Source organism: Aricia agestis, chromosome 2, assembly GCF_905147365.1.
Source record: "Aricia agestis chromosome 2, ilAriAges1.1, whole genome shotgun sequence".
NCBI classification, from domain to species: Eukaryota; Metazoa; Arthropoda; class Insecta; order Lepidoptera; family Lycaenidae; genus Aricia; species Aricia agestis.
The window spans coordinates 1,182,992-1,255,080 of record NC_056407.1 but is presented as its reverse complement, the minus strand read 5'-3'; the positions used below and the strand labels follow the sequence as shown (position 1 = coordinate 1,255,080).

Below are 72,089 nucleotides of genomic sequence, written 5' to 3'. Positions count from 1 at the left end.
GCGATATATACCTCTCTTATTTTTTATTATGTAAGATCGCGGTGTAGGTGCTTTAGCGATAACGGTACCCTGAATCCTTTGGCTATTTTAATTTTTAGCGAGTTCGGTATAACGACTTGTCTATTTTTAAAAATAACACCATCCACAGTATATAGCTCATCTTTAAATGAATAAAAATAACCTAAACGCTCCGGTAAATCGTATTTATTATTAGGCCAACCTCGTTTTATGTAAACGAGAATATCTTTTAATATATTATCTTTTGAAGTTTCCTTCTTAACCAGAGTTAACTTATTCTGCGACATCGGCACGGTACTGACGGTATCTTCACCTGATGGAGGACGGCCTCACTGACGCTGTCGTCGTACAGATCTGGAAGAGGTTGAAACAAACTAAATTGTGTCTTCCACCGCTTCCACGCATCAGCCCGGCTGACGGAGCTGCCGTCCAAGCACAATTCCGAGGGCGGTCGCGCGTGTTCCATATCGAATGACGATCACTTTTGTTTTTAACGCACCTCACTACGCATATACGGAACTAAATCGCAACAAAACTTAATTATTCGATAATGTTTAACGCCGCTGTCACCATGTTATGTATTGAAACAAAGGTGTCGGACAAACAACTGATTTATTAATATAAGTCTAGGACTACCTTACAATATTAATTATTTAGGTACCCACAACAATAACGTTTTATTTACACTCCTTACTTTACGTGACGCGGTGATTCGATGCGTTATCAAATAATACATTCAAAACTGAACTCTATTAATTACGGTGAAACTTGAATTGAGAGACTTGCCGACCAAGTTATCGTGCTACTGATACGATATTGCCGTGTAACATAGCAATGTAAACATACCCTTAGGCCACGGCCTCCACTGGGCCAACATAAGCTGCCCCAGTTTAAGCTTTGTTGTTTCGAGTGGAAAATAATTTAATGCAGCAAAATTTTATGAAGAGAGACGTTTTTTTTCCACTAAATGTAAAATGGAACATTCAATCACGTCTTTTCATTAACTTGCGTGAGATATTACTGTAAATTTTTTAACCCTCTCTCCCAGTGTAATACATAACTAGCTATTTGACCGAGCTTTGCTCGGTATTCGATAAAACACGAATAAAATGACATTTTCTAAAAATTATTCCTATCTAGATTTATCGCCCCCGAAACCTATATAATATATACTAAATTTCATGAAAATATATTTACAAGAATTGCTCGTTTGAAGATATAAGATATATCGTGAGATACGCTTCAACTTACTCCCACCACCACCTTATCTCAAAATTAGCAAAACAAGACGTAGCTTTCGTATAATAGGAATAATAGGAACTTATACATTGCTAGCTGACCCGGTAAACATTGTTTTGCCAGATAAACTATTTCTAGTATCAATGTAAAAAGTAGATAATATCCTATTCTCAGCTCTAACGAATGTATAACGTACAAAGTTTCTTTAAAATTGGTTGAGCCATTTTGGAGGTATTGTATACTGTGACACGAGAATTTTATATATTAGATATAAAGTTATAGTTAGATATAAAGTTATACTTAGTTCAAGTTTATTAGATGCAGTGTACTGGTCACGTTGATTTTGTAATTTACAGTGACACGCAGTAAGGTAATATCATTGAAAATGTCATAATAATTTAAAAAAAAAACACCCGCCTACGCAAATTAAGATCAATAATAATTAGTGAACAGACAGAAAATTTACTAACGTTAGATGTGACTGAATGATATCGCATGCTCTAATGATTCACTGACAAACAATTCTAGAAATGTTGTTTCTAGAAAAGAATGATAGGCAAATTAAGGCGACGTCTTGACAATTTGGCTGTAGCGATATCGATTTTTCTCAGCAATGACAGCTAAGAAATTAAAGTTCATTGTCAGTATTCATCATGTCTTTGTCTTTGAATTACCCATAGCATAACACGATTGGTCAACTTTTATAACACAGAATAATCAATCAAAAAGACCCGTGTAAAAAAAGGGATTCCTATTTTGCCAACAGGGGAGAGTGATTTAAGCTTCCAAAATTTGTACATATTTACTTATAGCTTATATGAAATGTATTTATGGTTTTTAAATTACGGGACGAAAACCATTTTGGGTATAAAGGTTAGAAAATTTGTACATAAATTGATTCAAGCATACACTTTAATGGAATGTATTTATGGTTTTTAAATTACGGCACAAAAGCCATTTTGTCGCTTACGCCCTTTCCCTTGTTTGCTGTTCCATTGCTTGTTTTCGCAATCTAAAACATATCCAACACGGTTTTTTACTTTAACGTGGCGTCACCTTAATAAGTGTTTACGTGCCTGAAGCCTGCAAAGTTAAAACGTGGGCGAAACGTTTGTTTGAATGTGAAGAATTTCCAACGTATTCCACGGCCAGAAAACAAAAGAAAAACAAAACAAGTTTTGGAACTCTGGTAGGCAATTATAATATTAATTTCTAAGAATAATATGATGTAGGTAGGTTAGTAGTAGAACGGTCGTTTTACTAGCAGTGACATTCAAATTGTATAATAATAAACTGTTAACCCGACTGGTTTTATTCGCAGTGTTATCATGGATTACTTTCTTACCTGACTACAACCTATGATGTTGATACTGATTAATGATTAGTTAATTAATCTCTGTACATAACTAACTTTATCCTGTAGTTTCCGTCTTTATCCGTGTGAATTGGTACTTTTGAGAAGCAAACGCTGATTTTCTCTCTATTTTATCCCCCTAGGAGGGTAACATTTTCAAAATTCTTGAATGAAAAAACATTGGTTATTGAAGTAACAAGTAGGTTCAGCTTTCTTGTAAGTACAAATCAGAAAATATTTAGAACCTAGGTGCATGTAAAACTAAATGTTGTGGCGACTAAGAGTACGAAAAAAATTTCAAAAGTATCCCACATTATTACGTAGTCCAGGGGTTCCCAAACTTTTTCAGCCTGCAGCGCACTTACAAGTCTCAATATTTTGTCACGGCGCCCTACTTTACCTAGCTATTACAAAAAGATACCTAAATATAAACACATTTAATGATTACAAGTTTATTTATAGTTAGGTTAAGCAGGTAAATAATAATAAACAAAATATTAATTAATCATCTGCCTGCTCTGTATAATCAATATTATAATTGTATTTTATAATATTAGTGGTTACGGATAATGATGGAGGATCGACTCACGGCGCCCCTCTTGCCTTTCCATGGCGCACCAGGGCGCCGCGGCGCACACTATGGGAACCCCTGACTGTCGTAGCCTACTAGAAGGCCTTGTCGTCAAGTGTGCCAAGGATCATCAAAATTGAAGCAAAAAACAGTACTTTTCTTCTCATAATATTACTCGTGTCTAGTACTTATAGACTAGTAAAGAGAACCAAGCGAAATAATAAAGCCTTATTTGAACAAATTGCAGTGCTTGTTAGGATGTATTGACATCCGGGAGTCAGGTGACCTAGATACAGTCTAGCCCGGGGATATATAATAAATATACCCACACGTGCACACCTACGTGCACATCGTTATATACAGCATGTTCGCTTGTATATTACATAATTAGGATATAAAGCGGTGATGCACATAGACAGATGATAATCAACAAAAATTAAAATAAAATATTATACATCAATACGAAGGCACAAAAATTTGCAATACCTGTGTTCATCTTTAATGACAATCCATAATCATACAAATATTATAAATGCTAAAGTGTGTATGTCTGTCTGTCTGTCTGTCTTGGAACTTCTAAACCGATTTTGTTGAAATTAGACCTGTACTATCAGAGAAGTTGATTCTTAGGTAGATGGCGGACCCAGAGGCGGACCTAAGTAATTTGGTCGCGTTAAGTCAAACTCATCCGACCAATCACAGCTAACATTGAATTGACATAAGCCGTCCACATGATGTCGGTCTCAACTATCAACTGCCTAGGAATCAATTTCCTCGATGGTACCTACATACTATGAGAATTGAGTCCCGGGAAAGGACATAGGATACTTTTTATCCTGGAATAATAATTGACGTTCCCCGCGCGATAAAGAATTTTGGCGCAATGGATTTGCAGGCGTAAGGCATTATTACATGTCCTTAAATTGTTTGATTATAATGACTTAAAGCAACGTGTACAAAAAATTAAATGTTTCGTGTAGGTTTAGGAATTCGCCAATATCTATTTTTCGTACCCGATATTATAACGTATTGTTTCAACACGACTACATATTATATTATGGAGACCAAACAGCTCTGGATCCTAAATTGCGCTTTTTCAGGTTTTTGAAGGAGCTGTCATTACAACGTCTGAAATACAACTTTACGTTCGATCTGAAGATCGTCCTTCACGGTTCTCATAAGAATGTTCCCCAAACGCATTTGGCAAACACCATTTACCAGGGCAGCTAATATAAAAATAGACGTCGATGAATGGAAAAAGCTGAAGTTCTACGCTATGTGTGAAAATTGAAGCGTCTACAAAGCTTTAATAGCCCAAGAAACAAATCTCTATTTTTGGCACCGCGTAGGCAAATGGATATTTTTAAATTCGTCTAAAAATCACAAAGTTAGTCGACTGCGCAAAAATTCATAACTCGTATAATTTGGTTTTGTGCAGATTGCTCTTTTTCTCCAATCAAAACCCTTGTTTCAAGAATCCGCATAGCTATGGATTTTTTGTACAATATAAATTGTTTTTTTAATAATACAAAATCGATATTTTTTTGTACAAGCAGTCTTTTTTTGAAGGAGAATCTAAAAATTCAATATACCATCTTGTTAGTAAACAAACAATAATCTCAGTATATATAATATTATGTAACATGCAAACACCGCGAGGAGTCTTTCCTCTACAAAATTGTGTTTTAGGGGTTGCGTCGTTTTGCGTAGTATGGAGTGTTGCACCCACGCAGGCGAAGTCGCGGGCTAAATATAGCCTGTCGCGACACAGAACTTCATGGAATCAATACTCTGTCTGGAGCCAGTCCTCTGGCGATCTGCACATCCTTTGTGTAGCTTAAGGATCAAATCAGACCGCAACGCAATGCGTTAATGCATTTCTAATTTTGTATGGATTAGAGAGATTTGCTAGGCGTCTCACGCAGTTGAAATCTGTCAATTCAATACAAATTTAGAATTGCATCTGCGCGTCGCGTTGCGGTCTGAATTGACCCTAAGCTGTGATCTACTAGCAACCAGGGCTCTTAGCCAATGCGCATTTAAATAAAAGGAAAACAAAGTGTTATTAAGATTTAGGCACCCCAAATCGCCAATCGCCAATCGCCATGCCTTATAAATGTCAGATCTCATACATTTTTTATTTTTATATTTTGATATCGCAATTTATTTAATCAACTCGGTTAAGAGCCCAAACGTATTAAGGATTTTTATTGGGCCTTTTTAATCGGTCAGGCTCTACAGATTCTTTGTGTAACGTTAGCTGTTAGCTGCGATATACTTCATTCTTGAAACATTATGGTTTAAGGAGTTCAGTCCTTTCGACGTATTTATGTTATTCATAAATAAAGTTTCTAAGAATAATATTCATTTTTTTATGAAAGGGGGCAAACGAGCAAACGGGTCACCTGATGGAAAGCAACTTCCGTCGCCCATGGACACTCGCAGCATCAGAAGAGCTGCAGGTGCGTTGCCGGCCTTTTGAGAGGGAATAGGGTAATAGGGGAGGGTAGGGATGGGAAGGGAATAAGGGAGGGTAGGGAAGGGAATAGGGTAGGGGATTGGGCCTCCGGTAAACTCACTCACTCGGCGAAACACAGCGCTGCGCTGTTTCACGCCGGTTTTTTGTGAGAACGTGGTATTTCTCCGGTCGAGCCGGCCCATTCGTGCCGAAGCATGGCTCTCCCACGTATTTAATATTCATTGTACTATTGTAAGTTATTGGCCACACATTTGTGATCCATTGTTTCTATGAATCATAAAAAACCGATTTGGACTGATTCTTTATAATATATTTGCTTGTTAAGAAACCAGCCTATTTGCTATGGCTCGAAACAATGAACAGAAAATAAATCCACCTATCAAGATATAGCACAAAATAATTAGCTGCTCTAACGATTGCCTATTTACAATTTTTTAATAAAAGTTTATCACATTATGACGCACTACGTCAGTAAAATATATGAAGGTATTGAACGATAACCAGTGACGGATTAACCCTTAATCAAATTAAGCAATTGCCTAGGGCATCACGTCTGAGGGGGCATAAGAAGAAGGACAAAAAACATCCGTCCTTGGGGAATAGGGCATCACGTCTCACTCTCACGTCACCAAAAACCACGCCAAAAAAAACTAATGTTTTTAGTTGTAAAAGTATAAAATGGTAAAAGTATAAATACCAATTCTAGTTAACGTACGGATAGGGGGGGGGGGGGGGGGCAATGGGCAATCCAAGCCTGTGTCCCAGGCTTGGATTGCTTAGGGCATCAAGTAGTCTTAATCCGTCACTGACGATAACAAATGACGCACTATATCACGTGTAAATATGCTATTAGCAAAACAATCACTTTATCATGTATCGATTACCAAAATTAACGACATTCTAATCTATGGCATTATTATCTATCTGATAAAGGATAATCGCCCAACTAAACTAAGTTAATAAACTCAATCCAGTATGATGGTTAGATGGATAATTTTTGAAAGTGTAGCTAGTAATAATTCATAATATACTTATGTTATAAATACGTCTGTCTGTCTGTCTATTACCTATTTACCTAAACTCAAACTGCTGCACTTTTGTAAAGAGATACTTTTAATCCTTTATCCTGGGTAAATAGATTTATCTAGAAACAGATATTAGTCTCCAGTTACCGGCAACACCATTATATCTTAACTTATATATAAAATTCTCGTATCACAATGTTAGTTACCGTACTCCTACGAAACGGCTGTACTGATTTTTACCAAATTTTATATGCATATTCAGTAGATCTGAGAATCGGCTACCGGCTACTTTTTTAAATATTGATAAGTGCATTTGTTGAACAAATAATAGTAAATTATTACAACTCGAGACTGACGGCGACCATTATTTGTGCGACGGCATAGCGATGGACGTTGCCATGGTGCCATACTTATTTAGTCACTTCAATAAAATAATATTATGGACGAAACACTTTATATGGCAAAACAACATTTGCCGGGACCGCTAGTATTTTACACTTTTTATAGTCATACAAGTATTAAGCCACTGCCTTGCAATTGAAAAATATAAAATACTACATGACGATTGCAACTACATTGCGATAAAATTACTTTATCGTGCTGGAGTATATTTCTCCGTGGCAAAAAATCTTATGTCCTTTTCCGGGACCTAAAGTATCTCCATACATAAATCAGTTCAGACAGGATATCCCTTATCCCTCGCCGTGCTTTCTTTATACTCGCGCTAAACGCCGAAATTAATATGTTAGTTTTGTTATCTTGTTCGATGCCAACAAACTATGATAATATTAATATATCGATAATGTAAACCAGTGCATTGTCATATGCACCTGTCCCCTGTCCCAGCCCAGGTAAGTATTGACAGGGGAAAGTGTGTCACGTCGGGTCGCGTCGGGCCGCGTGGGGTCGCGCGGGGTGTTGACCGCGAGTCGATACTGCACTGCGACTAACACCAAATACTTCGGAAGATAGGTTATTGAATTCCAAGTATTAGCAATGTGAATGAACTTGATATTGAACAAAAAAAAGTTGCTAAAAACAATATTTCGAATAGAATATAAGTGATTGGTATGATTTTAAACTAAAATAAAATGTTTATTTAACAATTTACTATTTGCAAGATTACATTAAAACTTGACACAGAAAGATAACGCAAAGAAATCTATAAGCAAGTTAAAGCAAAAGATGGAGTTAGAACTTTCCCTACATTTTTTTTACTACAATTAAGCTAATTTTTTAGTGTGAGTAGCTTCATTTTGATATCATTGATAGTCGAACAACAATTTCCTCTGCAAAAATTCTCGAAAGTGTAGCTAACAGAGATAGAAAGGATTTAATGTTTCGATTTGATGGTCCTATAATATAGATTGTTCTATTTGTTTTTTTTATGAAATAAGGGGGCAGACGAGCAAACGGGTCACCTGATGGAAAGCAACTTCAGTTGCACATGGACACTCACAGCATCAGAAGAGCTGCAGGTGCGTTGCCGGCCTTTTAAGATCGAATAGGGTAATAGGATAGGGGAGGGTAGGGAAGGGAATAGGGGAAGGTAGGAAAGGAAATAGAATAGGGGATTGCCTCCGATAAACTCACTCACTCGGCGAAACACAGCGCAAGCGCTGTTCCACGCCGGTTTTCTGCGAGGCCGTGGTATTTTTCCGGTAGAGCCGGCCCATTCGTGCCGAAGCATGGCTCTCCCACGTAGCAATGTTACTCTTAATGTCGACATAGTTACTCGTAAATTAAGCATTATGTAATAATTTACAGAATAGTAAATTTAAAAAAACTAAGATAGTACTAACGTGATTGAAGTATAAGCAGCTGCGTCGTAGACAGTCTACGAGATCCGCTACGAACGCGTAGAGTGAGCGAGGAGTGAGAACATTGCTACGTTGCATTGCATTGCCTCATCGGTGATATTCTGATGTTTTATATCCATAACTAGTTGTCCCGGTGAACTTGGTGTCACTTTAAAACCTTCCCTGGACTTCTACGAATATTTTAAGACTAAAATCAGCCCAATCCGTTCAGCCGCTTTCGAGTTTTAGCGTTACTTACACAATTGCCACTGATATCTATATAAATAAAAATGAATTTTCCATTTTTATATATTATATAGATATCGCTCCTCTCGCTCTTGCAGAGGCCTCGCGTTGAGCAAAAGGTCAAAAAGTGGCATTTAATTTGAATTTTTTTGGCGGTGAGGTCCCTGTGTCGGCCGTGGTAGACAGACGGCCAAAATGCCTCGCAAAGACCTGCTGACCGGAGCCTCGGAAGTAGCTGCCACCCGGGGCCTCGCAATGGGTTAGGCCACCATAAAATCATACCACAATGATCGATGGATACAATTAAAATAATTGGTAGCATTTGGGAGTGCGGTCAAAACGAAACAGCATATATAATATCCTCCCTTACGCCGCACCAGCGAGGCGGTCTAACCTCCTTCTGTCAAAATTCGTAATTTTCGTATCTAAGTTGTCCTGACTCCTGACGCGAGATTAACATTTTTTATCCATCCTAAAATGTACATATAATAAAAGCTCCCACACCGGTTTCGGTGACGGTGGCCGGTTTCATTGAAACCAGGCCAGCAACGCAGGAGTAATTTTATAGTGCCCAAGTGTGTGCGCAGTACATAATAGCACTCTCTATTCCTTTACTCTCATAATCCTAGTGGGACGGAAGACCGACACGACTGGCGAGAGATCAGGCGCAGGACCGACTTTTTACATGCCCATCCGACGCATGGATCTTACTTGTCAGGCAATCAGGTGATCAGCCTGCATTGTCCTAACCGAACTTGGAAATAACATAATTACAACGCGGGAATCGAACCCACGACCTCCGAGTCAAGAGCCGCGCTCAATACAATTAGACCACGGAGGCGTTCGTGGTGCATATATACTTCTATACTAATAATATTAATAAGAAAGTGCGTCTGTCTGTCTGTTACCTCTTCGCGCCCAAACCGCTGAATCGATTTTGCTGGTCATGCATATACTTTGAGTCGGAAAGGACATAGGATACTTTTTATCTTTTAAAAAATGTACGGTTCTAGCACGATAAACGAATTTTGATGCAACGGAGTTGCGGGCATCATCTAGTACTAAGTAAGTTGCCACTTCATTATAAAATCATTTGAAACTGTAGTATTGTGAGCAGTGAGGAGGTTATCCCACCCCTTGGCGACCAGTTGGAGATGGTGTTTGTTATCAGCTCCTGTTGCCAACCACACTTGATACAATCATCATCATCAACCATATGGTCATCCATACTCTGAACATCATTACAAAACTTTTTTTTCTACCTTTCCTGCGGTTTCAAAAGAAATTAAATTAGAAACTTGTACGGGTAGTATAAAGAAAAGGATCTGTCTGATTCACTGTCTGTCCGTATGCTCCACTTTATATCTCGGTATGATATTCAAAACGGCACTGTTATAGCTTCTCGCTTCACGTTCTCGCAGAAAACCGGCGTAAAACAGCGCTTGCGCTGTGTTTCACCGAGTGAGTGAGTTTACCGGAGGCCCAATCCCCTACCCTATTCCCTTCCCTACCCTCCCCTATTCCCTTCCCCACCCTCCCCTATTACCTTCCATTCCCATTCCTGCCCTCCCCTATTACCCTATTCCCTCTTAAAAGGCCGGCAACGCACCTGCAGCTCTTCTGATGCTGCGAGTGTCCATGGGCGATGGAAGTTGCTTTCCATCAGGTGACCCGTTTGCTCGTTTGCCCCCTTATTTCATAAAAAAAAAAAAAAAGTTTCTAAAAAAATAAAATGGTTCAAGAAAAAGTATCTTCAGTAGAATTGCAATCATGCCAAGTTGAAGTAAGTCGGTAGTAGTTCAAACATATAGAACTGTAGCAAATACTATTAGCATTGATAGTACAATAAAAAATCGGTATTAATAACCTATTAGATAGTTTCAAAATTCAATTCGCTGTAGCAAATTTTTTTTGAAAACTGGAATTTTTCGTATAAGGACGAAAACTAACTTTTTGGTCTACATTCGGATAAAAAAGGCTGACAGTGCGTATGTGCGTGCCCTTGAACTTGTACATCCTGCGGTAATTGCGGCTCAGCCTGACCAGGGGGGCAGGAGGTGGCCTGCCCACTCCCCCTGTGTCCTTTTGTACAAATTAAATGAGTGTCGTTAAGTGAAGGTCTAACATCTACATAGATATAGGATAGTTTGTAAGAGATGTATTTTGGTGTAGGGTTTTTGCAGTTTTCTTAAGTAGATATAAGATAAAATTAATTCATCTAAAGCTTGAAAAGGCATGTATGCCTTTTCAAGCTTTAGATGAAATTTGGTGTGGAAAATAAAACTTGAACGACGAAGGGACATACGATTGTTTTTGTTACGGAAGAACCGGTTTCAAAGCAACAAACGAATTTTGGCGCAGCAAGTGTATTAGGGTCAATTCAGACCGCAACGCGACGAGGCGAGGCGAGGCGCGATGCAGCATAAAGTATGGATTTGACAGATTTCAATTACGTGAGATGTCTTGCGAATCTGCCAAATGCATATAAATTTAGAAATGCATCTACGCGTCGCGTTGCCCGTCTCAATGAACCCGAATGTCTGTTTGTTGCTTCTTCACGCTTATGCTCTGTTAAGGTGAAATTCAGTATTTCATAAAATATGATAAAATAGTTTATCTGCAGTTTTAGTCATGGCAAAACGTAAAGCTCCCCTCAAATAACGATTTTTTTATGTGAATGAAGATACAGGCAACATTAAGTTTTTGCTTTAGGTAATTACTAAAACGCATAAAAACTCACCACATTATTCCGTCACGTTTTATTACTGCGAAGTTTCCATGTAAAGCCTTTATAGTTTCCACACGGCCCGGTGGTTCTGGGAAGCGCAGAGCCCCGATACACCTACGCACCGTTTTGCTCAATATGTTTTCCATGAAACTCCGTAATTTGCGTATTACAGCAGCAAGCTCATTTTGTAAATTGATTGTAGAAATTTACCAATGAACACATCTGCGGGGCTAAAATGGTCGCTTCGGAGAATCACATAATTAATCATAATAAGATTAATTTTTAAACTCCACTTTGCGTGCAATTCATATAGTGATTCGCTTACATCATTGATTGGTCTGTCGCGCGCGGCGACCAATTATTAATCGAAGCGAATCACTATATGAATTGCACGCAAAGTGAAGTATAAAAATGAATCATATTATGATTCAATATATGATTCTCCAAACTTCGATGGGATATAATATAAACTAACAATAACATTGAGTAAATCACTGCATATTATAAAACTCATGTCCCTTTGTTCCTATCTTTAAAACTACGCAACGGATTTTGATGCAATTTTCTTTAATAGATAGAGTGATTAAAGAGGAAACTTTATAAGTATAATAACATTTATTAAATAGTGGAGAAATACTGTTAATTTTGGGGTTTCCAAAGTGATGTCGTAAAATAATTATATTTTTTCCGCTTACATTGCAAACGAATGAACCCTATGAGATTTACCAAAATAATGTACTAAGTATTGTACACTATGAAAAGTTCTACAGAAAACTCCGCGATGGTATATGTCTATCTCTTATGGATATCCCACAATAACATTTTTTTGTTATTTACTTTTACTTCAAATAATGGCTAATTTTCGAAGCAATTTTAACCAATACGGCAATAATCCTATTCAATTAAATGCTTTAAATACATTATTGATTTAATTTAGATCTATATGGCCCTTTACAGCATATGATTTAAATGAATATTTTCGATGATATTACAGATTTAAAAATTGTGGGACGTAGCTTTTGCGGTGATACGTAGGGTGGCACCGACCAATGCGGGCCACGGGTAGTAATAAATATATGTACTTAATTAAAAAATACTGAATCGATTTTAATCATTTATTCTGTGAGTGACATAGGCTATAATATATTTTATACCTGTGCGAAGCCGGGGCGGGTCGATGGTATAAAATAAATAAATCGAAATATCAAAATAAGAAAAAATATAAAAAAAAAAAAATCAAATCAAATATCAAATTTCAAAATATCAATATCAGAATAACAATATAAGAAAAATATTATGTTTTCGATTTTACGCTTATTTCTAACAATGTCCCAGTTTTTACAAAACCACTATTTATTATTTACCTGAAACTAGATGTCGCCCGCAACCCTGTTGCGCCAAAATTCGTTTATCGCGCGGGAACCGTACATTTTTCCGGAATGAAAAGTATGTACCTTTCCTGGGACTCAAAGTATCTCCATACCAAATTTCAGCAGAATCGGTTTAGCGGTTTGGGCGTGAAGAGCTATCAGACAGACAGACACACTTTCACATTTATAATATTAAAGTATGGATGTAACCAATCCTTCCATCTTAACGCGAATCAACAAATCACTCACAAATAAAACGTAAGTTTGATAAGAAATGGGTGATTAGTTAACTAATGGTAAGTGCTGAGTCAAGTTACCTCAACTTCGACCTCGTATGAGGTAAGCTCTCTCGTTTCATTACTTAAGTCTGTGACGGGATTACTGGAGTTTCACCCGATATTTTGATTGATAGATAATATCGTTAACTACAAAGTTTTGTTACAGTTACAAAGCTATCTAGATTTTGCTCACAAAATCCTTCGCAATTCAATAAGGTATCGTCTATCACAGGGGTTCCCAAACTGTGCGCCGTGGCACCCTGGTGCGCCGTGGAAAGGCAATAGGGGCGCCGTGAGTCGATCCTCCATCATTATCCAAAACCACAAATATTATAAAATAATAATATTAATTATGTAAATCAGATAGATTATTACATATTTGTTTTTTACTATTAACCTGCTTAAACTAATATTCATGAAAAATATTTATTTAGTATGTATTTATTTTATTTATGTGATACAGGCAGTTTGTGAACCTTTCAATAATAAAAATTATGTATTTTTTTCAAATAGCTAGGTAGGGCGCCGTGACAAAATATTTTCCGTGTAACTGTGCCGCAGGCTGAAAAAGATTGGGAACCCCTGGTCTATCACAAATGAACTGTATATTTTGCCGAAGTATGTTCATTGTTCATTATATTAAGACGTTAATTAATCTAAATCAATTTAGCTGCTTAAAAGCACAAAGGTAATAAACAGATAAACACGATTTCACTTCCATGTCAATATTTTATAATTCGAAAGTCTGTCTGTCTCTCTGTTACTTCTTCACGCAAAACCCGCTAAACTAATTTTGCTGAAATTTGGTACGGAGATACTTTGAGTCCCGGGAAAGGGCATAGGATACTTTTTATCCCGTAGAAATGTACGGTTCCCGCGAAATAATCGAATTATGGCGCAACGGAGTTCCGGCCGTCAGCTAGTCATGTTACTGTGCTGAGCGGCATTTCATTTTGAGTTTATTTAGGTGAGAAAATACCAAAACAGTGGATTCGTACAGTAAGTCCATACTTGCCATAGGAGTTAGACTTTAAGTTTTTTTTTATGAAATAAGGGGGCAAGCGAGCAAACGGGTCACCTGATGGAAAGCAACTTCCGTCGCCCATGGACACTCGCAGCATCAAAAGAGCTGCAAGTGCGTTGCCGGCCTTTTAAGAGGGAATAGGGTAATAGGGGAGGATAGGGAAGGGAAGGGAAGGGAATAGTTGAGGGTAAGGAAGGGAATAGGGTAGGGGTTAGGGGATTGGGCCTCCGGTAAACTCACTCACTAGGCGAAACACAGCGCAAGCGCTGTTTCTGTTTCACGCCGGTTTTCTGTGAGAACGTGGTATTTATCCGGTCGAGCCGGCCCATTCGTGCCGAAGCATGGCTCTCCCACGTATAAAATAGTATGTTTAACCCTAGCTTAGAAAACTGAAAACACGTCCTACAATTACGTTTTAAATATAATTTCCAAGAAATCAAAGTATAATTTGAATACTTCAACAGTTTATAATATTATGAAGAGGTAACAAACAACGCATTTATAAAATTATGTACTTTTCAAATTTCGTAGCGATGTGTTATGAATTTTTCTTCCTACTCTCCTAAAATTGGCAACAAAAGGGAGAATGTCAAGAAATTTTATATTTGTTTATGAGATAATAGTTTTATTAGGACGAGTCTACACGGGTCGGCCCACGCAACAAGTTTCAGCTTTCTCGGAAAAACTGTGCCGTAGCCGTTTGACCTTTAAGCTTTTCGTCAGTGTTGCCATCTCATATTTGAAATAAGGATATGACAAACTACGGATGCAGTCGACAAACCGGGTGTTTGAAAATATTTCTAGCTTAAAAGGACATGACAATTTAACAAGCAATACGTTTACAAAGCCACAACCCGCCCTACCCGGCGCCCACGTAAAAAAACCTACAAAAACGCCTTTGTCACCTGTGTCATTATTATCAATCCGTCTATTGATTCGTATTTTGTTAAAATCGGACTAGTAGTTTAGCCGTTACAAGTAAAATTACTTACATACATAGACTGCCAAAATCACTAAACTTTCAACCTCGTAATCGGGTAAATAATGAAAGTACTGACATTAAAAATACTTTTATCTAATATTGCCCGGTCCATATACGCTCCTCGGACCCCTTCAAACAAGTACAAATCCGGGGAAACCCGAATGGATGGCAACCCAAAAGCCTTATTCCTGACTAAGACAAAACCGAAAGAATAAGGGCTGTGTTTTGTCTATTTATATGTATCACTATAATGCCTGAAATGTTAAACATATTTTATTGAATTAAATGTTGAGATTCGTAATATTACTCTAAGCTTATCTACATTAAATTCACTTTTATAAGGCAATAAAATAATCGAATCTATCGCCTTAAATTATTAAGGCGATAGATTGGTAATATTAATTACTAGATGGCGCCCGGCCACTGGCCATGCCTAATCCTCTATCCTATTCCCTTCCTTACCCTCCCCTACCCTATTACCCTATTCCCTCCGACAACGCACCTGCAGCTCCTCTGAAGTTGCTTCCGTTTGCTCGTTTGCCCCCTTATTTCATATAAAAAAGGCCCGCAACTCCTATACTGTATGTCCTTTCCCGGGACTCTAAGTATTTTCAGAAATATTGGTTGAGTGGTTTTGGCATGAAGAGGTAACAGACATACAGACAAACCGACAGACACACATTCGCATTTATATAGTACTTATTAGTATTGATTATTATAATATGATAATTACGTAAGTAATCTTCTTATATATAAAAATGGATTTTCAAATGTGTTAGTCGCGCTAAAACTCGAAAACGGCTGAACGGATTGGTCTGATTTTAGTCTTAAAATATTCGTAGAAGGAAGGTTTTAAAGTGGCACGAAGTTCACCGGGACAGCTAGTAACTGATAAATTTCTTAAGAACATGAAGTAAAAAATAATTATTAAATGTTATTTTAAAAGAAAAATAATATTACTTGAATTCTTTGAAACGTATTCTTCTATTTTTAATAAAAACCATCGTACGCGGTGTTCCGAACATTTTCATTTTTCACCGCCTCCTCACGTCAAAAGCAAAGCAAAGAGTGAGGGACGAATGAAATTACTATTTTTAAGTTTTTCATATAACGTTTTGTTTTTACTCGACTTCGCAAGTAGGAATTCTGTGTTTTTAGGCACAGTGCATTGTAGCGTACGGTTGAACCTATTATTATCTAGATTTTTTCTTCGAAAGCTGTAATGATTAAGAGTGTTCTTAACAATAGTTCATCGTCATCAGCCCGCTCAGTGCTGAAAAATTTTAGTTTATGTATTTTATAACAGGTTGTGAACAACTTCCACTGATTTGATCTTATGTTTTTAACCGACTTCCAAAAAGGAGGAGGTTATTATGTTCGGCTGTGGGTATTTTTTTGTTTTGTTTTTTGATGCCTATAAAAGCATTAGTCTTGAATCGGTTTTTTATTTCTTAATTTAACCTGATTGAGTGGTTAAATTATTATAGTATTGATATTTACGATTAATAAAATTGATTACTTAGTATGCACCGAATCTAGTCAATAATACGACAATAGCAAATTTCCTCACATTGTAAGAAATGTAATTTTCTGAGAATTACAGTGACTATTCGCAAGACCGCGCGTAGACCTATAAATCCAATTTACGAAATTAGTGCGTGTAACTATTTCAATTTTGTTTTTTATTTCGTTTTCAAAATGAACTTCAACAGAAATGGCGGTCGAAAATTCAAGAGCATACCTTAACTTTTTATTCAGCGACTTTCATAATCGTTCTATTTATCACGTATTATTTTCACTGATTATTATTTTACGTACAGTAAAGTAATTAGAAGGCTACAGTTTGTTGACATCAATATAATAGTGATTAACCGAAAATACGATTTATTTACTGTAACAAAGCTCTAATTTGCCAGAATAAAGGATGTGATTCCCTAGGCTACGATGTTCAGGGATATTTAACCTTAGTTTCTACGAAAGTGGCTCTAATGGTAAGGTCATAAGGGTTTCTTCAAAGGTGAAATACCTGTGAATGGGATAAACTCATGTGGGAGCAAGTAATGGAAATGTCAAAAGTCATGCCCTTCTCGCAATGACAACAGTTGTACGCTTGTACGCAACTTCGTACATCGATCATGATGTTATGTGGGATTATGCAATGTAATTTGTAAGTTATGCCCGGTTCCTGGGGGTTTCGGGTTTGACGGGAGTTTATCTATTCACTAGCGATTTTAATTGATTGAAGAAGTCATCAAGTCAATATACTCAGCAACGCACTAAAAAAGATAAATGAATCCACATTTTTCGATTTCAAGTAATTTTCCCGGTCCGGTTTTGTTTTCAGAAAAAAATGGGGGCTTTAGAACGCATTAAAACAAGATGAACTTGTGTTATTAAAATCCTCATATTTTAATCATGATTAATTTGCCCTTTCACTTAAAGAAATATCTGCACTGTATACAAATCTTAATTCATGCAATTTTTCAAGGATGAAACATTGTATGAATTAAGGTTTGTAATTTGTGCCATGACAAAATGCCGTGACAGACATCCATGTCTGTCACGGCATTTTTGTAACATATGGGACAAGCACAAAATATTGTTATTGCTTGACTATTGCGGAAGCTCAAGTCTCTCTGAGTGTTGACTTGTGACTCTCTCCCTGTGTCTTAACAGACCGAGGGCGCCAGTACTAAAATAATTTTAGAACTAGAACTTTCTAGCGCAACCAACAAAACGGTATGTATGGTAGGTGCCGGTTGGCAGCGGGTGACATGAAGCGGCGGCAGACGACGTGTCGTCGCGACACTACTATTTTCTATGTATTTCTATGAAAAGTGTCGCTAGCTTCGTGTCGCTAGCTGCCGAGGGTATTTCATAGAAACCAGTAGTTTCGCGACGACACGTCATCTGCCGCCGCTTCATGTAGCCGGCTTCCAACTTGTACCTTTAAAGTCAAATTATGGGATAACTGGAAGTTGTAACATACCGATATTGCAAACTCAACTATTAAATTCGTAAGAAACACACACACACACACAAATCGCTTTAAAATAATATTATTACATGTTTTTAAAATACTATGTAAAAATGTTTTAATTTTATAATGTTGACAAATATTTCCATAGCTCTGTTATTAACTTAATCGCAACATTTTCCTCAATCGCCTGAAAGTAATAAATGCAAGCTAAAAGGGTGTTTGTACGTTCAAAGTAATATTACCTCGGAAGTTATTTGAAAGTAATTCTTATTTCGGCAACATAAAGGTTATATGAAAGGTCAAATAAGTTTGAACGTTCGAGTTCGTATGAGCAGCGAAGCACCGTGAACTGTTAACAATCTACTTTACGCCATGTGGCTGGCGATTGGAGTGGGTGCCTTTGTTCTAGCTCTAGTCAACAACTTGGTCTAGAAAAATAAAACCAACCATGTTTTTGAGATCGAAGAGATCACAAACAATTGGAAATTGAAAACGATTAAGCTAAATATTCGTACGGTCCTCTAGTTTTTGGAGCATTCTAAACTTAAACTACACTTTAGTTTCAGTGAGACATAGCTGATGCTAAAACGAAATTGTGGACCGAAATAGTGGCTAGGTTCAGATGAATAATCTGAGGGCGCGATCGATAGCGAGTGGCCGGGGGGTGAGAGACACCCACAGGGGGTGCGGGGGTGTGCGGGGAGGTGCCGGGCGCGGGGGGGTTCATTGAGAACGTGTGGGCAGCGCGCGTGGGCGGCCAGCTTATAAAGGCCCGCGTGGCGCCCCGACCGCCAGTCGTGATCGAAGAACCGATGCGAACGTACCCTCACAGCATGTGCAGCTCACTGACGGCACTGAGGTGAGTGGGCGTACAATAAAGTGAAGGATGTTTAAACGGTTAAAATTGAGATAAAATTTAAATTCGTGCTAATTAAAACGTTTCGATTTTTGGTCCTTAGTTTTAAGTTAAGCGAGTTTTAATTGATTGTGTTGTTTTAGGATGTGGGTGTTGTTGTTGTGCTACCTGCTGGCGGAGGCGAAGGCCTACCCGCTGCAGGCGTGGCCGGTGTATCCGGCGCGGGAGTACCCCGACGACGACTACTACTATGCCCCGAAAGTGCAGTACTACTACGACGCGCCGGCGGTCAGCGCGCCCGAGGTCTACGGCCAGGTCCCCCTCTACTACTACGATCCGTACGGCCACTTCGCCAACGAGGCGCCCAAGAAGCAGGAGGAGAGGCTGGCGGCGCTCCCCATCGGCCAGGAGACCTGGTTCGAGAGCGACCCGGCGCCGCGCTGGAGGACCAACATGGACGACGTCAACGCCGCCTTCCTCGACAACCTCATCCTGACGCAGATGGCCCAGGACGCCCAGAGACGACGCGAAAACGCCCGAGCGGTCTTCGCTCCCGATTATGAGGAAAAAGCGACCGAGGACGAGGACGTCAGGGAGCTGAAGGCTCTGGCGGGGAAACCCTTCTACCACGTCCCCAAAACCGTGCCCAGGATCGAGGACGAAGACTACGAGGAGGACGACGCCGACGTCGACCCCGACTCCGACGACAGCTTCATCAACTGGAACAGCAAGAGGAGCGTCACCACGGTGGCCCCCACCACCGAGCGGCCCCGGGCCGGCCAGAAGGAGGTGGTGATGCCCCGGCCGGCGCAGAACACCCACAAGCACCAGGCGAACCACAAGGACGAGGACTCGCCCTTCTACAGGACCCTGGAGAAGATGCTCAAACAGAACCACGTAAGTGAAATATTTACTAATTTATAATTAGGTCCTTTCGAATTAAAACACCGTCTTCGTCTCTGAACGTCAGGAATAGATTATCTAGATCCTCAATAAACTCGGCGCTAAGGCTACTGTAGTATAGATTGAAGCGGAGTCTAAAAATAGATGGCCGGGTTGGGGGAGCGGGGGCGGTGGAGGTGGACGGGGTGTGCGGGGACGGGGACGGGGGCGAGGGGCGGGTGACACGGGCTGAGGCCGGGTCAGCGGGGATGCGGGATGCCGATAACGCGGATCCTATTCTTAACCTACTTCCGACTCTAAAGCGAGCGCAGAACGTTCCAATTTAGAATGTTCCCTTTTCAGGAATCGAAAGGCCGAAGGATCGACAAGCGCTTCGTGGCGAGCGACACCGACCTGGTCGTGGAACTCAGGGGCCTCAAGCACCGGATCGCCACCTAAGCTCAACGCCAGAAAATCGCCAACAACATGAGACTGAGTATTAATTTAGAATAGAGTATTTAAAGCAACCGTTACCTGATGATCCACAACGGGCAATTAAAAAAAAAAAAAAAAGATAAGATGATAGGTTACATTGGTGTACGAACGGACCGGTACTGTCAACTGTATAAGCCCCAATTCTGCGCGACCTATCACGTCGGCTTCGGTGGTCCATCGAGCGTCAAAGATGCGCTTTCCTATCTCTTTGCTCCTCCATAGATCACCTCGCTCCGTCGAGCGACTACTTCCTTTGTATATCAGAACTTCGGTCCTTTTTCGATTCTTTACTAGTTTTGATATATAGATTGATATTTATCGTAGCTATACGGGTTTAATGATCGTACAAAATGTGACTATAACTGAACCGTCGGGTTGTTTGGAGATTATGTCCTTCGTTGGCAGCTGCACAATGTGCATTGTAAATATTATTATTGTAAGGCCGCTCTGTTATGCCGCCTCTGGACCGTCGTCGAACCCGACGATCGCCTATTTGCCTGTAGTTGCCTATCGTGGCCTGTAATCGCCAGTGTTCCGAGACATATCGGTTTTTGAGCACACAACGAGGATTTTCAGGCGATGTCGTCATCGTTAGCATCGTCGACGGCGGTAAAGAGGGGCCTTAGATAGCGAATATACTGTGTCATACATGTCGTTATTGTAGCACTATTTACGTTAAGGCAAACGGTGTTCTACATAGATTTCTAGTTTAGTTTTCTATCTTTGAGATGTTTATAGTTAAATTAGCTATCGAGGACTCTATTTCGGTTCGGTTTCCTATGTTCAACGAATTATTCTTCGGTGCTACTTCAGTTCGGTCTAAGCAGACAATACGGAGAATGTTTTTGCGAAGCAAAATATATAAATATATATATATACCTTAACTATAAGAATGAAATGATTCTCTCGGACGAGGATTAGGTGATATTTTAGCTTTACAGCTTCTCGACTAAAGTTTTTACTAGCCCGGTCTATGAGACCCGCGTTTTACGAATACCTAGCGGTCGGTTAAGCTATAGCTATAATTTAGGCCGTTTTTCTGATTTCTAAATCTCGTGCTGTTGTTTTTTGTAAATTTTGTAATGAGCCATCGTGTAACTTAATATAATTGGAGAACATATCTGTTTATAGTGAATTACTTTTCCACGTTAAGATTAAATGAAATTCCAGTGACTAGATAATGTAATAAAGAGTAATAGCGCATCGTCAAACATATTAGAGCATAATTTGGTTTGTATTCTCGCCACGAGCTCATGATGTTATTAAATTCTCGTACTCTTCCTAAATATAAATTTGTATTATATTATACGTGTACATCGTTCTTTATTTCTTTCGGCAATCGTTTTCGAAAAAAGATATTTGCCGAGGGAGGTTAAGAAACGGTTTCACTGTATTTTGTGGGTTGTGTGTATGCACAGAGCCTCAAATTGTAAAAATGTAAACTTCGGCTCAAAATATCACTAGCGCAAGTCTATATTTTATAAAATATAATGTATAAATATTATAATGTTTGTTTTTTTTTCTGACGTCAACGAGTCGACTGAGTCGACTCACTAGATAACGATGTTGTATCCGTTTCAAAAGAAAGTATATATAAAAGTCTTCAAGTATCTAGCGTTTCATTGTTCCCTTATTACCCTATTCAGTATTCATATAATTAATACAATATTAATTTATATTACATGAGTATTACATAGTCTTTAGTCACCACTTACAAGTGCTATAAACTTATAAACCACTGGCAATTAGAGCTTGGGCTTACGATTGGGTTCGATTCCCTTATTTAAATAACAAGATAATAAGTTTAGTTTGGTCAATGCAGGCTGATCACCTTATTAAAATATAGGCACAAAGTTTTATGATTACTGAATACTGATTGTATAGCCAGGCGTGAAAGCGTGACCGACAAACTTACTTGATATATATTAGTAGGGGTTTTAGTTCATCGTCAGACCTATTCACTGTTCCTGGAGGAGCGCAAATAAACCCCTCGCAACCATAGAGGCGGTGGACGTGGGTCACAGCCTACGGCATCGCGGTCCAAGGGGCCCCGCGGTTCAAGGGGCCTCGCGCCCCTTAGACCACAATGCTTGTGGAGGATTATTAAGGATAATTACAAGTTTTGATACTAATTTTTTAAACAAAAGTTTGAGTATAAAAAATTCTTTCTCTCAACAAAATCGTTTTCGCCTTCTTACGTCATCCATAAGGGGGCCTCGCAAAATATATCTTTAGGTCTTGCGCCGCCACTGCTCACAACGATGCAACATGGATTGATCCATGAGGTAGAAAAGGAAATCAACGTATCCGGGAAAACCGTATCACGCGGGCGAAGCCGCGAGATAAAGCTATAGCTCTAGTTCTGTAGCTATAGTTAGCTTATAGCTCTTGTTATAATATAGCTAACTAGTTAATGGAATCAGGCGTTACTATGCGGAAATCCATAGCTTAAAATTTAGTTTGTTATTTTTGTTGTCCGTAGACTTGACGAACGTTGTTCGTAGAGTCCACATCCTGAGGATGCTCCGGTGTTGGGGCGAAACGCGCGTCGAGGTTTTCAACCTGCATGGTGGTGAGGGGCCTTGCACGGATTTGCCAACATTATTGCTTGTGTGGTGGTGGTGTTTGCAGGTTCTTGCATGCGAGTGTACGCATAGGCAGTGTGGGAGGAGGGAGGTGCTGTACGCATGCCTATGCGTGCACTCACTCATTTACTTAAAGGTGGAAGTTTATTTCGCGGAATATTGCTTAAAATAATAACAAACTATTTTTTTTATAGCTAACTAGATGTTGCCCGCAACTCTGTTGCCCGCAACTCTGTTGCGCCAAAATTCGTTTATCGCGGCGGAACCGTTCACTATTCCGGGATAAAAAGTATCCTATGTCCTTTCCCGGGTCTGAAAGTATCCCCATACCAAATTTCATCAAAATCGATTCAGCGGTTTGGGCGTGAAGAGGTAACAGGCAGACGGACAGACAAACACACTTTCGCATTCATAATGTTAGTATGGATAGCTAGCTATACTTAGCTGTAGCTCTAATACTATAGAGCGTATAGTTAGCTATAGCTCTTGTTCTATAGCTATAATTAGCACATCTTATAGCATTAGTTCTATAGCTATAGTTATTATTGATTTTTTTTTTTTATTAAATAATGGGGCAAACGAGCAAATGGGTCACCTGATGGTAAGCAACTACCGTAGCCCATGGACACTCGCAACATCAGAAGAGCTGCAGGTGCGTTGCCGGCCTTTTTAGAGGGTATACGCTCTTTTCTTGAAGGTTTGCAGGTCATATAGGTCCGGAAATACTGCTGGTGACAGTTCATTCCAGAGTTTTACAGTGCGCGGCAGAAAGTTACGCGAAAAACGCACTGTGGAAGACCTTCCACTCATCAAGGTGATGAGGATGGTATGTTTTTCGCGTGGGACGATAGCGAAAAGTTGCAGGTGGTATGATTCCGAACAATTCCTCAGAGCACTCCCCGTGATACAACCGATAGAGGATGCAGAGTATAGCCTAAAAGGCAACATGAATGAACAACAACAAGTGGCAATCTGATACAAACGCAAATTGATTAATGAATTAACCACTCAAGTGGAAACCCCAAAACAGTGGTTCCGTACATTTAGATAGTTGAACGTACAATCGACATACTTGTTGAATCAACGGAATTTTGTCGGGTTATATCAACTCACGATTACCATTGATATGACCCGTCCAAATAACGTGGCAACTGCCAAAGAAGTAAACCTAATGGTAGCTATCATATTAGATAGCCGAACAAGGAGAAGTAAGACATGCTTTTGCAACGACATTGGAAGGAAGAACTGCATATTCTTTAAGTCATAACACATACCTATTATTTAGAAAATCATTCATCAGAATATTAATAATATTGTGTTTAAGTATTTATAAATATCTAAGCAAAGAAATCGTTAAAGCATAGATAAACTGGTTTTGTCACGTCGAGTTGTTACCCGACCCTTAATTTATACTCGAGGCATTTTCAATATAAAGAAATATACTTAATACTTATCATTTTATTAAAACGGCTAAAATACCAGGCAGATAATTAAGTGTGGGCGTATTAGAATTAAGTAATTATTTAAAATATTATGATTACATCTGAGTGAAGGGTGGAATTTTCTTTGTTTCAGTGTAACCTTTGGCCTTTCGGGAAAACAATTTCCTAAGCCCGCCCACGGAGAGTCAATACAGTGCCTGTTCTCGCTGCGGATTAAACAAACATTAAATATTTAGGATAATATTATATCGCTTTACAATTTTGTTGTACTGAGGGTAAAATTACGTAAAATTAATATAAATTATTAGTAACACGGGTGGTATTATAAAATACTAGCTGTTTGACCGAGCTTTGCTCGGTATCCGATGAAAATGACATTTTCTAGAAATGATTCCTAGCTAGATCGATTTATCGCCGCCGAAACCCCCTATATACTAAATTTCATGAAAATCGTTGGAGCCGATTCCGAGATTCCGAGATATATATATATATATATATATATATATATATATATATATATATATATATATATATATATATATATATATATATATATATATATACGAGCAATCTTATATCTTTAAACAATTCTTGTATATATATAAATATATAATTGGAATCTCGGAATCGGCTCCAACGATTTTCATGAAATTTAGTATATAAGGGGTTTCGGGAGCAATAAATCGATCTAGCTAGGAATCATTTTTAGAAAATGTCATTTTATTCGTGTTTTATCAAATACCGAGCAAAGCTGGGTCAAATAGCTAGTTCTTGTATATATATATATACAAGAATTGCTCGTTTAAAGATATAAGATTTGTATTCCGCGAGAACAATAATGTCTAGCGTGGATTACCACCCAAAATTATTGTGGACGAAACCACGCCCTGATAGCAATCTACAATCGAATGACGAATCCTACTAATATTATATTATAAAGGCGAAAATATAGATGTATGGATGTTTGTTACTCTTTCACGCAAAAACTGCAGAACGGATTTTAATGAAACTTTACAATAATTAGCTTATACATCAGAATAACAATTTAGAAAGGCTATAATTTTAACCGACTTTCAAAATGGGGGAGGTGTTATGTTCGTTTTCTTATGTTCAACGATTACTCCGCCGTTTGTTAACCGATTTTCAAAATTTTTCTTTTGGTACCTATATAGGGTATCATCCCAATTTGGTATTATATTCACAAAAGTGGTGATCTGATGAAGGATCCATAAGTAATCGAGGGAACTCCTCAAAATTTATAGGGAAACAGAAGTATTCTAAGCATATTATTATGCTACCAACAAGTAAGATTTTGCACCGAAGTATATCTGGTATACCGTGGTTCAGAAGGTGCTGAGAGAACTCCTGATTCTTTATAGATACAAGTTTGGGAGTTTCGGCGTTGTTTTAAGAATTGATACGGAAAGCATATGCTACTATGCAAATTACATTCATCATCAACATCATCATCACTACCATATTATACCATGTTATTGGTACTTTTCATAGTCTTTTAGATCGAGACTCGAGTTTATCAAGCGATAATTAAAAAAAATCTATACCTACTTAATATTATAAGCCTGAAGGTCCGATTTAAAAACTTATTTCAGTGTTCATCATATCAGCCTATAGTCGTCCACTGCTGGACATAGGCCTCTATTTCAGTGTTAGATAGCTTTTTTATCGAATAAGGCTATAGGCTATAATCTTTATCTTAGCGTGATAATTCACGCTAAGACTAATACGACCAAAGAAAGTCAGGAAAATGTGGGGAAAACGGGGGAAATATTAGAAAGGGCTTATCTCACGAACTACTGGAGCAATTTTTATGGCAATATTTGGCACAGATATAGAGTAGACCACGTGAAGAGTGTAGGGACATAAGCTATTTTTTATGGAAAAATGTACGGTTTCCGTAAAATTCCTAATTTACGCGGGCGAAGCCGCGCGGGACTTCTAGTAGGGTTATAAAAAATTATAAGATGCATAAATAAACAAGTTTAATCAACATAAAAGCAGTATGCTTTAACCACTACTTAAACGCACGGAGACTGCAGCAGCAGGGACATCTTATTTTAAAAGTAAAAGCAGTATGTTTATGAAAGACTTATTTTCAATGTAATTATAAAACTTACATCAAGGAGAACCACACACTTTGCTCTTTGTTAGTATTGGTAGAAACTCAGCATATAAGGTAACAGTGAAATGAAAACAGAAACTATCTTAGCGTGATAATTCACGCTAAGACTAATACGACCAAAGAAAGTCAGGAAAATGTGGGAAAAACGGGGGAAATATTAGAAATTACGAACTACTGGAGCAATTTTTATGGCAATATTTGGCACAGATATAGAGTAGACCAAGTGAAGGGAGTAGGGACATAAGAGCTATTTTTTATGGGAAAATGTACGGTTTCCGTAAAATTCCTAATTTACGCGGGCGAAGCCAGACATCTAGTCTTTTATACATTTTATCGGCCTTTTTATATCTTATACTAGATGTCCCGCGCGGCTTGAGAGGAGGAGAGTGATTGAGGTACTATAGACTGGAGAGAGCCTTATATCGGTGTATAAGCGTCAAAAGCGTGTAATGTTATGTCCTACTTACTAGGACATAACAAAGGAGTCGGTCGGCATATTTCATGTAATAAAAGTGTTAATAAAGGTTTTTAGTGAACATTTAATGCTAGATATTGTTGAGTTCTGTGGTTCCACTAAATAATAAACCATAAGAATGGTCAAAGAATGCCTCAAACACGTGGATTTAACATTAAATACGTAAGTTTTGAACAACGTTTTTTGGGCTTTTCAATCGGTATTTTTGTAAGCTAAAAAGATAATTGAAAAGTTTATTAATCCCTTATTCGTGCTACATAAGGCATTAGTGCTAAAAATGTCAAATCAATTAATAATTTGGCTATAAAAATTGCATAGCTTTTTACGTGTGTTTACGGATTCTCATCACTTGAACTATAGTTAATCGATATCATGAATTAATTGACTTTCTTTCCTGTATCATAATGTGCTTTGAAATAATCGACAAATAGAAATATTCAAGAAAATAAACGCACACTACTTGTATGAAAATAAGCACAAAATGGCCACGCGATGACGGGCTAAGACTACATCTATACTATATACTTTATCTATGGAATGGCCGTTATGCTCCCAAAATTTGTACCATTGAGGAAGTTGATTCCTATGCAATCTATGATATACGAATGTCATTTGTCTCTTTGACAAATGACAGTGACAGTTCAAAGTTGTAAACAAAAGTTGACGTCAGACAAATGGAAAGCCGAAGTTTCTAAAAATTTTACTTTTATTTCTCGCTTTATTTATTTAAATATGTCATAACATAACACATACTTAAAAAGTTGTAAATACAAAAAAATATAATGAATTTTTTATAAACCTAGACATAATGAAGCGTAACGTGTGAGAACAAAAAGTGTAATTCCCGTTAAGTTAACTCCCGTTAGTCGAGTTTTCCACGTCGTTTAAGTCGCGGTTACAAAATGCGGAGAGCTAAAGGGTATCAGGATCTGGACGAGAATGCTGCGGATACGCGGATGCCAGCACCGCCCATGCCGCCCCCGCAGGAGATCGAGATGGCATCGGTTTCGGTGGTGCCTGATGGTATGTATCTTTCAGCTCTTGTCTGAGGCTCCATAATCATGAATTTAGTCTCGTCTCTCTCTAAATGTTCTAATCCAAAGTTCAAACTACTACCACACTAAATTTCATTTAAATCTGCTCAGTAGTTTTACCGTGAAAGTGTTACAAATATCTGCGAGTATAAGATAACATTTTGTAACTGTAAATACATGGGAAAGTCGTGATATAGTTCTGATTAAGTTAATTATACTCTACAAAGAGTTTTGCATTTGTTTGATACATAAATAAACTCGCCGATAAACCTTGGTTTGGTAAGGTTAAATTGTATTTGTTTTTAAGTTTCTGAAATAAATAAATATGTAGTTACCATTAAATAAATTGATTGAGGCAGGCATGGCGTCATTTGGTTGGATTGTGTCAATTCAATGTAAGTCGTGAATCATGATCTATCAGCTGCTATTGACATAACTTGACCAAACTTTGTAGATCCGTCATCTGCCTATAAATCAACTTCTCTGATAGTACTTTTTTTTTATAAAAGTTTCTAGACTTGAGTATGTGGACAAAATACACATATTTTTACTTTTTAAGGAGTCAAAGTTTAAAAGAGTTGGGTAATTTGTGTGAATATTGATTCCTAACAATCTATTTCAGATACTTTCACAGTGACACAGGCAGTGAACGCTCTCGGTTTTGGCTGGTTCCAAGTGAAACTGTCGCTATACACCGGCCTGTGCTGGATGGCTGATTCCATGGAGATGACTATACTCAGTATACTGTCACCAGCTCTGCATTGTGAATGGAACATCAGCAAGTAGGTATCTTTTCATTCTGATCAACTGATTCACTGAGCTGCATTAATGTAAAATGTAAAGTCTCTATTAAAAAAGACTTTATTGCTATACAACATTATAAAGGTAACCGTAACATCTGTATAATTATTATTATTATATACTTATAGTGTTGATCTTTTTATTGAAATATAAGGATTCTAACATAAATGAGAAAGAATTATTAATTTTTTTTTTTAACTTTAAACAGGCTCTAAAAAATAATTAAAGTTTCTACTATGGGAGTGGTAAATTTTATTTTATTGCTACGTTCACGTAAATCAGGCCAAATCTATGTAAGATTTGGCCTGATTTACTCACCCAGCTTGATTGCATTGAGTACATAAATTTTTTTCTACTTTTAATATTTCAGGTATCAACAAGCTCTGACCACCACTGTTGTATTCATGGGGATGATGCTCAGCTCCACATTTTGGGGAAACATCAGTGACAGATATGGAAGAAAAACTGTAAGAAAAATTTTCACTTTGAAGGGTTTTACTTACAACAACCTCCAATAGAGGCAAAAATTATTCCCGTACTTTGAAACTCTTGGTATTGGTCTAATTACATGTTGTATTTGGGATTAAGAGATTATTGGATTACCTATAAGTACCTACAAGGATACTATGGCATGCGGATTTCATTAACAAAACTTGTATTTATGCTAGTGATCCTTTCATCCATAATATGCAATATTATGACAATAATATGCACCAATGTAATCCTGATTTTAACCATGCGCCAAAGTTTAATAGGTTTATAGTCTTACCTCTAGTTTAAAAGTGTATTTAAGTAATAATTAATGGTAAATTGTTTTGTGTAATAAATGGTTAGATAACCTATATGTGTGTTACAGGCGCTGAGTATGTGTGGTGTGTTGTTGTTTTACTATGGGCTGCTCAGTGCTGTTGCACCCAACTTCTTGTGGCTGCTATTTCTGAGAGGTCTAGTTGGCTTTGCAATAGGATGTGTACCACAATCGTAAGTATTGCCATCATGAATTATTATGGTTGTTTTACTTCAGGAACGCTACCTATAATTTTAAGGCATTAAATTATTTGCCATAGTTCACAAACAGGTGGAAACTGAGTGGCACTTAAGATTTAATAAGCTTACTTTTTCAATACTAATGATGAGAAGTATCAAACTTTGGCACTCTACTAATTTACATTTAGAAATTGTTTAATATATTATTCTCTGTTTTCATTTCAGTGTTACCTTATATGCTGAGTTTCTACCAACAAAACAAAGAGCAAAGTGTGTGGTTCTCCTTGATGTAAGTTTTATAATTACATTGAAAATAAGTCTTTCATAAACATACTGCTTTTACTTTTAAAATAAGATGTCCCTGCTGCTGCAGTCTCCGTGCGTTTAAGTAGTGGTTAAAGCATACTGCTTTTATGTTGATTAAACTTGTTTATTTATGCATCTTATAATTTTTTATAACCCTACTAGAAGTCCCGCGCGGCTTCGCCCGCGTAAATTAGGAATTTTACGGAAACCGTACATTTTTCCATAAAAAATAGCTTATGTACCTACGCTCTGAGCTTGGTGGTCTACTCTATATCTGTGCCAAATATTGCCATAAAAATTGCTCCAGTAGTTCGTGAGATAAGCCCTTTCTAATATTTCCCCCGTTTTCCCCACATTTTCCTGACTTCCTTTGGTCGTATTAGTCTTAGCGTGAATTATCACGCTAAGATAGAGATTGTAGCCTATAGCCTTATTCGATAAATAAGCTATCTAACACTGAAATAGAGGCCTATGTCCAGCAGTGGACGACTATAGGCTGATATGATGAACACTGAATAAGTTTTTAAATCGGACCTGTAGTTCCTGAGGTTAGCGCGTTCAAGCAAACATACTCTTCAGGTTTATAGTATTAAGTATAGATTTTTTTAAATTATCGCTTGACAAACTCGAGTCTCGATCTAAAAGACTATGAAAAGTACCAATAACAGGGTCATAATAGGCTCATAATCGACGACGCATAGTGTAATATGGTAGTGATGATGATGAATATAATTTGCATAGTAGCATAATATGCTTTCCGTTCTTAAAACAACGCCGAAACTCCCAAACTTGTATCTATAAAGAATCAGGAGTTCTCTCAGCAGCTTCCGAACCACGGTGTACCGGGTATACCTTGGTGCAAAATCTTACTTATTGGTAGCATATGCTTAGAATACTTCTCACGAAACCGAAGTCAACACACGTTTCCCTATAAATTTTGAGGAGTTCCCTCAATTCATCAGATCACTTTCACTTTTGTGAATATAATACTAAATTGGCATGATACCCTATATATCAAAAGAAAAATTTTGGAAATCGGTTAACAAACGGCGGAGTAATCGTTGAAAATAAAAAAACGAACATAACACCTCCCTCATTTTGAAAGTCGGTTAAAATTGTAGCCTATGTGTTATTCTGATGTATAAGCTATATTATTGTAAAGTTTCATTAAAATCCATCCGTAGTTTTTGCGTGAAAGGGTAACAAAATCCATACATCCAAACAAACTTTCGCCTTTATAATATTAGTAGGATTTTGTTTGGGCTTCTTGGTCTGACACATTTTTATTACAATTTAGATACTAAAAAAACAAATAAGGATTACATAATGTGTAATTGTATTATTTTCAATTCTTGTTGCAGTGTTTCTGGGCATTAGGCGCGTGTCTAGAAGTGGCTCTAGCACTAGTTGTGATGCCCACGCTCGGTGTTCACTGGTTGCTGGCACTGTCTACTGTACCACTACTGATTTTTGCTATTATTTGTCCTGTAAGTACAAATTATAACTTTACGATAAATTTGTAGATTAAAATATGTTATGTATGAAGTGTGTCATCTGTTATTACATAAATAACAATGCCCTCGCGACTTCGTACGTATGAAAGGAAAACCTTAAACCTACATTACTTTCGTACTTTATAAACCACATTTCCTGTCAACAGTGGCTTCCGGAGTCAGCGAGGTTTCACGTCGCTAGCGGAGAACCAGACAAAGCTTTGGCGACATTGGAAAAGGTACTTTATATCAGGGTTTCCTAACCTTTTTTTATCCATCAAATTAGGCTCAACATCAAATTAGGCTCAACTTTTTGGTACTAGGGTGTTGTTTGGAAGCTACAAGCTATACAAATTTCAGTCTTCTTCGTTGGGTCATACTGATTGAATCTGCTGAAGGTGGCGCACGACAACGGGCGTCCTATGCTGCTGGGGCGGCTGGTGTGCGACGACAGCGCTGGGCTCGGCGCGCGTGGCCGCCTGCGACACCTGCTCACGCCGCACCTGCGCGCCACCAGCCTGCTGCTGTGGTTCATATGGTGAGTGTACCACGGCCAACGGCGGCCGGTAAAGTACTGTTACGTGCTAGGGTTCGAAGGATTTGGAGAGAAAGACCTGCTGACTCTCTTGAAGACTATTTACTAGCACTAGGTCCAAACACTAAGCACTATAACTGTCCTAGGTCTACTCATTATTGATCAGTCACTCACTATTGATCACTTGTTTTCACTCCAAAGTCGCCTTGAAGATCGCTCGAACTGAACTGATTTTGCCGACTCGTCTTCCTGCGGCTGTACGTAAACATTCCTTTCTAGAATGTACAAGATTCGCGTAAACAAGTGTGGAATATTTCTAGAAGCCTAACGCCATCTAGTATCGAGTAGGGGGTTCATGTTGTTTTAATTCCCCGAGTGATTCCACAAGTTGACGCTAGATGGCACTACATATCCGTATCCGTAACAGTACTATATCCTTAATTATTATTAAATGTCATAATTTTTCATGTCAAGTTTGCGAATAGGTAATTATCACCGTCACATATTTTAAGTACCCTTGACATAATATGTTTAGCTGGGTAAATGACATCCGTGTTCCACTTAGCGGTTCAGTTGAAAACTGGTGTCATGTCCGTACATGGCCTAAGCCGAACTGGACCTTTTTTTGGTCTCACGTAGGCACAATTTGTCAAATAACTAGTTTGTCTACCCTTGTTGACTTTGTATTATTATATTTATTGTGTCTAGTGTGTGCATTGAAAATATTTTTTTTCTTTCTTTCTTTTTTCTTTCTATCATGTCAAACAGCTTTCTTATCTCACTCACAACCCTTATTGCTCACAGGATGTCATGCGCGTTCTGCTACTATGGCCTGGTGCTGATGGCGACGGAGCTGTTCGCGGCGGCGGGCGGGGCGTGTGCGGCCGACTGCCGCCCGCTACGTACTACTGATTATATGGATTTGTTATGGACTACGCTTGCTGAGTTTCCCGGTAAGTGACGTAATGTGATTCATCAATCTGGTATGGATTGACGCGAATCTGATCGCCTAACCAGTTGATTGATGGACTGATCATTTTTTTATTAAGTACATACTTTTTAGCCATCAACCTGGCGTCAATCTCAGATTGATGGATTGAACTGATGTCAGATTGAGCGTGTAACCTACGACATAGACCATCGAGTTGATTTACAATATTCGATTTGTGAAGAGAAACTAACCGCGCGGTTGGTACACGTCTAGCGCGGTGCGTTTATTCGCTGTCTGGCGGTGAAGTTGTCGAATCCAAATCGAATTACACATTTTGTATGCCCCTATCACCAAATGCTGCATTCAACATTAATACCGCTTTGTATATTAAACCCTAACCTTAAATAATTTAAGTACCTAACTCAATTTCGCTGTTTGTAATTACATAATATACAAACAGCGAAATAGGTATAATAGCATTATAGCAAACTGGGTCGAACGAGGAACTGTTCTGAAGTTTCTATAAGCCCTTCATGTAGATGTTGTTTCTCTGGGGAACTATAACCTAACCTAACCGAATTTTCGAGGGCATAACACGTTTCCGTAAATAGCTGTAAATACTAATACTGTATACATGCGAAATTGCAGGTATATTTGCAACAATATTTGTGATCGAGAAGTTCGGGCGCAAGCGCACGATGGCGGCGCAGTTCGTGGCCTTCGCGGCGTGCGTGTGCGCGCTCGTGTACGACGACAAGTGAGTAACGCGGACCGACTATAGATACCATGTAGGAACTATAGGTGGCAGCGCTTGTCAAGTAAATATTAAATTTCCCGGCAACGCTCCTGCAGCTCTTCTAATGTAGCGACTGCCCATGGGCGACGGTAGTTGCTTTCCATTAAATGACTCCTATGCTCGTTTGTCCCCTTATTTTATTTAAAAAATAATAATTTGTTTCACAAGCAGGTATAGGTTTGTTGTGAGAAAACTCAGGAATAGGCGACAGGGTATGTCAAGTAAATAATCAATTTTAAGTTTTGGATTGGCACCAGTTAATTAGGCACGTTCCCACACTATATTAGTCACCATGAAACTCAAATCAGTTTCAATTTCAACTGTTAGTGGCGCTGATGGACTTTTGAAGTTACTTTTAGCCTGACCCCACACGTCACGTGCGCGTTCCTCGTCGCGACGAGAGAAGAGCGACGCGAGCGTAGTGTATAAGCGTTGCGCTCGCAGTTATTGCATTTTTATGTTATTGCAGTATTTTGTCTGAAAATGTTGTTGGTAAATTAATTTTTATTGCTTGATTAATTTAAATGATTTTTTTTTTATGAAATAAGGGGGCAAACGAGCAAACGGGTCACCTGATGGAAAGCAACTTCCGTCGCCCATGGACACTCGCAGCATCAGAAGAGCTGCAAGTGCGTTGCCGGCCTTTTAAGAGGGAATAGGGTAATAGGGGAGGGTAGGGAAGGGAAGGGAAAGGAATAGTTGAGGGTAGGGTAGGGGTTAGGGGATTGGGCCTCCGGTAAACTCACTCACTCGGCGAAACACAGCGCAAGCGCTGTTTCACGCCGGTTTTCTGTGAGAACGTGGTATTTATCCGGTCGAGCCGGCCCATTCGTGCCGAAGCATGGCTCTCCCACGTATATGTTTACTGTATGTTTTAGCCGCATGTTTTTGACTTGCGTGCTGTTCCTGGCGCGTGGCATCATCGCGGGACTGTTCCAAGCGGCCTATGTCTATACGCCGGAGGTGAGATACATTCAAATTTGAACATTATTGCCTACATAAAACGGTATATCTTTCATTACAACACACTGGCACCATTTGTATCGCTGCCTAAAAAACGATACGGCCTGAAGGCTTGTTTCCACGTTGATTAGTGCAGGTGCGAGTGTTAAGTATTTGTGATAAGTGTTTAGTACAAATAAACGTGGACAGCAACTGATTAGTGCGGGTGTTTAGTAAACAGAAAACTCGCACTAAACAAAGCGAATAGAACCGTGTTCTATTTTTTTGCGAGTAGCCCCGTCCCGCGCGCCTCCCCTTTCCTTGCACTCGCAGCATACCTGCAACTAAACACGTTGGGACAAGTTTCCTTAGTGTTAAGTGTTTATGGCTCATTTTCATTGGTCGATAGGGCCAGCATGCGGGGTGCGGGAGATTTCTGAAACGAATGCTACAGGGCCCGCATTCGGGGAACCGTTTTCATTATGGCTCATTTTCATTGGTCGTTAACTTGTTCGTTATACAGCATGTGGGCAGCAGGCGCGGTCCGAAGGGAGGGGGTCACGGGGGACATGACCCCCCCAAAATCTGAGACAAATGGATAAATCTCAAAATCTTTCCAAATAATATAAGAAAATTTCTAGCTACCCCATAGCAGCGACAAATATATTTTTTTAGTGTACTCGACGAAACGAGGCGGTAGCGGTCATTGCTTCATATTCAGTTCACATCGAGTATGCAAAATACTATATCGCCCTTAGACTAGGAACATCTGACACTTCATTGTCAATCGCGGTTTCTATAGAAAATGGCAAGTTTTTTGACAGGTAGACAATGACCTCTACTGTTCGACAAGGCTGTTTATGAACGTGGCGAGAAAAGGAACTAACGCTTCTATCAATACAAAAACGTCATTTTTGACAGTTCTCCTTTACCAGCAGCGCACGTTGACTGACATTGACTCGTTTCGAGGGCACATCTTTAACCATCTCCCCTAGCATTGAGATACTTGGCGTCAACATATCGGGCGAAGTCCAGTTCCGAAATCATCTAAAGGGTAAGGCCAAATTAGCCTCGAAGAAGCTTGGTGTTCTTATCAGAGCGAGACAGTACTTCAGTCCGGAACAACGCCTACAACTCTACAAGGCGCAGGTTCGGCCTCATATGGAATATTGTTCTCATCTCTGGGCAGGGGCGCTAAAATACCAACTGCTCCCTCTAGATCGTATCCAACGAAGGGCCGCTCAATTGTTGACTGCCATAGTGTTTCAAACAGCTTGGACCCCTTAGAATTACGCCGAGATGTAGCTTCACTCTGCATCCTCTATCGGTTGTATCACGGGGAGTGCTCTGAGGAATTGTTCGGAATCATACCACCTGCAACTTTTTGCTATCGTCCCACGCGAAAAACATACCATCCTCATCACCTTGATGAGTGGCAGTCTTCCACCGTGCGTAACTTTCTGCCGCGCACTGTAAAACTCTGGAATGAACTGTCACCAGCAGTATTTCCGGACCTATATGACCTGCAAACCTTCAAGAAAAGAGCGTATTCCCTCTTCAAAGGCCGGCAACGCACCTGCAGCTCTTCTGATGTTGCGAGTGTCCATGGGCGACGGTAGTTGCTTTCCATCAGTCGATAGGGCCCGCAGGGCTGAGAAGAACCTCTGTGTTCGTCGCCAGTTACAGACGTTCTTGCCATGGAACAACAATTGATGTTACGCGGAGCAATTTTGACTGTGATTTATTGAAGAAGAAACTATAGGCGTCACTGAAGGAGAAGAGAAAAAGATTTTGGGTGCGAACTTTACTGAAAAATAGAAACAGGCATGGCGCGTCAGAAACATTGTGTAAGGAGTTACAATTTGGAGTGTGATAATTTTTTTAGATTATCTAATGACTTATTAGAAGATTTATTAAATAAAATAGAAACACGACTTCAGAAAGAAGACACTCAATTTCGTGAGGTATTATCTCCAAGATCTCCTTTGCAGTAGTATGGCGGCCATTGGGAACTGTCGGAAACGTGGCAACTCGCGTCCCGCAAGCTGTATATCGACCGATGAATTTCATTGGTCGATATCACGGTCGGTATTAAGCATGCGGGCAATCCCCGCAGGCGGTGTAACAAACACGTATCGACTTGTAACTTTCATTGGTCGTTATCTCGGCTGCGGGGACTGCCCGCATGCTGTATAACGAACGAGTTAACGAACAATGAAAATGAGCCATTAGTGCATTTACGCATTGAAAGGAAACTCACTACCGTAAACCGTTATTTAGCACGAGCACTAACACTAAGCACTCGCAAAAATTACATTACACTAAACACTCGCACCTGCACTAATCAAAGTGGAAACTATACCGCCTGACGTATAGGATGTTGTCTAAACATCGTCGTATTTCCCAGGTGTACCCGACGGCGCTGCGGTCGACGGCGGTGGGCGCGTGCAGCGGCGTCGCGCGACTCGGCGCCATGATCACGCCCTACGTCGCGCAGGTAAAGTCTATTCGCGTTAAGGTGCGTTTTTGGTCGTGTTTGGTCTACGCCACTACAAATCAGTTGCTGTTTCGGTCGCTAGACTAATGGCGGTAGAAAATGCAACGTAAATTATAGGTAATTCATATTCTTTCTCATAGAATTTTACTTTTCTATGGGAAAATTTATGACGCTAAAGCTGGTGCTTATACAAATCACAAAAAAAAATTGCCCTTTCAGCGCTGCTACTTTCACAGTGAACTCTATACAAGGGACACATACACAATCTAAAGTATTATTATCACTTAGTTTTATTACACCTTGTAGAGTGCTTTCCAAGAGCCATGACGACCTCTGTGGCTCAGTGGTGAGCGCGTTGGTAGCTCAATCCGGAGTCGCGGGTTCGAATCCCGCCGACGGAACAAAAAGTTTCAAAAGTTCCTGTGTCATGGATGGGTATTAAATATGTGTATCATATAATAAAAATCTTAAATATATAATGTATAGTATAAAAGTATTAAATAATATATTTCCGTTGTCTGGTACCCGTAACACAAGTCCTTCAGGTACTTAACACGGGGCCCGACTGACGTGGTGTGAAGCGTCCATAGATATTATTATATGACCATACTTACATGAAAACATTTCAGGTGCTCCTCAAGAATTCTGTGCTGACGGCGACAGCTGTATACAGTATAGCGGCGCTTCTGGCGGCTGTCGCCTGCCTCGCGTTACCTATTGAGACTAAAGGACGAGAGATGAGGGACACCGTCACCGGTACCACATAGGTACCGACATGGTACCACGTAGGTACCATATTCCCGTGTGGTACCAATTATATGGTAGCAGAAGAGAGGAGAAAGAAGGTTGTAAACTAAGTCTGTTCGCGTCAGACAGTGAGTCTACGATTTTACGATTCGATCTGAGATTTTTTTTACCTGAGAAATGTTAATTTTTTCGTTACTTTTAAATATTATTGAAGTATAAGTAACATCTAAACATGAACTAACGGCAACTAGAAACTTCTATGGATTATGACGAAAACCACAATATTTAATTTTGATTTTTTTATAATGGCAACAAAGTACTTAATTATTGTTACCCTCATTAAAACACAGTATTTTAATATGATCTTCTATAAAAAAGAGCTTAAATGCAAAAGTAGCCTAACTAAGGCTTCTTACAGACGAACGGCACTTGTCGACGACACGCGTAGACTGCAGTCGTCGGCAGTCGTTGGATTTTTTTTCATTTATTTTTTTTACACTTGTCGATGGCTGCCGTTGACGCGTGCCGTCGACAAATGCCGTTCGTCCGTAAGCGCTCTAATGAGATTTATATAGAGTTAGATTACTTTTGCACTGTGCCTAACGGATTCCGTCTTCCAATGTACATAAGGCTGATTTATGAATCTTTTAATTTATTATTAATAATAAGTATAATAACATTCGTAACTTTGCGGGATAAAAATAATATTTTTTAAGTATTAGAATTTTATAAAAGTCTATATGTATGCACTATTATACATAACTGAAGATATGTGAAAGAAATTCAATTAGTGGTATTTGAGTGTTGTTTACTTTATATTACACAATTATTAATATTTTTATCTAAAGACCAACGCAATACTTATTGAATTATAAAGAAAATAAATGTAAATGTGTCAATTTTACTTCATACATATTATTAAATTTGAATTATTATTATACAATAATTATTATTATAGTTATTAAATATAATTTATAAGAGCACAAAGTCTATATTAAGTTGAAACAACTCTTTTTTATACTCTCTATTTAATAATGACTAATACTGTTACTGTTTTTGTTGTAGATACTACAAACATACTTTTAAGATAATATTTAATCAGTATTAATATATTTATCATGTAGATAAACATGTAAATAATATTTGAATGTCAACGAATGATAATATGCGAATACTTTTAACTGTTTTTTACTTAGGCTTTTGCCTCGAATTTGGCGGTGAACGCAGCGACGGCGGAGCGGTGACCAGAGAGAATTTATGTCAATCACATGTCAATGTATAGGACAGTACCAAAGACCTGACAGTACATAACAGAGTAGACTACGATATAGAACAGTAGAATAGGCACAAAACTCGGCTAGCGAAATAAAAGTGTGCTTGCGTGTAAGCGAAGTGCACACATAATAATGTCAAAATAAATCGCAGACTGTTCTATAATTTTATATGAAACCTCCATAAGTATTTCGCCTCTGTTATCCCGCTGCACTCGCCGCAAAATTCGAGGCGAGAGTCTTAACAGTCAATTAATTTTGTTTTTCGAACCTATAACAAACTAATTCGGAATAAAATAAAAACGTACTGAAAAATGATTGGCAAGCAATAACTATAATAATTATAGTGAAATCGTCTTTACTGAGGCACATATACTTCGTCTGGGTTAGAGGAGACATAAATAATATTTTGTCGCTTTCGGTGATAACCAGAGACATTTAATGATAACTTAATTTTAATTTAATGAAAATTTTGACATAAAGTAGATATACATTTTCTGACAAACTATTAATTTTTTTTTAACTATTAATTTAGTTACCTGAGTAATCATCAAGTAATGTCTCTTAAGTGCGTTCATCGTCTTAAATAGAAATAGTCCAACGATTTACAGGTGGCTTTAAGAACGAAAGCTGCTCAAAGATGGATGGCGCTCGTTTGGGGAGGTATAGGTTCAGCAATGGATGGCGAAAGACTGATGACGATAATAATTATACACGGTTAACCTTTAGGCTTTACGCAGACTTGCGCTAGTGGGCCTAAAAATTGTAAACGGTTTAAATATATTTTACTTTACCATTTTTGAAAATAATACTCAGAATGATTATGTACTTAACAATAAATATTTTGCATATTGCTTTATTTGCTAAGTACTATTTGGGACCAAGTTTAAAAGTATTTTTAATGATGAATAGATTAGAAAGCCAAAGCTTTGGCTTGACATCAAATTGCATTTATGATTCTAGTTTTTGTACCATTTACTATTTTTTATTTATTAACTTTTTAGGGTTCCGTACCCATAGGGTGAAAACGGGACAAAAAGGCCTTAATTATATTATGTCTACTTCAATATTTAAGAATTATATTAAAATAAAATAAAAAATTAAGGGGGCTCCCATACATGGTTTCTGTGTATTTCTATGAATAAGTGTCGCTAGCTGCGCAGGGAATATATTTCATAGAAATATGTACATAGAAACCAATAGTGTCGTGACGACACGTCGTCTGCGGTTGCTTTATTAAGACGACCTCTGTGGCTCAGTGGTGAGCGCGTTGGTAGCTCAAGCCGGGGGTCGCGGGTTCGAATCCCGCCGACGGAACAAAAAGTTTTCAATGTCTGGATGTGTATTAAATATGTGTATGATATAATAAAAATCTTAAATATATGTATAGTATAAAAGTATTAAATATATTTCCGTTGTCTGGTACCTGTAACACAAGTCCTTTAGGTACTTAGCACGGGGCCAGACTGACGTGGTGTGAAGCGTCCATAGATATTATATTATTATTATATTATTATTATTATTTATGTCGCCCGCTGCCAACCGGCACCTTAAGGCGCGGCGCGGGCAGCCGCAGACATCGACGGGCGTACGCAACGAAATGGACCGGCCCGCCCCGCCCCGTCGTCTGCAAAGCGCCTAATAAAACAGCACGCTTAGTTCTTAACAAGTCCTCAGAATAGCTTGAACTATTTTTTAAGTTATTTTGAAGCATATTGTGATTTTATAATAATTTTGACACCAAATAATTTTGTATTTTCAATGTTACTCATTTTTAATAGTATTCTATGTAGCATATTATTTTAAATTTAATAAACGCACTGCTTTATTTAAAAATGATTTATTATTATTTATTTCCTACTAAAATATGATGATTGCTATAAAAACTTTAATCTGTAGCTATAGCAACCAAATTTTGTTCTGTATACCCTCGTTTTACAAATTATCGGACGTTTTCATAAGTCGCGGCTGACGGATACGGCTTATTTCTGATTATTACAAAATCCACTAAACTGTGCACATATTTGTCTGACATAAGTCGCTTGAGCGTTCGACGAGGACCGGACGTCTGAACAGAATCTGGTTGGCTGGATCAATGAGTTTCTAAAATACTAGAGTAGCAATGTCTTACAAAAGATTCTCAGAAATGCGTAACCACTTTTTTGTTCAAAAGACAATGTCAAGTCATATATTCGTTATGTCATTATGTATGTGAGATATGCCTGCAGGCATCTTCGAAGTGGCAACGCGTTGTCACATAGAATATCATTGGGCTGGATGTTTTTGCATCCGCGGATGAACCGTGCACATTTTTAAGCTGCATCCGTCAGTCGCGACTTATGGATGCGTCCGATAATTTGTTCCCAGCTTTATCCACCGATGCCGCGAACTGCGAAACAGCGGCGAACCGATTTACTGTCTCATCCGCCGCACGACAATGCGTTTTAATGCATCTCGCTCTATTCCTGTTTCGCAGATATTTCGCAGTGCAGCGTCGGCGGACTAGAGGCGTTAAAAACAAAACGGCATGTAACTAAAATACATTTTTGTATCGTGAATGAATGAAATTTTATTCATATTATAATATCAAAAACGTAATGTAATAGATATATCCGATGTGCGTCTCTTTAGTATTATAAACAATTTATATTTTCCTTGTTTGAATTCATTAACCGACTCCCAAAAGGGAGGAGGTTATAATATTATTATGTTCGGCTGTGGATATATTTTTTTACGTCTGCATTTTGTAGTCGTAAGCGTTTACTGCATAGGATTACCCAATAAGGATTTTATGTTTGGTTCAAGCCACGAGACAAGTCGCAACATTGATAGAAAGATTGAAGTGTGACTTGTCTCGTTGCTGGGATCATGTAAAAGAAACAAAAACAAATGTGTCATCTAAGCTTATTTATTTACGAATTTCAACACATAAGTAACTAGAATACTTCATTCATTTCATTCCTTGACAAATCTAAATTAAAACACGATTTACGTGTGCATACCTACTATAATTATTCATATTTTCGAGTCTCGAATATAAAAACAAAATATGACTTAGCAACGCAAATCTTTTAGTTCATTACAAAGACCTTGAAGCTTACAACTAAACGAAATCACAGAAAATTATAATTACCACCGTAAGGCGATGCTGCAATACTTTTATTTTATAACTAAATATGTGCAATCAGTCATTGAAATAATATACAACGCATGACATGGGCGTACCGAGGGGGGGGGGGGGGGCAGGGGGGGAGGGGAGGGGAGGGCAGCTGCCCCCCCTGGATCATGTTGACGTCCCTGCTAAATATATTATCTAGTACTTTCATCTATAAAAATAACGAATTTTTGCCATTTGTTTGCAATACAACTAAAATTTATTAATTTTTTATTCTTTATAAACACCTAGCTTATAAAAAACTTGATTTGCCCCCCCTGGCCCAGAATCTGCGTAATTTGCCCCCCCCCCCCCCCCCCCTGGCCCAGAATCTGAGTAATTTGCCCCCCCCCCTGGCACAGAACCTGGGTACGCCCACGACGCATGAGCTTAACTGAAGACGCGGGCGCAGAATGCGTATCAATGATAAGAATTTAGTTCAAGTTAGTCAATTCTGGGTCCGCGTCGAATGGACGCCAAACAAAGAAAATCGTACATTGACCTCTTGACCTCATACCACGTGTTGTCGTATTACGTAAATAACCTCCTTTTTTGAAGTCGGCTAAAAAAAGGTTTACAACTCATTCTTCACATATTGTTAACCTTTTAATTTGGGGTTTAATAATACTATGCAATGGGAAAACCGAAATTATTTTTACGTTTAAAAAATAAAATCGCAATGTATTTATAATTTATTTGGCGTCTGGCGTCTGGCGTGGCGCAATTTATACTGTGTAGTGTGTGTAGGTATAATGTAATACAAGTATTTTTGATAAAACCAGCTATCGCCAAACTTTAAAAACGAAAGTTTTATTCGGCAAAATATGTGACAAGCAATTTTAATCATTACTATAAAATTTTCTACTTCCGTTTTTCGTCTAAAAACACAACTTGTATCCACGGCGACGAATCGCTTCACTACACAGAACTTCATACTTAATATGTCAATTTATCAAATAATAATGTTATTAATATTTTAGATTTGGAGATATGGTATGGTAAAATCAAATAACAACCTGGGCATATTATTGTTATCTATTGCCGTCTGCTTCAGGAAATGTTTAGAGAGGAATGTGTTATACTTGAAATAAAATTGACTCACCCAAAAAAACCTTTTTTTTTACAATGTGATAAGTACTAACCATATTTCTGTCTTGAGGTCTTTACATAGTCAGTAATTGATTTTACCACACCTTATAAACTATAGTTTTAGTAAATAAAGGAATCATGTGCTATTTTGTACTGTACAAATTGTATAATGCAAAGAAATAAATGGGCTATCTAGCTCCATGTTACAAGCGTGTGGTATTCAAAAGGAATACTTATTTATGATACCTATTTTGAATAAAAAGATATTTTATTTATTTTTATTTTAAATTTTAAGACATCTACACAACCTAATATAATATACATATTATTATATTATATTACAGCTAATTATAATAGCTTTAACTCATGAACAAACACTAACCCCCATTGTTAATATATATATTTAGTATTTACTATTTAAAGTCTGCTGTCTTTTTCTAATAATATGTCACTTTTCTAATGTGCCAGAAGAAGACAAGTATTGTATAGTTACCTACTTGCTGTGTAAATATTTTTAGTAATATTTACACAGCAAGTATTTTAAAGTAAGGGGGCACATAGCCTCTGCGTTCCCTATCAAATATTCATAATTCACTATTTGACAACATTTACATATAGTAAGATAATGTAGAAACTGGGATTTTAACTCTGTTTCTATTAATTTTGATCTATGTAAACAAAAAAAAAATTGCCATTCAATCATTGTGCAGTTATTGCTACATTTAGGTATAAATTGTTAGTATTATAGCATTATATACTGAGCATTGTTTACAATTAGACCAAAATAAATACAAACGATTCTGAATACTCACTATGCAAAGTGGTCATAGAAAACATCTTTTAAAATAGTTTAAAGAACATAATACTCAGAAACAGAACCATTAGAGATGATTTTTCCTGATTGTAAAAATTACCAATCATTCCTCATTTTACACCTTTAGGTATGTATAAAGTTTGTCCTAAACATTTTTGAGATCCATCCATTTAACTTTTTTTAAGTCTACCATCAGTGACACTTAATATTTAATTAATTGAAAATTTCTATTTACAAAATCACGGTGGGATACAGCTAGGTCTAACACTGAATGATAAATTATAATTTATAAAAATAACTCGAACACAAAAATGTTTACATCCGTTTATAATAAAAGTATAGCTGCCTTAACTTGTGATTATTCTAGTGGAATAACTTATTCTAGTGACCAAACTAGTGAATAAAACTATACCAAGAAAACTTTGTACTGAATGACACCCTTTAAAAAGATTCAATCATCATCCAACTCTATAACGATTGGTTCAACATTTTCTGTTGCCTTTGTATACTCATTCTTTAACTGGGTTAAAAGTGAACATTTTGGTATTTTCAGTTCCTCGGCTTCGTCTACAAGAACTTTCAACCTATGCAGTCTTCCAATATCGGGTGCAGTTGGCAACAAAATGTTCTTTGTATCTGTCATCCATTTATCAAAACTATTTACACGAAAATCAATAGTTTGCAGCATAATATGTAACTCATCCATGTCGTACCTATAAAATAGAGTCTTTTTCTCTAGTGCACATTTACAAAAGCTATCTGAGCTAGCATGTAGGAGGCAAGCCATGTGCTTGCATTCCGAGCAAGAAACTGACGACAAGAAGCAGGTTGTCTTACAGACTTCACACAATCTTTCGTCATCACCTAGCAGTTCAAATGCTGTTCTTCTCACGTTTTTCAGGCCGTTCTTAGCTATCAAAGCTCTCAGTCGCCCTTCCTCCTCAGTTGCATGAACTAATTCTTTTTGTGTCTCCAGGGCGGTCTCTAAGTCTAGACGATCACCTTCTAGTGCCATTTTACATATCAATTCATCGTGTGAAAATACACAAAACCTCTTTAGTTTTTTATAGTGTGATATACAATCACGGCCTATTTTTAACCAATCAGGTGGAGCAAAATTGACTGCCTCTGCAAAGTTGTAACCCTGATTAAAACCTGCATGGTAGGCTCGAGGAAATGTCACAACAAATTCCCCTGCCTGTTGATCTGTCCTATATATAGGAACACCGGCTGCCATCAAAATATTGGGGTTCATGATTGTGACCAACTGATGCAACAAATCAGGTTGTGATTTAAATAAGTCAGGGGCTGCGGCCTTCATTGCAGTTTCTAATAATTCTGCTCCTCCACCCGGTACTCCGTACCAAGTTTTTGCTTCACCCCAGTGTAAATAATTAATTGAGTAACTCCAGTGATCCTCGTTATGCCAGCAGAAGGCAGAGAAGCACATGCCTACATACATCCAGGGTACTGTCATTCCAGATATGTCTGCATTGATAAATTTTAAAACTGACCCTTCCAACACTGGCAAATTATTAAGGTTCCAACCAGAATCTACATACTCCTGATCTCCAGGAAATAAATTGATTGAGGACTTGGTTGGGAAGCCCGAGCCATGGTCCATTGAGTGCAAATCTGCTCCATACTCTACTGTAACATCCTCTTCTACTGATGATATTATTCTCCAAAATTCTTTTTCTGCAACATTTGTTGGCACTAAGTGACCAGACATCCCAAAATAATCAGATTTAAATTTATCTGCCATTTCACCGAATTGTTGGAGGGAGTATTCTCTTTCAGCCTGAGCAAATCCGAATGCCTCTGCTGGTTTGTGTACCTCCTCTGCTATGCAACATGGGCACCTCCAGTCTCCATCAGGAACGCAGTTCAAAGGGGGCTTTAGGCAAAAAGTATGGTATGTGTCAGAGCAGCCATTGCATATTAAAAGCAGATCATCTCTGCTGTCTTTTTGGCAAATAGCACAAACATATACAGCCAGGGGGTCTAAGTCATATCTGGGCCTTTTCCTAGATTTAGTGATGTCAAATTCTTCATCGTTTAGCCCTGGCATTTTAGGACCTGGGCCATAACAAGCCAGTCTTTTTAGTTCCCTATTGTGTCTCGCATTTTCTTCACTTTCTGTTAGTTTCGTGTTCACATCTGGGTCTAGTTTGATGTCAGAACCAGTTTTAGTTTTTTTGATACTAGTGTGGGGCTTTTCGTCCTTTATTTCTGTTTTTATTTTTGTAGCTGTAGCTATTTCTTTAAAATTATGCGTATTAAAGCCGTCGTGAATTTCGGTTTTGGGTTCGGCTTTTTTTACGGTTTTCAAAATGTCCGCCTTGCTTTTCTCGAAAATGTCGTAAGGAAGCAATATTTTTTCGTAATTGCTTCGGAGGAAATTCATAGTGTTTGCGTTTTGACTGTAGCCCATAGCGATCGCAATCTTACGCCATTTCTTTGGAGTATTACATGCTTCGAATCCGCCTTCCTCGTCAACCCAGAATTTTAAGCAATACAAGTCTAAAGTTTTATTCTCGATCATAGGGATTTTTAAGGGCGAACCTTGCAAATCCCAGAATTTTAGAATCTTCTCTAAAAACAACAGTTTGAGTCGCGTTATGGCTTCTAATTCATTTACTTTTTGAATCCGAGGAACAAATTTTAATTTATCCACGTCTAATGAAAATGGTGGTTGCCATCGTGATGGAGGTCTTATTTTGCATATGCCCGTTTTCTCGGCTACGGGTCTTATTTTAGCTATATATCCCAAAGGATCGGCGAATTCTTCAACCGTGGGCTCGAAGACAGGCGCCTCTGGTGGCGGAGTGAAAGTAAACTCCGCACTCTTCTGCATCGCATTTTTCTGAATAATTTTGCTATCCATTTTTCATCACAAAAATCACCACCTTACCGAAACAAAACACTTCAGTTACATTTGATGCACATTTTGCACTGATTTCACATAATTGAAATAAAAATAGTATACGTGACTTTTCGCCATGTGTAAATGGCTCCTTATATTGTTCCTCTAATGAAAACTGTTTCGGAAAATAAAATGTACACGCGCTTACGTTCACACTCAACACATTTTCAATAGGATTTTAGAAGCTATTTACTGTTTGCTTCACAATAATTATAGCTTATATTTTGTAATAAACATTATTTTATAGTCCAAATTAATCACTCTCAAGTTTTAATCGAACTCGCACCGACATTTATTTACACAGGTTCACATACAAAATGTCACTAAAGTCTAAACGAAAAAAAAAGGAAAAACACCATTTGAAGAAGCTTGAGCCGAGCTGAATGCTGATTTGTCGACAGACACTCGACAGGGGATACGGACAAAGAGTAGTCTACAAATATATACTAGTAATCTGTGAAGAGTAGTTAGTGAAGAGTAGTAAAACGTCTCGAAAACTAAACAAATATAATTAAATAGTATATATAGTAAAAATATAGATATTTATATTATAATAACATCATAATTTATAAAACAATACTTAATATTAATATTTTCAATGGAAATAAATTTATTGGTTACCATAAAATTATATTATAAGTATAAATAAAGACAGACAGATCGTCAGTCTTATTTTAAATCTATTTTTTAATAAAAGTAGTACTACGTACAAGCCACGTACAACTTTAAGATCGTTTTGCGAGAAATATAAAAGATGTCACGTAGGACGTCTTCTCCAATTTCACCGAACGATCTTAAAGTTTTGTGAGGCCTCCAGAAACTATCTACCCATTCCTGTTATTGACTCAATAAGTTGAATGACTTGAGCTGAACTAGATTAAAGGTCTAATAATATTATGACTGATTTATATAATAGAATTAATAGATGAGTACCTACTGCCTAGCCCAAGCCTAGCCCTAGCGAGTATCAATAGGAATTATCGAGGTGAGTTTTGTATTATTTGTAAACTTTCCGCGCGTCAGCTGGTGTCAGACTTAGGACTCAGGAAGTCAGGAATCAGGATCTTTGAAATGAGGGACAATTAATGGCGTACTATGTAGCTGTAGGGCGTGTCAATTATCGTGTCAAACAGCTGACATAATATGTCACGAAATAGCTTCCACATGTCACGAATCACGATATAGCTCATAGCTGTCAGCCTGTCATACATCTGTCTGAACTCTGACACGTCATTTGAGTTTTGACACGAAACTGGAAAGACCCTACCGTCTCTCTGTAGGCTTCTGGTGAGTGGTGGCAAATGATTATATATATAATCGAAAACTTTAATTGGAAAAATAATAGGCTACTTGACCTATATTCAATTTCATTGAACAAATACATATTTCTAGTAGAACTTGGCCTAGAAAACCGTATTTCACCCTTATCATCAAATAAAAGCTTATGATTGATAAATAAAGTCGATTTGAACAAAGAGAATGTCAGATACTACGTAACAGATTTGAAAATATAATTTTATGAAAATAGGATTTGTACCAGCTGACGAAAACGCTTTTGCGGTACTTCCGAATTGGATGTGACGTCATCTCATTCCTAATTTAATATCTTTTATTTATCGCGCTCGTTATATGTAAGTTTATTTGTACAGAAATAATAAAAATAAGCCTAGAAAGATTTGTAAAATATATTTTCTTGAATAATTAAAATAAAACATCAGTTTTATAAATTATCTCCATTTATTGTAGACGGGAAATGAAATGGTCAAAACTTTTCTCCAAAAGTTTTCAACATTACAAATGATTTCTATATTCTTATTTAATTCTTTTATAATTTTTGGGCACTATTAGACGCGTACATTTACCATATAAAAAAATTTTCAATAAAGAGAGCTTAAAATACAAAACGTATGACGTCACACTATGGCAAAGAGAATGTCATATACTACGTAAACTATGGCGGACAGTGTTTTCGGCGCCATTTATAAGGCATATTTTTCAATTAACATTTTTATGGGTTGGGTACCAATGATGTTCTACTTATACAGATATGTTACGTCCATACCTTTTTCCGTCATAAATCTCTTCCGAACAATTTTCAAATTCAAAATTGCAGACATTGACAAATTTGACAGATAAGTGAAACAAAAGATACGAAAAACCATTTACATAAAAGAGACAGTTCTATTTTTAAACGTCGAATCGTATCGCTGTCTCTTTCTTCGCCTGAGCTATGACGAAAATTCGGTTTTTCCAGATTGTTCGAAAAAATAATTGAAAATGTAAATAGTCGAGGTATTTATTGGAATCAAGACATGTGGTAAGAGATTCCATGTGTTTTCTTTACTTTCAAGTTATAATTGGTACATTTTCGAAACACGCACGACGTAATTTTCAATTTATTTAGGTAAGACAAGACGCGGCACGTTCGTGACTGCGCTCGATTCATACTAAACAACAGACGGCCCAATTGGGCCGTATTTGAAGCTTCACAACGCGCGCCGTAGTAACATATCTGGTTTGAGTATTTCATCATTGGTTTCTACTGTGTAAAATATTAAAATATTAGTTTTTTTTTGTAATAATGAATGATTACCTATTATGCGATTAGCATGAAGAAAAAAATTAGGTCAAGTAGCCTATGCTCCTTAAAGGGGCCCATTCACTATCCTACATTGGCCATTGCAGTCCGCCGTGCCGTCCGCCGGCTTTGCAGGATTGTGAATGGCGTCGCAACACAAAAAGTTGCAACAAAAAAGCAAAAGCCCGCAGGCGGCCCCGGCCGGCCGCCATGCAGGCCTGCGACACCATTCACTATCCTGCATAAGCCGGCGGACGGCAAGGCAAGACTTGCCGTGAATGGACCCTTTTATTTACCGCCGACTGCCGAGGCCATGGCAAAGCCAAACTTGACATGGCAAATCCAATCTCTAGTCAACCGATTTGGACCGCTGTAAAGCGCTTATTCCACTAATTGTCCTATTTAGAAGTCCTAGCTAGGATCCTACATAGGAGACTAATTAGTTCGCTTCTTATTCCACTTGTCCTAATTTAGTGACTAAATCATTTGTCATTTTGGTCAGACGTCTTTTTAATGGCTCCAGTTCTATTAAAGCAACAAAAAAATGGTCTTCTCATAGGCTTAGCTGCTGGCTCAATGAAAATAAAAATAAATAGAAGGCGAAAAAGATGGTTGAAAGAATTTTTGCTCCACGTAAAATTATGGATTATGAACTTTCTGAACTACTTGGAATCTACGAATGGATTCCAGATCTTATAACATAATATAAATTGACTTTAATACAGATTTAGCAGTTCCCACTACAGATAAAAGGTTTAAACCATCTGGAAACACTGATTTAGTCATTCAGGAGCCACATTTTTTTCCGATTTAGGATCCTAGCTTTCCAAATGTTATTCCACTTGACTAATTTTTTTAGGATCCTAGCTAGGACTTCCTAAATAGGACAAGTGGAATAAGCGCTTAAGCTGTCATTACTCATTTGTCACTTGTCAGTTGTCAGATGTCAATTGTCATTTAAATTTTTAGGTTATTATTACAAGATTAGTTTTTATTAATAATTTTATTTAGGTTTCTTTTTTCTGAGAAGTGAATACTAAATTTGGGTTTAAGGAACTATGAAGTAAATAGGATATAAGAAGCAGCGGATATATCAGTTAACAGTGGTATTTGGTCATTTGCATTGTTTTGTGGATACCAAGTTTTCTCGCACCATGAACACAATTCGTAGTATTTGGAAATTGAATACAATTCAGTTGCAACATATCCGTGCGGCTCACAGAGTGCGCGGTAAGGCTCCCATATATTGTAGAACAATCAAAGAGAGGATAGACGAGTTGAACTATAAAGATGAATTGTACACAACTCGCATCGATATCGGTTTTCCTCCACAGAAGTAAGTGAATTTTTTATTTGAAAAAGTTACTTAAATTTAAAAAAAGTCAGTTGTTAAGAAAAGTCAATTGTAATGCTTTAAGTATTTCCCATTTGGATTTCATCTAAAAATTTCTAACAGGCCTAATCAGACTTCGATCATTATTTTCTTTGCTTTGCTTATTATTCTTTATCAAAAATTCATTTTAGATCTTATTAAAGAGGTCTCAGGAAAATCCTTAAAAAATATATAATATACTTTCAAAGCATAATTTATTTTCAGAAATCCAAAACTACTGAGCCGTGTTGAAAAAACTGAACACATGAAGAAAATAAAGAGTGACAAGGAACTAGAGCGCAAGGCACGTAAATGTGAACTACACCTGGATTTAGACCAGGCCAAGAAAGACTGGCTCTTGACTTTGGGTCCCCAACACAAACAACAGGTAGCAGACCACTATGGAATCTTTGACCACCTCTACGGAGAAGGTTATTTCACACCATACCTAAATTTGGACATCTTTTATGACATAAAGGATGATAGCTGCTTACCAGTATATTGTGGTAATGTCATTAAACCCGCAGAAGCCTCAGAAAGGCCTATAGTTAATTATGAATCTGATCCTAACACACTATGGACATTAGCACTAACAAGTTTAGATGGGCATTTGACTGAAAGTGATAAGGAGTATGTTCACTGGCTTGTAGTTAATATACCTGGGAATCAAGTTGAGAAGGGTGATGTGATTGCCGAGTATTTACGCCCGTTCCCACTGAAAGGCACAGGATACCACAGATATGTTTTTGTGCTGTACAAACAAAACAAGGAAATGTCTTATGATATTCCTTCAGGTAAGCACTTTATCTTGTGTTCAAAACTAGAACTAAGTATATGTACTATCGAGAAAATTGATTCCTATTTAGTTGACAGACCAACAACACTCGGTCGGATTATGTCAATTCAATGTTAATTGTGATTTGTTAGCTGAGTTTGACATAAAGCGACCAAACTATGTAGGTCTCCCATCTGCCTAGGAATCAACTTCTCTGATAGTACTTTACACTTAAATCAAAATTATTCATGTTTATTTTTAAGACAACAATAATTACTATAAAATGCACTTACACCCATCTGGGTTATAGGGAATAATAATTGCTTTCAAAACATTGTGGCATCTTTTTTTATTTACTTTTTACCTAAACACAAGTCATTTACAAAAACTATTGTCACAAAATATAAAATTAATCTCACTTATGGCAATATTCCAATTAAAATCTTATTGACTAAAATAGTGTTTCTCAACCTGTGATGTGCAAGTATAGTATATATAAGATATGTATGGGGCCTGGGGGTCTGCGGTGTCATCTCTAGACCATACATAATCCAATTTTTTTGCTGTTTATTTTATGAAGGGGGTCCATGAAAACTGTGCCTGATTTCAGGGGCGTCTTTCCCTTAGGTGCAATGTGTGCGGCGCACACGGGCGCTGCGGTCCTAGGGGTGCCGAGCGCCGCTTGCACTCGGCGCCACGACCCACGCTTTACTGACCAACGTAAAAAGAACTTCAGTTTGCAAACATTTTTGTGTAATATCCGAAGCTCTTCTTATATTTGTAGTATTACAGCTCAGCTTTTGCAATATAAATATTATAATCTTTATTTTTCAACGTGAAATGAACCTTAAAACACATAAATGAATATTATATTATTTGGTGTAATAGTGAGTGTCCCATCGCTCGTTTTTTTAAATAGGTAGTGGGAGGATTTGGATTTAGATACAAAAAAGCACAATGTTCTAATTTAGAAAACAAACTGTGCCATGCTGGCTCTTCGGATGTAGAGAAGTTAGAGCTCTTCAATGAAATCGAATAATGAAATCGAATTAATACCGATGTTGTGATGATGTGATGTTTAATAAGTATAGAACATGAAATTTAAAGTAAAATTGAAGTACTTAAGCGATATAAAATTTACGTTTTGGGGTTAGGCTTGTTAGGGTCAGTCAAGACTTAGGAGCACAGCATGGTCAAAACTGAAAAAAACTTCAATCTACAAACAAATAACAATAGAGTTTGTTATCATTTTATATTGGAGAAATTTGACAGTACCTATGTGGTAACTTGACGTGCTGTTATAGTTCGTCTGGTGAAACGAAAGAAGAGTCCTCACCCTTAAGCGGCCGGACAAACTGTACTTTTACTTTGTACCCATTTCATTTTGACTGCGCGCGCGCTTGTTAGGGGGCGCTAGGGTAATGTTTGCACACGGGCGCCACATGGGCTAGAGACGGCCCTGCCTGATTACCTAGGGGTCCAGGGCTGAAAAAGGTTGGGAGACACTGGACTAAAGCAGAAATATATTTTATTTGTTATTTTCAGTAACATCACCAACACTAGAAGGACGTACATTTGTGACAAGGGATTGGTACCAGAAATATCAAGATGATATTACTCCAATAGGCCTTGCATTCTACCAAAGTGACTGGGATTCTACTGTCAAAAGTTTCTTCCATGATATACTACAACAAAAAGAACCAGGTAATAATAAATACGAGACCCTGCACAAAATATTGAGGAAACTAGAAAGATTATGTATAAAGAGAAATAATTTTTTAGAAACTTTTACCTCAAGAGGTAAAAGTAACAAGTTATTAAATTCGTGTAGTTATCAGCTGTCAAGTGGCTTTTTCAGTTAAGTGGAAAAAGATAAGTGCAGTAGTTACTGTGCTCATACTCTATTTGTATAGTTAAGCGTGAAGCCCCAAGCGGTCGAATTCGACCTCAATAACAATCAAATATAATAACAATAGATTTCCGAGAATCCGCGGTCGAGGGATTAAAAGTATAAAGGTTACATACTATTATGATAAAGAGTGGCAGAGAAGTGTAATTTAATTCTCTTTTCATATACACTTTCATCATTTCAGTTTACGAGTACGATTTTGACCCACCATACACTAGACCCCAGGAGTGGTTTCCGCGGAGGCAACCCTTTAATTTGTACATGGATAAGTACAGAGATCCAAAGCAGATCAACAAGGAGTATCTCTTACGGAAATTGAAGAATGAGGATCCGTTTAAGGCCCCCGCACCTCCTCTCAAGTTCCCCAACGCCCAGCTTCTGCCACGAGGAATGCCGACCTGGCTTAAACTACATGAGAGGAAGATTCGCCTGCGCTGGGGACGTGTCAATGATGTTTAAGTGTATAGAATCGTTATGTATAAATAGATTGGTTATGTAATTTATTTTTTGTTTTTTATCATGCTGATGATCCCCATTCCCCGCTATTAAATTGTACTTACATTTGTTTATAGCATAACCCATAAAGCTAATATACCTAGCGGAATAGAGAAACAAAGGCCTGAGCAAGAGAGATGTCACTATCAGTAACACTGCATGGTAAAAAGAGACATGTGATGCATCACAACAGCACTCTTTTTTTGACGTTCAGTCGGCACGTGCCGCACGTTGACAATTTAATCTCATAGAATTCATGTTCAATCATGCTTGTGTAAGTGTATACGTACACATATTTTTCACACAGATGAAAACCAATTTTGGTTACGTTTCACAGCTCGAGATTGTTGCTCTATTCCGCAAGGTATATTAACTTTATGGCATAACCGACATCTTTCGACGATAAAACTATCCTGTCCCATCTCGGGAATACGTGTCTATAAACAAAATTTCATCCAAATTGGTTTAGCAGTTTAAGTGTAGAGACGTCACACTTCCTCATTTAAATGTAGTATGGAATAATTTTCTTAGAAGTATTCATCCAAAGAAAAATGAAACAAGATTATTTTAATCATATTATATTTTAATTTTAAAATTACAGCCTAAATTACACTTCTGTTTTATACTTTTATATATTTATGAAAATAGCAAGATATTAACAATTCCAAAAGTGAATTATTGTAATAATATAATATCTATAGCTAACATACAAAATAGGCTGCAAAATATTTCAACAAACTTTGGCCCTTCATGCTAATGTAAAACCAATATTTCTATGGCAGGATTAAAAAGCATGTACACAGCATAATCCTTACATAAATTTATTACCAATTAATGGTTTTAGCCAACCTAATTGACAAAAAATACATATTACTATTACGAATATAAAAAATATTTTAAAATTAAATGCTTACTGAAAAGAAAATAAAAATAAAAAGATATTCTGCAATGTCGATCTTGTTTGTAATAAATTCGCAATTCCATTTTTACCATTATATAACAGATACCATAAGAAACGCATTACGGATAATATTTTATAGGTGTTGATGAATACAGTTTAAACTCATTTTGATTGATATAAACAACAATCAAAACTTACGTAGCAGCATAGCCGCCCAAAGTAAACTTTTTAATGCGGGCTCCACACTCGCGGCGCGAAAGCCCGCGAGTGTGGAGGGTTTCGCGGCTTCGCGTTCGCGCTTCGCGGCTTTCCCCGTCCGGTGTCGGTTTTTTGGCCTGCGACATTTTGATAAGCACACTATGTCAGAGTGCAGCAACAATGACTTCAACGTCCATTTTACTCAAATGCGCGAATGTAAATGCAAAGATTGCGAGTGTAAAGGGCCGTATTTATCCGCGTCGTGTTCATGGCGCGTAGCGCCCGTAAATCGCGGTCGCAATTCGCGCCGCGAGTGTTGCTCCACAGCCCGCTAAAGATTCGATCAAAATGAATAAATACGAAGGATATAAAAACCTTGAGATGCGGCACGGCACGGCACGGCAGCAATAGAACTCGGTTTCAGTATCAATTTTTATGTGCAATTTATATTTTTGACTAGAGCCTAGACATTTTAGTGATAGTTGAGCACAATCTAAAGCTACCAGAATGTTTTTAAATTGACTGCATTAAGAAATAACAAAATGTGTAAAAATAAACAAAAATTCTTTATTTATAAATGTAACGCAGAAGTTAAAGTATTAAGTAAGTTACCTCCAAGCGTGGACATTTAAGGCAATATATATATTTTTTATACTTATATATTGCTTTTAAAGTTTTATTTCATTCTTAAGTATCAACATTTAAAGATGGAAAGCAAGTTCTGTAAGGGCTATAGCTCACTCGACACATGAATGTCTTTTGGACAGTTTCAGAAAGTCAGAAATAGACTTGTTATACAAATGATGCGCTTGAAACAAAATATAATTTGTGTTGCAATAAAAAAATTATAATTTGTATGATATCAAGTGAACCCTCGCCCTAAATACTGTTCTTTGCTCTGATATTATAATGCTAAATATATTTTCGACGTTTATTGAACATGTTACAGCCCTCATTGGTTTTAGCTTCGAAATTAAGCTTTAGCATTTTAAAACGTCTTTAGGCGCAATGAGAGTCAAAATTAAAGTAATTACGACGATAGCATCACAAGAAAACATTTCTCTTCAGATTTTAAGCCGTTCTAAAGTTTCACTAGGTCTGTACATGTCTGTATATGTCGTTCTTAAAATTAAAATTACTTGTTAGAACATAAAAAATATTCATTTTAATAATATAAGACTCTTGTTCAATACAAGAGACCAGACATCGTGCTGCAAAATAGGTCTATAACATGTGCAATAACCGTGCTAAGTACAGTCTCAATAGCCAAACACCGGATGTGTAATGTGTATGTTTAGTCTAGGCCTACATCGTCGGCAGCGGGTGGCTTCTGCGCGTTGCCCGCGGGGGGCGGAGCTCCACCGGCGGCTGAAAGTAGAAAAAAGCAGAAAATATATGAAGTATGTTGTCAACTGTTCCCCGAGGTACACACGCAAATTAAAATACCACAGGAATCCATACTAAGGCTGCCTTCATATTAGGTCGCGACTCGCGAGTAGAGCGGCAGCCGCGCGACTCGCGACTTAATGTGAAGGCAGCCTAATATTATAAATGCTATAAAATAAAGCGAAAGTGTTTCTATCTGTGACCTCTTCACGACCAAACCGTTAAACCAATTTTGCCGTTTGTTATGCAGATACTTTGAGTTCCGGGAATGGGTATAATAAGTATCTTATGTCCCGGAAAAATAACTAAATAAATAAAACTTGCAATTGGCCTTCCTGTGTTATTATAAAACTAGTTAGTAAGCTGTAAGTTTCCTAAATAAATAAAAATAAAGAATAAAAATGTAAGGTTCCCGCGCGATAAACGATATTTGGCGGGCTTCATCTAGATTTGTATTGTTTGAGAGTTGAGACTAAAGTAGCTTTGTCTTTTTTCTGAGAGAAGCACACACTGCAATCTGCATAAAAATTAAAAATACATTTTACTGACGACTGTGGCTTGACAAACGCAGCGTCAATCTTATTATAAATAGTATGAAAGTCTTATAAGTAATTAAAAGTACTTACCGAAACTGAATTTCCTCTTGAAGACCTCTAGAGCTGCGAGCACCTTGGGCTTGTTCTGGTACTTGAGCAGGTTGGCTGGGTTTGACGACACATCCATGAACGCCGCCATCACCTCAGGATCCTAACAATATAACATATTATTATCACATCAAAACGACTTCAAACAAAAAAAAGAGTCATCAAAATTGGTTCATAAACGAGACTTATCCGCAAACAAACAAGTTTTGTTTCCAAATTGGTTAGACTTCTGTTAAAAATGTAATAACATTTCTGACACAAATTTGTTTATTTAATCTTAATTAATCTTTATAATTTATATCGACACACGACATACCACAAGTTCTGTGTCTATTTACACTATAGTAATTGATAAAATCAGTAGTTCCTTACCTCCATGGCTGCGAGCACTTCGGGGTCCGACAGTATCGCGCCCAGGTCCATACCGCCTGGCATCCCTGGCATGCCACCTGGCATACCTAGAAGTGAGTTATTATGTAGTTTCAATGTAACGATATATTTTATTATTCATATTTTTAATAAAATTTAAGCATGCAGCAATTTTGCACACTAACTCGTTACATGCCTTTTACTGATGCATATTATTATTGCGTTGACACAATTTAAGATGTGAGTGGATGAACCAAATAAGTAACATTTTATAACATAGGGACAATAGTTACTCATTTTCCCTTATAATTTTAACAAACCTTGTAAGTTACTTACTTCATCATCTGACTACACATAAAATCTACAGTTTTTTTTATTTCAAATCCTTTTTCTGGCCCTAAAGCCTCAATTTATGCAAAATAAAACGGCAATTTTTTAAATGTTACTAAATTGTTTCTTCCACTCACATATTCAATTATAGTAATTAATATTTTAATGCGCTAGCAAAAGAGGCACACAAGGAAAGCGATAACGACACTTACATACTTTGTGACCTAATTTTGTTTGAGAGTGGTCAGTGGTGTGTTTTCGCAATACACAAAATTTGGTTATGTTTTTTAATATGTCTTTAATCCATACCTGGCATTCCACCTGGCATCCCGCCTGGCATACCGCCCGGCATACCACCCGGCATGCCCCCCGCCGCCTGCTCCCGCGCTGCCTTCTCTCGCGCCTCCTGAGCGGCGCGTGCGCGACGGACTTTGTCGCGGTGCTGAAAAGATGATGGAGAAGTGATAACATAGGGTGGAAAACTATTCAGAAATAAAAACTGTTTGATTTCTGAGTAAATTTGAAACAATTCCTACTACCAGACTATACCATATACTGTCGATACAAAAGGAGGGTGAGATAGTTAACTGAAGTAAACAGTTAACTTTGTTTAAATTTTATACAAAGCTTTACTTGCTTAAACGCCTATGTATAGCTTGATTTCATTGCGATTGGCGATGACAATCGGTAAGTCAATATTAAGCAGCAAGTTACACAATATTTACTCACCGCCTGCCATTGGTGATTCGACCTAGAATATTATTCTTTGATGATGATTGATTGACAAAACTCTGGAATGAACTGTGACCGGCAGTATTTTCGGACCAATACGACCTGCAAGCCTTCAAGAATGGAGCGTATTCCCTCTTAAAAGGTCGGCAACGCACCTGCAGCTCTTCAATGCTGCGAGTGTCCATGGGCGAAATAAAATACCTCCTTCTCCTCCTTCTTTCTCTGCTGCTGCAGTCTGTGCTGGCGAAGCTTTTCCGCGTTGGGCTTGACCTCCGTCAGCCACTCGTTGGCCTGGTCGTCGTAGTCGATCTTCAGCGACTCGCACAAGTCGTGGGATGCCTCCTCGAACTTGCCTAGCAGCCTGGGAATTGTTTTACGAAATTGTAAGATTTTTTTATTTACAATTGAGGCCGTCTATGAACTTTTCGACTATATCCTTCTTTTGTTACTATTATATTATGGTTGCTGTTAAGCATTAGTGTCCTAACCCACAATTTTATTGTTGTTAAATTTTGAATGCAGTCTTGTTCTATCATATATAAAGAACATAACTCAATACGTAATTTTTTTGTAGGCTTTAACGCTTAACGTAGGCTTTCTATAAAAATAATAATATTAATTGTAATTTTTAAGACATTGGACTGGTCACTGAAAAAAAGAAGTAGAATTGAAATAAATTTTTCATGATTTCTCTAGACTTTTAAGGGAACTTACTTACCAACACGAACATACTAAAGGGATCAAAATAACATTCTTTTTTAAAGATTTTGATTAGGGATCTTGCGCTGGTCTAACCGAAAAAACTTTTTTGTTAAAAATTAAACAGTAACGCCGTACGACCGAGTGATATAATATTATTATCATAATAATAAGCAAAGAGATAGCTAGCTAAGGGTAAAGTTAATATAAACTACAAATTCTACGCTGATAACATCCCACAAAGTGGTATTGAAATTTGAAACATTTACATAATATTTATTACCCGCCATTTCGTGAGCGCAACAGGAAATGTCAAGGGAATGTGAGTTTTTGCAGCGACGAAATTTAATACAATTTTCATTTAAATAGGTTCAGTGAGATATACAGTTAAGTAATCGTAAATATCAGAATTACTTCTGGGTAATTCTGATATTTACGATTTTATTGTGTCATTCTGATGACACAATAAAATGTAAGATTTTATGCGAGATTTTCTGGCACTTTAGAATGTCAAGATATCTGGCAATTGCACAGTGTTTTAGAAATCCCCAAAATCGGACATGACTAAGTAAATGCAATGAGTCAATGGCGTCTTATATTTCAAATGCAAGAGTAGAACACCCGTGTGCGCATTTTAGTTCGTTTTTGAGAAAATCAATTTTTAAATTACTTAGTCTTTTTTGACTCCCTGAAAACGAAATTATTTTATTTAAATTAATTACGAGGGTTTGTAAACTTGCTACCCAGTTGATTAGATTGATCATTAAGAGACACAAATTTTGTACTTTATTTCATTCCTACAATTTAAGTAGTTCCTGAGATTTTAATGATTTTAAATATTTAGACTTTATTTTTTTTCTGCTTTCCTATATGATTTCCGCACTTTCTGTCAATACTGAAAAATACTTTGGTATAGTGTTTACACTACAATATTTTTATTTTTTGTAAATCGCGTCTCATACCAGAGATTTACGAATTTCTAATTTTTATTCGCGCCTTAAATAATAATTTATTAGCAAAGTTTCATCAAATATTTTTTTTTATAATCAGTCAAATAATAAAACATTTACAATTTAAATAATCAGTCAATTATTTATCAGTCAAATAATAAATTTGACGACCTCTGTGGCTCAGTGGTGAGCGCGTTGGTAGCTCAAGCCGGGGGTCGCGGGTTCGAATCCCGCCGACGATACAAAAAGTTTTCAAAGTTCCTGGGTCATGGATGTGTATTAAATATGTGTATCATATAATAAAAATCTCAAAATATATGTATAGTATAAAAGTATTAAATATATTTCCGTTGTCTGGTACCTGTAACACAAGTCCATCAGGTACTTACCACAGGGCCAGACTAACGTGGTGTGAAGCGTCCATAGATATTATTATTATAATAAAATATTTTATTCTTCATCACCCTGGTCGTCAAAAATGCTGTCCACATGTTAACACATGATATTTTTTTAACACTTCGATGAAACTTTGCTCTTAATTTTTTAAGGCGCGAATAAAAATTAGAAATTCGTAAATCTCTGGTATGAGACGCGATTCACAAAAAAATAAAAATATTGTAGTCTAAACACTATACCAAAGTATTTTTCAGTTTTGACAGAAGGTGCGGAAATCATATAGGAAAGCAGAAAAAAAATAAAGTCTAAATATTTAAAAACATTAAAATTCAGGAACTACTTGAATTGTAGAAATGAAATAAAGTACAAAATTTGTGTCCCTTAATGATCAATCTAATCAACTGGGTAGCAAGTTTACAAACCCTCGTAATTAATTTAAATAAAATAATTTCGTTTTCAGAGAGTCAAAAAATGACTAATTTAAAAATTGATTTTCTCAAAAACGAAGTAAAATGCGCACACGGGAGTTCTACTCTTGCATTTGAAATATAAGACGCCATCGACTCATTGCATTAACTTAGTCATGTCCGATTTTGGGGATTTTTAAAACACTGTGAATCGTGCCAAGATTTAGAGCAGTGGTTCTTAACCTTTTAGTCATGTTACCATTTTACCAAATGTTTGTGTTGCTGGGGACCACCAAGTTGATTTACCTAAATTAAGGGTTGTTTAATAAAGAAAACAAGCACAACTTTATGATTAGTATCTACTCATTTTATATTTGGGAAAAATCTAAAAGTTACAGATCTTTTAATGTGATTTTTGTGACTGCATACTCTTTACTAACTTCTAAATTCTCACGTATTATTAGGATGGCTTCGCGGACCACTTGGAATACCTCCATGGACCACCGGTTAAGATCCACTGATTTAGGGTTTCCGAGTTTATTTATTAAATTCAATAATGCAATGCTCTTGGGCCTAATAAAGGCCCCAAACGAAAAATTTGGGGTGTTATAAGCTTACCACAGTGACCACAAGTCAAACAAAATAATTGTATAGACATAAAACGCACCTGTAAGCCCTCCCGCGGAACTTGTATGCGGCAGCGCTATCGCAGTTCAGCTCGAGCGCGCGCGTGCAGTCCCTGATGCACGCATGCAGCTTGTTCTGTTTCAGGAACACCTGGAAATGGGGATTTCAAGTATTAAATAATGGTATACTAGCGGACCAGGGAGATGCCTTGTACACACATTTAAAATATAAACTCTTTTGTTATCTAAATATATTGTTACGGTACATGGTATACGGACACGTGGTGCCATCTAGCGACAAACCAGCGAAACTTACCGAGGGAGCACAGGCAACATAAATCCCCTACTCAATACTAGATGGCATGAGGTGCGCAAGTACATACTCGAACCTTCTAAAAAAGTCCAACATTTTGTTTACGTGTTTACCGGTTTATTTTGTTTACGTGTTTACTTTTATTGTGGTACATGCTCGAGCCTCCTAGAAAGTTCCCACGGTTGTTTACTTGTTTACGTGAATCGGGAACTTTCTGAAATTCGTCTCGCCATATAAAAAGAGCCGCAGGCAGGCCCGGCAAGTCAGTTCGATCTGAGTGATCTTCGAGGCGACAACAAGTGATCAATAGTGAGTGAACCAGTGAAACCTGCGACTTGGCTACGACCTAGGACAGTGATAGTGCTTAGTGATTGGACCTAGTGATTAGTGTTTGGACTTAGTGCTAAGTGTTGTGACCTAGTGTGTGCTTGTGTGACCTAGACTTAGTGTTTAGTGCAGTGTTAATAAAGTCTTCAAGAGAGTCACCAGGTCTTTCTCTCCAAATCCTCGAACCCTAGCACGTAACAACATATAACTTCTAAGGTGACCGACTTACTGACTGACATAGTGATTTGGGCTGTGCGTGGATAACGCACAGCCCAAACCACTGGACGGATCGGATTGAGGCATGCAGGTGGATGATATGACAGGGGTTCCCAATCTTTTTCAGCCTGCGGCGCACTTACAAGTCAATATTTTGTGACGGCGCGCGACGCCCTACTCTATTTAGGTATATAATAGTAATTACTAAAAGATACATAAATAAACACCTATAATGAATAATTCATATTATAATTTTATTTTTTATTTGTGGTTATTGAATAATGATGGAGGATCGGCTCATGGCGCCCCTCATGCCTTTCCACCAGGGCGCCGCGGCGCACACTTTGGGAATTCCTGTGTTATGACGTAGGCATCCGCTAAGAAAGGATTTTGATCAATTTTACCCCCAAAGGAACAAAATAGGGAATAAAAGTTTGTACAAAACTTTGTCAATTTTAAACCGATTGGGTTGAGACTTTGATACTTAACGCGAGCGAAGCCGGAAGCAAGGTGAACAGGACTCAGGCCTGAGCCCACTATTTCAATTGTCAATTATTACATGGATAACACGAATTAGTATTGTGTTGCTGATAAGGCTACCAGAAAAGTATTAAGACCCCAGATATTGTAAGTTTTTTCGCAATAATTTTGAAATGACTCATTGGTGAAAGGTCAAAGTTCAAAGTTCATTGATTGTTGTAAGTTTGTCAAATTGTACTCTGATTGGTAAACACCTTGTTAAAACATAGACATAATATTATATTTCTGTGGTATTTAATAACAAAAACATGTGAAAACACAAGACATTAAGTAAAAATACCAAAAACATAAGAAAACGTAAACAACAGAGGATAACGTTCACGTTCACAATATTATGTAGATCTAACAACATAAGCAAACAGCAATAAATTAACATCATGGTTAGCTCAGTCCAGTCATGTCAATAATTTTTTTTCTGAATATATTAGTAACAGCATAAAAACATCTCCTCAGTTTTTCCTAGTATAAGTTACATTTACAAAAATATTATTACCTGTCCTCTTTTAGCGAACAGCAGAGCACTCTGGGGATTAAGTTTGATGGCTTCAGTATAGAAGGCAATGGCATCGTCAAACTGTTGCTCGGAGAAAGCCCGCATAGCCTCAGATCTCTTCTCGTCAGACTTCTCACGGTCATCATCTGTTACTTCCTTGTCCTCATCACCCATCTCCTGATCACAGTATGTGTCACTCTCTATGACACCTACAACAATATTAAAGTGTTTATACTGTACTCGGCGAAACATGGAGGTAGCGGTCATTAACTCCCTGTCAAAAACTTGTCATTTTTTATACAAAGCCGTGATGGACAACATCTGACACGTCACTGTCAATCCCGGTTTATATAGAAAACGACAAGTTTTTGACAGGGAGTCAATGACCGCTACCGCCATATCTCGCTGATTACAGTATAAAAAGATAATGTAGAAAATATCGTGTAAGTATTAAATATCTTGATACTTACTTAAAGTACCAAGATACTATTTTCTACAATTTCAGTATATATTATGGTAAAACAATATTGATTACTTTTCAAAAATGTATTATTCATATGGCCAATATCTCATTTGCAGTGCCTATCTTTGTCTATCAAAAAACATATATTTTCAATGTATCACAATAAATACATTTTCTAGTGTGTACAATATACAAACCATCCATATCGAGCTCAATATCTGACTCTGGCTCAGATTCCTCATCATCATCAGCCGGCGCGGAGTTGTTAGCACTCGCATTGTTTGTCTCTTTTTTGTTGTCTCCACTGCAATAGCAGAAAATGTTATCATGCATATCACATTAAAAAATCAGCCAAGTGCAAGTTGGACTCGTGCACTAATTTCATTTCATTCATTATAAGGCAAAAATAGGTAAAAAATGTGTTTTTTGTATGGGAATAATTAAGGGGGGCCCTTAATTATTTATTTTATTGAAAATTATTATTAATTATTCAATTATAAATACAACTGAGTATTTTGTGAACATTTCAAGCACCTACCTATTGCCATTATTGATATCGAGCAAAAAAATAATGTTTGTTGTATGGGAAATATTTAATTTATTTTGTTTTCAGTATTCACAATCTGTGAAAATTTCAGAAATCTGGCTATAGTCTTATATATTCTTGAGATACAGCCTGGAGACAGACAGACATCGGTAGTATGTCTGTTTGTCTTACCACAGACATCAAAGACTTAGGCTTAGGCCAAACCTTTAGTAATAGGGTCCCGTTTTTACCCTTTGGGTAAGGATCCCTAAAAACTAAACTGTACACAGTAATAATTATTGTTATCTCTAGCTGTGAATTTTATAAATTGTAATAATTGTAAATTCAATTGTGGGAATTGAAGTACTTGGTTAATGGAAATTATGATAAATTATGTTTAAATTCTTTTAAAAACAAAAATAAAGATTTCATGTAACAATGACTTTCATAAGCAGGCATTTTGTAACAAAGTTTCAAATTAAACAGTTCAGAAAAATGTTTCTTGCTTAATATCACATAATTCAGACAATTTCATAGAAAACATGTTCGGCCATCGTGTTGCTGCTTTACTACCAATGAAGCTCAACTTTTTTTTTGCTTAAAATAATAATTAGGAGCTGGCAAACAAAACCAGACAGGTCCACCAGACGTGTGCAAAAGTATATTTTTTTCGAATCATCTTCTCTTGACCCATCTGCGTCAATTCCTGTTAATTATTTCAATAAAACTCAATTAATAAGGATTTAAAGTCCATTCTCAAACAAAAACGGATTAGTTCAGTAGTACTTAGTAGAAGTAGTTGATAGTAGTTTATTAACCACTGTGTAATTTTTTTTCTTGTGGACTAATCCGGTTTTGTTTGCCAGCTCCTCAATTGATATTGTACAATAATAATAATATTATATTATCTTCTCAAAGCCGAGTCTAAAACGATGCCTACCAGCGGTTTTAATAGAACAGTCTAGAATTAATATTTTGGTTATCATTGTTTTGCTAACCTTTCGGTGGTCGGCTCGAACGTAGCGGTGGGAAGATTGACGCCAAGTGACAGCAAGTATTCCTTAAAGAATGACAGCTTCGGATGTTGGATGATCTGCGGCTTCATCTTGCAGACCTGGATAAACATTTTCAGCTGCGCCAGTTGTTCCTCAGCAAATGGGAGATCCATCTTGTCTTGGTCCTACCGGCAAACTTTCTATTGTAACATCGGATTTGTGGGTCCTAATCATGTGTATTTCCAATCAAAAGCATGCAAATAATTATTAAGTAAATACAACAAATACTTACTAAACTTTACACTTCACACCCAAAAAGAACTTTCAAGAATATTCTGATTTCTGAAATAAGTTAAAATTACGATCGTGAACAAACAAAATGCAATTTTTGTAGACGGAAGTGACACTGACAGCGATCGCGACTTGTCAATATCATTAGAAAAAAAATCAATGTCATTTGTTTTTTTTTCGGTTTAAATGGCCATGATCCATTAGTCAAAATTCCTGCTACCTACCTTTATTATAATGGTTAAGGGTAGCTTGGTAAAAGAGCGCCCGGTGCGTCGTGCTACTCCCCTGGAAGTTTCAGCAGCTAATAGCTCGCAGTGGAGGAGTCTGCACAAGCCGACACCGCTAATTGGGCTGCCGCAGATATCGCCCTCGTAGGCGGGTCCAGTGGCCCAGCAGCGTAGCGGAGAAAAAAGGAACCAGTGGGTAAACTCGAGTGTTCCTCCTTACCGCAGCACCTCTCTCTCACAGTCTCAAAGTCTCGTCGACATAGCCTCTAATATTTCCAAAACAATTGAATGCAACATCTTACATTCAGATATTAACGACATTTATAGATTAAAACCAAAAGCTGGACATACAAAAAACACGCCAATTATAGTAGAGATGAACTCAACTATACTAAAAAACAAATTTTTAAAATCCGCTAAAACATTTAATATAAAACATAAAAACAATAAATTAAGTACTAAACATACTGGACTCAAAACACAAGAGGATAACCCGATATATTTATGTGAACACTTAACACCTAAAGCTTCAAGATTATATTTCCTAGCCCGAGATCTAACAAAGACAAGCAAGTATAAATTTTGCTGGACTGCTTATGGCAAAATATACATTAGAGAAAATGAGCAATCACCTGTAATTCAAATCTTTAATGAGAGCCAGATCCACAAGCTACTTTCAAGTACGTTTCAGGACCAAGAGAAATGACTCTGCCTAGTTTCTATTCTTATAATACTTATACTATTGTCATGTACTCTAATATTGCTAACATCAGCACTTTGCTCAAAATGTATTTTAAATATTGTATTTATTACTATCAAACTCCAAATTTTACACACATATTATACTCTACAATCCTACACGATAACACCGCAACTAAAATTTCAGTGTAAAGTTGTTAATCATGTCAATCTTATGTTAATTATTGCTAAAAATCTGATAATACTTTTTTATAGAAGTATTAAAATAAAAATAATTATAATCAAAATGAAACATAATATGAGAAACATGCACGCACTTTTTACTATTATCACGTCATTTGGGAACTTCTTAAACTCTAAAAATCCAGATAATGGGTGAACGACTACGTAATCTTAACGACATCGACAATCTAAATATTGCACGTAATATTGAATGTAATTGTGACGAATTGCATAACTACTTGACTGTTAGCACACATGATATTACTGTAGTCACTCAGAATATTCGTTCCATCTATTGTAATCTGGACAGTTTTCTTCTAACTCTATCATCTCTGTCATTTTCCCCCGATATTCTGGTACTTACTGAATGCAGGTTAAACTCTAATAAATTAATTCCCCAACTTGATAATTACAACTCTTTTTCAACCACTCATCATATAAACCAAAACGACGGTGTCGTGGTATATATAAAAAAATCTATATCAGCTATGGTAAAAGAAATCAAACTATACCAAGCATCGTGCCTTCAGATTGATGTTTTTAACATTGTCATATTTTGCATCTACCGATCGCCATCCAATAGTAATACAGATAACTTTGTTAATGTGCTATGTTCCCACATAGACACTCTTAATTTAAATAAGGATATTATAATAACGGGGGACATAAATATAAATATTTCATCAACTCAAACTGAACAAACTCAGGATCATAAAAATAAATCCTACTATCTAAATTCTCTTTCTGCGTATGGTATACTTGCAGGACATACTATACCTACTAGAGGAAAAAGCAGCTTAGATCACTTTATGCTGAAAATAAATAAGAATAAAACCACAGCACATATTGCTATTTTACAAACCTCGGTTACTGACCATTATACCACTCTTCTCTGTCTTGAAAAACTAAAGCCAAAATTGAACACTATCCCCCTTATTAATAAACATTGTATAAGCTTAGAATAGTTATGCAGTGTTTTGTTCCTGTCACACAAGTGACATTTTTAATTGGATTGTAGAAGACAAAACATCGTGTAACTATTCAAAGCTTATACAACGTTTATTAATAAGGGGGTATTAGAATAAGAAGCAAGGTCTATTTTGAGAATGCATTAAACAGTCTGAAACAAAAAAATCTCACCCAATTATTAACCTATACTGATCCTAACTTAATGACTAATCATCTTATATCTATATTAATGGATACATTAAAAGATAATACAGAAACTGTTAAGATCCCTAAATCTAAAATTACTTTAAAACCTTGGGTCACCCCCGGTATCCTAAGGTGTATAAAACACAGAAATAAATTACAGTTACAACTAAAAAAGAACGAACACAATGAAATATTAAAAATTACTTATATACGCTATAGAAATCACTGTAATAATTTAATAAAAAAGCTAAAGCGCCAATATGAAAGTGAATTACTAACTAAAAATATTAATAACAATAAAATCTTATGGAAGAATATAAAAAATATTACATATAGTAGCAAAAAATCTGATTCTGATAATAATGAACTAATTAATATTAAAAATAATCCCACTGAATCTATAAACTTTATCAACAATTATTTTTCAAATATTGGTAAAGAACTAGCTCAAAATATACAGTGTAACCCCTCTCTAAATAATATTAATACTTATCATAACACTACGACATCAATTATAAACTCTTTTGCCCTACTGGAAGCTGATGTAAGCGAAGTTAAAACAATCATAAATAATTTAAAATCTGATAGCGCATCAGGTTGGGATAACATTCCGATAAATTTTCTAAAACTGGCCAAAAATGAATTAGCTCCAATTCTTACTCATCTTGCAAATATCTGCTTCTAGAGTGGTGTATTCCCGGATCTTCTAAAGAGATCCATAATCACCCCAGTATTTAAAAGTGGGGACAGATCTGACGTTGGCAATTACAGGCCAATATCTGTCCTGCCAGCTATCTCTAAAATACTAGAGAGACTACTTAATGCTAGACTTCTAAGTTTTCTAAATAAATATAATTTGATTTCCTCCTCACAATTTGGATTTATGCGCGGTCGATCAACAGAGGATGCAGTGCTGTCACTTAGCCAAACAGTAACAGAACAGATTGATAAGGGCCAAAAATGCATGGCAGTATTCTTAGATCTAAAAAAAGCTTTCGACACCGTGTCTATTCCTATTCTAATTCAAAAGCTAGAAAATATTGGGATCAGAGGTACTGCTCTTACCCTTTTTACATCATATTTATCTGGAAGAATGCAGAGGGTTAAAATTTGCCAGCATATCAGTGAGGACAGTAATGTCACATATGGGGTCCCTCAGGGAAGTGTGCTAGGGCCAACATTATTCCTCATCTATATAAACGACCTATGTAAATTAAATATAAAGAATGCTAATATCATAGCCTATGCTGATGATACGGCTATCGTATTTTCTGGAAAAAATTGGACCATCTTAAGACAAAATGCTGAGCATGGAATGATGAAAGTGGCCAACTGGCTATCGCATAATTTGCTGACACTAAATACAGTAAAAACTAAATATATTTGTTTTAGTGTACAAAATCGTAAACAACCCGACATTAATAATTTTACCATACACAATTGTCAAAATTTTCACAATATTACATCATCTGGTTGTAGCTGTCCGAAAATCGAAAAAGTTGACAAAATTAAATACCTAGGCGTGATAGTCGACCAACGACTATCATGGCACCCACATCTTGAGCAAATGGCCGGTAGGATTCGTAAACTAAATTGGATTTTTAAAACCCTTAGACAACTTACATATACAGACCCAAATATGCTTCAATCTCCGCGTAATATTCTGCAGGAGATATACATAGCCCTTGCTGAATCGGTTCTTACTTATTGTATCCCTGTCTGGGGAGGTGCCAGCAAAACCAAAATGCTAGAGTTAGAAAGGGCACAAAGGTCTCTATTAAAAATTATTTACTATAAGAAAAAAAGAACACCAACTAATGAATTATATGAAATCAGTAATGCCTTAAGTGTTAGGAAATTATATATTATATCTTTGATTTTAAGACGACACCAAACCGTGAATATAATTCCTAAAACTGGGCGTAGTAGGAGAAACATTATGGAACTACCAATTATAAAAACTGACTTTGCAATGAGACAGTTTTCAAATATATCTATTATCGTGTACAATAAAATAAACCATGCACTAAATATTAAAAATAAAGTTAGTAGAGATATAAAAACCATGATCAAGGAATACTTAAAACCATTTAATTATGAAGAAACCGAAAAATTAATAGAATATTTAAAAATATAAACTTTACACAATAATTAAAATCTTACTAAATAGATTAATAAATAATACACACACACGATCATCCACATTCCACATCCACTCATTCATAGCAACAACAATACTATATATTATTACACAAATTACACTGATGTATATAGTTGTACCAAACTCTCTATCCTATTTTTAATAAGAAATTTTACTAATATTTTATTGTATCAAATCTTCTAATCTTCTCTGAACTTTCTGAGTGTGTAACTTTTTTTAATTATGTTATGTTTAAATATTTTTCTAAACTTTCTGAGCGTGTAAGTAACTATTTTCATTATGTTATTCTTAATCTTAGTATAAATAGTAATAACTTTTGCTTGTATAAAAATGGAAGAGCGTTGTTTGCCTGATACAGGCTATTAGCCTACTAGGCGACTTCGATATCTATCTTAACTATTGTATGTGTTTTAAAGTAAATAAAGTTTTTTTATTATTATTATTATTATTATTACATAGTAGATATTATCCCGGCGGCCTTTCCCCCGGGTTGCCGGGAATGCATAATGCAGATCTACAAATTTAAAAACATATTTTTGTTAAAATTAAAGTACGTTTTGTATAATTGCAAAAATACAAAAAATCGCCCAAGTGCGAGTCGGACTCGCGCACGAAGGGTTCCGTACCATTATACATTATACCGTACATGTAGAGCAAAATTAGGCCAATTTTTTTTTGTATTGGAGCCCCTCTTAATTTGTTATTGAATATTAATATTATTATTAAATATAAAAGTACACATAAAACTAAGAATTGTGTGAAAAATTCAAGTACCTACCTATTGCTATTATTGATATAGAGCAAAAAAGGCCAAAAAAATCACGTTTGTTGTATGGGAGCCCCCCTTAAATATTAATTTTATTTTGTTTTAAGCATGTGTTGTTATAGCCGCAACATATATATATATATATATATATATATATATATATATATATACACAATCTGTGAAAATTTCAACTCTCTAGTTATTACCGTTCTTGTGTTACAGCCTGGTGACATACAGACAGACAGACGGACTGACGGACAGATGGACGGACAGACAACGAAGTCTTAGTAATAGGGTCCCGTTTTTAGCCTTTGGGTACGGAACCCTAAAAATGTAGTTTTTTGTAGTAAGGAATTCTATGTTTTCAGGGTTCCGTACCCAAAGGGTAAAAAGGGTGTTCTTGAGATACAGCCTGGAGACAGACAGACAGACGGACAGACAGACGGATAGACATCGAAGTCTCACTAATAGGGTCCCGTTTTTACCCTTTGAAATATTTTAATTTCTCACTTTTGCCATTAGATTCTGGTAGACCTATAATTATTATAATTTTACTATATTTTAATCATGGTATAGTTACAGCGATATTCTAGCGATATACATATTACTACTTATATTCTGTTCATGGCTCTCACGT

At 37.1% G+C, this 72,089-nt stretch overlaps 5 protein-coding genes across 6 annotated transcripts; 3 read left to right on the top strand and 2 right to left on the bottom strand.

Moving 5' to 3' along the window:
• Positions 1-18,897: 18,897 nt before the first annotated feature.
• Positions 18,898-21,936, top strand: LOC121736004. Its single transcript, XM_042127025.1, has 3 exons — positions 18,898-18,952; positions 19,093-19,846; positions 20,195-21,936. Exons 1-3 carry the CDS (start codon positions 18,906-18,908, stop codon positions 20,288-20,290), a joined length of 897 nt encoding a protein of 298 aa, XP_041982959.1. The 5' UTR covers positions 18,898-18,905; the 3' UTR covers positions 20,291-21,936.
• Positions 21,937-27,720: 5,784 nt separating this feature from the next.
• LOC121735996 (synaptic vesicle 2-related protein) lies at positions 27,721-38,724 on the top strand. The gene is made up of 13 exons (XM_042127015.1): positions 27,721-27,991; positions 28,625-28,784; positions 29,174-29,270; positions 29,660-29,784; positions 30,016-30,079; positions 31,458-31,583; positions 31,757-31,828; positions 31,988-32,127; positions 32,929-33,077; positions 33,704-33,812; positions 34,730-34,814; positions 37,201-37,290; positions 37,920-38,724. Exons 1-13 carry the CDS (start codon positions 27,871-27,873, stop codon positions 38,055-38,057), a joined length of 1,476 nt encoding a protein of 491 aa, XP_041982949.1. The 5' UTR covers positions 27,721-27,870; the 3' UTR covers positions 38,058-38,724.
• Positions 38,725-44,677: 5,953 nt separating this feature from the next.
• On the bottom strand, positions 44,678-47,800 carry LOC121735988 (lysine-specific demethylase lid-like). The gene is made up of 2 exons (XM_042127004.1): positions 47,790-47,800; positions 44,678-47,396 (listed from the first exon to the last, which is right to left on the bottom strand). Exon 2 carries the CDS (start codon positions 47,250-47,252, stop codon positions 44,817-44,819), a length of 2,436 nt encoding a protein of 811 aa, XP_041982938.1. The 5' UTR covers positions 47,253-47,396; positions 47,790-47,800; the 3' UTR covers positions 44,678-44,816.
• A 3,040-nt stretch (positions 47,801-50,840) lies between these two features.
• Positions 50,841-54,428, top strand: LOC121739792 (39S ribosomal protein L38, mitochondrial). Its single transcript, XM_042132359.1, has 4 exons — positions 50,841-51,205; positions 51,467-52,035; positions 53,562-53,720; positions 54,110-54,428. The coding sequence occupies exons 1-4, from the start codon at positions 51,024-51,026 to the stop codon at positions 54,382-54,384; spliced, it is 1,185 nt and encodes a 394-aa protein (XP_041988293.1). The 5' UTR covers positions 50,841-51,023; the 3' UTR covers positions 54,385-54,428.
• Positions 54,429-55,605: 1,177 nt separating this feature from the next.
• On the bottom strand, positions 55,606-66,326 carry LOC121739747 (hsc70-interacting protein-like). Of its 2 annotated transcripts, none has more exons than XM_042132298.1 (10): positions 66,224-66,326; positions 65,935-66,116; positions 64,608-64,714; positions 63,948-64,156; positions 62,100-62,209; positions 59,182-59,341; positions 58,556-58,690; positions 57,922-57,993; positions 57,532-57,652; positions 55,606-56,887 (listed from the first exon to the last, which is right to left on the bottom strand). In XM_042132298.1, the coding sequence occupies exons 2-10, from the start codon at positions 66,102-66,104 to the stop codon at positions 56,814-56,816; spliced, it is 1,158 nt and encodes a 385-aa protein (XP_041988232.1). In that variant the 5' UTR covers positions 66,105-66,116; positions 66,224-66,326; the 3' UTR covers positions 55,606-56,813. The 2 variants fall into 2 exon arrangements, with proteins under 2 accessions (XP_041988232.1, XP_041988231.1); XM_042132297.1 differs by having other exon boundaries at positions 57,922-58,007; positions 58,558-58,690.
• Positions 66,327-72,089: the final 5,763 nt, after the last annotated feature.

Coding starts and splice junctions, on each gene's coding strand:
- LOC121736004 (XM_042127025.1), top strand. CDS start 18,906: ATGCGAACGTACCCTCACAGCATGTGCAGCTCACTGACGGCACTGAG. Junction 18,953..19,092: donor AGCTCACTGACGGCACTGAG/GTGAGTGGGCGT, acceptor GTGTTGTTTTAG/GATGTGGGTGTTGTTGTTGT. Junction 19,847..20,194: donor AGATGCTCAAACAGAACCAC/GTAAGTGAAATA, acceptor TTCCCTTTTCAG/GAATCGAAAGGCCGAAGGAT.
- LOC121739792 (XM_042132359.1), top strand. CDS start 51,024: ATGAACACAATTCGTAGTATTTGGAAATTGAATACAATTCAGTTGCAA. Junction 52,036..53,561: donor GTCTTATGATATTCCTTCAG/GTAAGCACTTTA, acceptor TGTTATTTTCAG/TAACATCACCAACACTAGAA. Junction 53,721..54,109: donor ACTACAACAAAAAGAACCAG/GTAATAATAAAT, acceptor TCATCATTTCAG/TTTACGAGTACGATTTTGAC.
- LOC121735996 (XM_042127015.1), top strand. CDS start 27,871: ATGCGGAGAGCTAAAGGGTATCAGGATCTGGACGAGAATGCTGCGGAT. Junction 32,128..32,928: donor CTGCTGCTGTGGTTCATATG/GTGAGTGTACCA, acceptor TATTGCTCACAG/GATGTCATGCGCGTTCTGCT. Junction 33,813..34,729: donor GCGCTCGTGTACGACGACAA/GTGAGTAACGCG, acceptor TGTATGTTTTAG/CCGCATGTTTTTGACTTGCG.
- LOC121739747 (XM_042132297.1), bottom strand. CDS start 66,104: ATGGATCTCCCATTTGCTGAGGAACAACTGGCGCAGCTGAAAATGTTT. Junction 62,210..63,947: donor TGTTCGCTAAAAGAGGACAG/GTAATAATATTT, acceptor CCCCATTTCCAG/GTGTTCCTGAAACAGAACAA. Junction 58,008..58,557: donor GATGCCAGGTGGAATGCCAG/GTATGGATTAAA, acceptor ACTCACTTCTAG/GTATGCCAGGTGGCATGCCA.
- LOC121735988 (XM_042127004.1), bottom strand. CDS start 47,252: ATGGATAGCAAAATTATTCAGAAAAATGCGATGCAGAAGAGTGCGGAG.